Below are 72,089 nucleotides of genomic sequence, written 5' to 3' on the forward strand. Positions count from 1 at the left end.
TATTGGATCAGCATCCAATACTCCTATTGCATTGAGGTTGAAATTCAGTTGGTACGTCTTGATCACCACCTTGATGAGATCTTCATCAAACTCATCAGAGAATCTACCAGCATCATTACCAAGGTAACCAAAGTAGTGAAAGTATTGTTTTAGGGAAGTGAGCCAGTCCGGGTTTTGCCCTCTATGGCAACCAGTGAGTGGAAAGATTTCCCTCCATGAATGGCCATGGAATTGTGTTCTGAAGAAGAACCAATTAAGGCTAGAAATGCTGCAGAGTATGTAAAAGCCATATTGGGTGTTTGTGAAATTGATGTCATCCAAAGGAGTCCACAATTCTAACTGTATATATATATATATATATATATATATATATATATATATATATATATATATATATATATATATATATATATATAATGTGTATGTGTGCATGTATGGAAGGAACTTTACCTTAGTTAACTAGCATCTTTAATTGCCAAAGTAGATCGTAAGTCAATTGATCTTAGTGTCTCCATATATGCTATACATTGGTTGAGTATCTTAATTAATCTGTGTCTCCATATATATCAGACATTGGCCTAGTATCTCTAAGTATAAGCACATAAATGGCCCACAAGGGCTCCATTTGTTTGGTAGGGATGCCTTGTGAAACTTACCAAGTTGAAGGGACCATGGGTGATGATGGTCCCTTACTGTGAGGCTAAAGCTGGGTGTATGCCTCAAATAAAAATGTGAAGTATAGGAAAAAAATGACAACTAATCTCCCGGTTACTTAATTGTCTTATTATTTTGAAACTAGTTTTTTTGGGCAATAATCACAATTATGATTTTCAGGGAATTAAAAGTAGGGGTGTCAACGGGTCGAGTTTGGTTTGGAATCAAGTAGAATCAGACCTGGACCCGATTTTTGGGGTTTGGTATCAGGTCTTGACCCAGGTCTAATCGAACGCAACATAAGAGAAATCATACCTGGACCCGATAAGAATTACATGAACCAGACCCGGGCCATACCTGATAAAACCCAATATATATTTTTAGGTAAGCTTGGTGCTCATGTGTTTGGTTAGGCCTGTTGTGAACCACAACTTTATAAAATGAGGACCATATATTATCTCCTTTGCCTGACTATAGAATTGTGGCCCCATCTATGACATTATACCCTAACATTTTGCCCAAGGAATGGTCCTGCTGGCATGTGTATAAAACTAAGGGTGATAAAGAATGGCACCCTCACATGTGGCAGCATATTGTTAGAAGAACTTGTTTTCTGGAAGAACATAGATGTCACAATCATTTTGGTTTCTTTGCTTTATTTATTGCTAGGGCTGGTGAATGAGCTGAACGAGCTGAGCTTGAGGTGTTCAAGCTTGCTCATTTTTGTGGTGACCTGAGCTGAGCTTGAGCTCATAATGACCTCGACCTAGTTTGTTCACTAAAAACTATGTTGTTTGAAGCTGAATGTAATAGGATTTGAACTGTAGACATACGAAGCCAAAATTGTGCCATCTCATTTACAAAAAAGGATATATTGTCTCAATGCTAGAGGCAATAAGATATTATCTCAGCCACTTATTTCACACAATACTATTGCCATGTGATTTAAAATTTATCTAAAAAAATATTTATTACTACTTTTTATTTTTTTAAAGGCGAGCTGGGGTTAGGTAGACTCCTACCAGTTATGCAACTATACCATTGGGTTTTGAATCTGCAATGTCTCAACACAAGGTGGCGTGCACTAACTGCTCCTACCAGACAAGCAGAACCTCTGTTGGTCGCTGAGCCAAACACTTATTTCTACTTGCACAGCTTTTTTTTTTGGAACGAGTCTCTACAAGCTGTACACAAGCCTAGCCACAAGCAGCTCGTATTTCGTTCCCGAGCCTTATTTATTGCTGGCAGGAGAGAGAGAGAGAGAGAGAGGCCTATGTCACATGGATAAGTCATTTTTGGTGGTGTGTCCTTGGTGACACGAGCAGACATGCTTCAACATGTGGACTAAGACAGTGACACTTATGATGAATATTTTAATATTATTTTAATAAATTTTAATATTTTTTTATTTTATTTTATTAAAAATTATACTTTTTTAACATCTTGAAGTTGCATTTTGCATTGACCAAAGCAAAACTTTTTCTCAAACATCCAAGTAACACAAGTCCATCACATCTAACAATTCCTGAATAGGTGATACGTTAGAATTTTTTTTAAAAAAAAGTTAACTTTTTTTTTTAATTTAAAAAAATTTAAAAAACATTCGTCCTTCGTGTCCTATTACGTGTCTTTGTGACATTGATTCTTGGGCAATTCAAATCAGGATGTCCTCACTCATTGAAAACAGCAGTCTCCCCCTTTGATTAAAGAAATTGGTCATGTACCCCCACAAACCAGTTTTTTTAACTACCAAGGACTACTTTTCTAAGGTCCTTCTAGATTGGTTTTAGAACCATATGCTTCACTAAAATATATTTTTTATTTTGATTAGGAGAAACCCGCTTCAGGCGGGAAGCAGATCAGGTCATGCTGAAAATGAGCGTTTTTGCTCATGGGGACATCGTGACCGTCTGTTTGCATTTTGGATGAATGCCACGTGGTTTTGTTGACTTTTGAGCTTTTTAAAATGCAAATCGGATGGCCACGATGTCAGCATGAGCAAAAACGCTCATTTTCAGCATGATCTGATCTGCTTCCCTTCAGGCGCGTCATCCTCTAGCCCAGCTTGCCGTACTTACGTTCCGTCCATATCAGCGTAAAAATCTGAGGGCTTATCCGTCCCCATTGAATCGCCAAGCTTCAGCTTACGAAGGGGATGACGCCCATGAGATTTGAACCTAAACTCCCCATCAAAAGGTCCAGGCCCCATTTCACTACCCCAAACCCCTTGGGTCTTCACCAAAATATTTTTAGAATAAGAAAATTGTCCATCATTAATTGATCAATTCAAATTAAAGGGAATGCACCGAACTCAATGTTGTGATCGTTGGTTTGGACATTCATGACCATCTACATCAAAAATAGACCATGTGGGAGTGAACTAGCAGGAGATTATTAGCGATGTAAACAGACTGGATTCAGGCATGATGTGGCCAATACCAGATCCGACTAATCGGATATTTGTTAATTGGTGTCGAATTCAAATTGAGATTTGGATAAAAAAATGCTCATACTAAATCTGATTTTTTTTTTCATGTAGTTGATTCAGGAATCCAGTAAATCCAAATATCTGTCAGATTCAATAGCAAAACTCAAAACCAAGTCCGAAACTGATTATTAACAGGATTTAATTAGTTTGGCTCACCGAATCCAATTAACCGGAGTCAGGTTCTATTGGATATCAGATAAAATCTGGTCCATTAACATCCCTAAGGATTATGGTGCTTGGCCCAACTTTGTTTCTCACTGGCAAAAATCTTTCGAATCCTTAGCTAATGGTAATCACTCTGATACAAACTTACAAATTTGTGAAATCCAAAAATTTTGGATTTATTTCAAGTTTAATAAGGTTATCAATAGAATTGACTGAAACAAGCACAAAACTGCCCGGTTGACTCTTCTAAGCTGATCAACTGCTCAACTCATTGAACCCCATAATCAAAAGGTGAACTTAAAAGATCAAAACCCCCCAAAATGGTCAATTTTACACCATGTTAATATTTCGTAATCTCCACTAAAAGTTCTAGAAGTAGTTGACTCTTGACTTAGTCCATCAAAGCCAACAGTCTTCCGGGGTAAGTTTAGTTTCTTGGCCGTCCAAAGAGAATACTGAACCCCTCCTACATGCCAATAGACTACCTACCAACAAAACTCTTTTCCACACATATATGTTATCTACCACGTAAACATTATCATCTCTCTCTCTCTCTCTCTAATATTTTGATCACCAAAAGCCAGCTATGGATTCCCCCTATTCATTCTCAACTTTAGTCCTGGTTCTTCTATTGAGCTTCGCCGGCCAGACTTTAGTTTCTGGCGATGACATGGTGAACCAATGGTGGAAAGAATTCCACAACCTCTCTGGTTGCCACCGGGGTGACAACCTCACCGGGCTCAATTCCCTAAAGAGATACTTCCACCAATTCCGTTACCTCGAAGATGGTGACAACTACTCCGATGAGTTTAATGCAGATCTCGAGGATGTGATCCGGACATACCAACCGAATTTTGACCTGAATATGACCAGATTATTGGATAGCGAGACAGTGCAACAGCTGGTCCAGCCCAGATGCAGGGTTGGTGACATAATCAATGGTTCCTCCTCGATGAATTCTGGCCGGCGACTCGGTGACATCGGCAACTCTGTTGCTCACTTCTCCTTCTTTCCCAGCATGCCCCGGTGGCATCCGTCCCGCCAGGATCTGACATATGCATTCTCACTATCAAATCAACCATTCGGAGCTGCTGATCTTCGCCCGTGCATTTAACAAATGGGCAGCGGACACGCCGCTAAAGTTCTCGGAGACATCGAACTACTTGTCGGCGGATATAAGGATCGGGTTCTTCCAAGGGGATCATGGTGATGGGGAGGCATTCGACGGGCCACTGGGGACCTTGGCGCATGCGTTTTCACCGCAGAATGGACAACTTCATTTCGGTGCTGCTGAGAATTGGGTGATCAACATTGCTGGTCTCTCGACGTCGGGGTCGGTCGATCTCGAGTCCGTGGCGGTCCATGAGATCGGCCATCTGCTGGGTCTGGGCCATTCTTCAGTTAGGGAGTCCATCATGTTTCCCACCCTACTTATAGGGACAAAGAAGGTGACTTTGGCTTCAGATGATATTCAGGAAATTCAGGCTCTCTATGGACAGAATCCAGAAGGGAATGTTTCTGTTATGAGTCAACAGAGCGAACAGACCGGTGCTGGTTATTCCTTACCAAGCAGTCCTCTGCTTGGTCACTTTAGTATTATTGTTTCGATTATCTCCCTTCACTTCATATTGTAAAAGTGGTGATTCATTTGTTTTTTATGTTGTATATATATAAAAGCAGAGCAGTAAAATAACATTCTTTTACTAGCGCAGTGATTTGGTGACCAAGTATTGGTTTCTAAGTTTCTTTTTTAATGAGGAACGAGAAACCACCCTCAAAATCAGAGACCTAGTTGATGAGTAATTGAGGTAACAAAAATTCACGCGAAAGCAATATAGGATCTAATAAAGGCACAATCAAATCACAACACAAAGGTTTACGTGGTTCGGTCAACACGATCTACATCCACGGGGCACAGAGAGAATAATCCACTATAATAAGAGTAGAGAGTACAATGTCTAATAGCTTGCCCAAAGCTAAATAGAATAACAACAAAGGAATCATAAGAAGAGATTAATACAAGATTACCTCTCGAATACACAACCCGAGTCAAAACTCACACCATAACCAACACCTCTCTCTGAGGATCAATGCGTGGTGATAAACCTTCTTCCTTCCTCTTCTTCTCTCCACTCTCTCTCTTACTTCTTTTCTCTCTGCACACAACCACTCTGCTCACAACACTCTGCTCTTCTCACCCTAGCACACAACCTCTGCACCCCTATTTATAGATGGCATAGAGCCTTCTAGATGTGAACCTTCTATATATGAGCCTTCTAGACTCATTCCAGAAACCGAAAGGGTTTTGACCCTTCAACTTCCTTCATTAATGGGAAGTGGGTGGCTATTCCACTTCCCTACATCATTAATGAAGGAATAGGGTTGTCCCTTCAACTTCTCTTGCAATAATGAGAAGTAGTGGGTGGCTATTCCACTTCTCCACACCATTAATGAGGGATAGGACTCGACCCAACACTAGTCTTGTTATGGTCATTTTTTCAACGGTGTAAACCCGTGGTGCACCCCTTAGTTTCAGGGAGTAGCAAGGGTCATAATACCCTTGCCTGCACACGTCCATGAGGGTTTTTAAGTTATTAGTGTGTGAAATTTTGTTTATTTGGTTAATAACCTTTGAGTTTATTTTGGTTGGACATTGTTTTTCCTACAAATTGCTTGAGAGAGAGAGAGAGACCAGTCTATGATATTGAGAATAAAATATGGTTTAAGACCATTTTTGAACTCAAGTAGGTCACAACATCCGTCATCTAGTAAAGGCAACTCATCTACTTTGTTAGAAACCAGTATGGTTCATGGGGGTGATAAGCACAATATGCAGACATAAACTTAATGTTTTCGATTACAATCACCCATATAGCAGTCTTGATATTTCAAGATAACAACATATCAAGAGAATAAAAACCTTACCAAAGATAACTATGGTAAGTAACTAAGATAAGAATACAAGAAATCACATGTAAAATATATCTCTTCTCTCCATCTCATAGTGTATATAGTGTATGAGACAAATATAAGCATTTGGCTTATGGTCGAATTCTATGGTTACTATTCTGTCAGATGTCTTTTTCATTCGGTCAAAATTTTTACAATACAGATTCTTATGACCTCCCCTTTTATGCCTTGCTGTAATGATTCTTCTGGCATTACGACTTTTACCACAATGATGTTGTCCATAGATCAAATTTGTTCGTGGATTGGATTTCACACGACTGCCTATGGTTCTTTTGTATATGCTAGGGGTAGAAGTTTTATATAAATGTAATGTATCACCAACATTTCTTACTATCAATTAGATAATGAGAAAGTGTACTATGTGGTGAGTAGAGACTTCAAAGGTTTTACCAACTGTTGTTGGAGGGAGGGGTGAGAGTATTTTTTGTTGGCCTAACCTAAAACACAAAAAGCTATGGGGCATTTGTTGTACTTTCACTCAGGAGAAGCTTTTTTCCTTTGAAAGTTTCACTTGGGAGGGAATTGCTTGCTGATGAGGATGGAAATGAACCCATTTTGACAAGAAAGTTGTTCTCTTTTGCATTTATTATATGGGCTCAACCTAACATTTCTCATAGACATGTTTGTCTCACCTTTATAGAAAAGATGCCTTATTTTGTATGAAAGAGAGCCTCTTTCATAGGAAAGAGCTTGAAACAAACTCCTCCTTGTTGATTGGTAAACAGTGCTATCTTGGGAATAAAAAGAGAGAAACAGAAAATGTTTAAATTCTTAGCCTTCTATTAGAAGCAGTTGGAGTTAGAATCTGATTTTTTTTATTACTGAGCAAAGAGAAGGTTTTGCTTTTAGGTGTTCAGGAATAGTGAAAGAGTGACATATTGTTTGTTGATCTTTCACATAAAATTGGCCTAGTACTTGAAGGGGGCGGGAAAAGATTATAACTCAATCACCCTTACATGATAAAAAAGTCATCAGTTTGATTCTAATTATTGCTAAACCTGGAATAGAAAGGGGTGGATTATGTTAATCACCATTACAAGTTATGCCTTGGGATGAAAGACACATTTCAACATCACAAGCCTGCTTTGTCTGCTATGAATCTTGATCCATAAGTTCAAGTGCTAATGCAAGCAAATTTTTTAAAAAGAAATATCATTATCCTAAAAAAAGATTGAGAAAAAAAGATGATCACAGTTTTTTGCTTACCAGTCAAACTTTGGTGATCCCATCATGGCCATCCAATATCCATTGGGAAAGAACACAAACTTGGTTTTGTAAGACCTGAACCCACTACCAACGAAGAAGTATATGTACTTTAAACCCATACCATTGAAAAGAAATATAGCAGAGTTGAATGAGGGAGAGATGAACTTATTACTTGGTTTTTGTGGATTATAATTGAACGTGGGGATGTAGGTGACAAGGAGAGGAAGAACATAATAAAGCGTGAAGAATGAGAGGAGTTGAACGAGGGAGAGATGAACCTACTTGGTTCTTGTGGATGAAAATTGAACTTGGGGATGTTGGTGATAAGGAGAGGAAGAATATAATAAAGCATGAAGAATGGGAGGTATAAAGAAGGTAAAACTATACAATAAAGAAAGAGGTAGGGAGTCGTTTGAAAGAGAGAGAGAGAGAGACTTTTTTTTTGGATAGTTACTTTAGTTGGAGAGAGATCCTACAAGGTAGGCCTCTTTTTTGGGATAGTTACTTTAGTTGGTTATATATTTTTAGAAAGAGGTTGGGAGAGAGGAAGATGACATTCTCACCATTTTTGTTATAAATGTCATTTATTTAACATAACTAAGAGAGAGAGGAGTTATAAATGGGAACTTATGAGGTTTTGAAAATTTATAATACGACAGGTAAGTGATATTTTCTTTTTTATGAAAACTCACATTCTCAACTCACATGGTAAGAATGTCAATTGATAAAATATTATAAAGCATATCCATGTGTTAGGACCTTATGCCTTTGCTTGTACTTATATAATATTTAGGATTTAGGATATGAGATGATATATGGAAGGGAAACTGATGCAGAGCATCCTGAAGATCCGAGATTTGAAGATGAATTGGATCCAAATCCAATTCCTAAGATCCACTCCAGGATGCAATCCGAGGCAGATCCAATCGTGTAGGACTATCCGGGTCCAATTGGATCTCTGTAAACCCAGACTCATTTTGATTATCATGTTTCAATTTCTGAGATATTTTGCATCTTTTTTAGATATTGTATTTTTATTATTTCAATTCCATTTTGTCATGTGAGAAATCGCATTAAATATATATATTTTTTAAATTTTTAAATTTTTTTAGGAGCCAAATTCTACAGATCTGGATAGTTTTGGTACCCTATAGGATCTTTTTGTGGTACTAGAGCGTATATGGGGTCCAAGGGTAGTTTTATTTTTTTTTCGAATTATCGCTTCTCTTTTGTGATGGTGCATGATCCAGTTCATAGCTTATTTGGATCTGGATCATGATCTGTCTCCATAAAGGGGGTTCTAGGTGGCGCCACCTTGGTGTGGTCCATCTTGGACCCCATTCAAATTTTGTTGACCAGTCCAAAGTCAAAAATGAATTGTTGGTGAGTTAATAGCTCTTGGCAAGAACGAGGCCTTGCACACTATATAGTCAATTGATATTTGTTTCTGACCCAAATTTTGGTATTATCTGCAGAGCGTTGATGCAAGGTAATGTCATTAAATATAATGTCTTAGATGCTTTTGAGATTCAATTTCATTGTTCTGCTTTCTATTTTTCTGAATTACATTTTATAGAGCATATTGTATTGTATTGCATCAAATATTTTTGTCATTCCAATATTGAATCTATTGCCATGTTTACTTCTCTTCTATTTGCCTTAAACAGTGTCTACGCTGATTATATTTTGATCTTATGCAGAGATTATGGAGTGACGCTTGAGCAGACACAGGCTCCGAGGACGAAGCCTTTCGACCTAGGGGGGAATGATGCAGAGCATCCTGAAGATCTAAGCTTTGAAGATGAATTGGATCTAAATCCAATTCCTAAGATCCACTCCAGGATGCAATCCGAGGCAAATCCAATCGTGCAGGACTATCCGGGTCCAATTGAATCTCTGCCAACCCAGACTCATTTTGATTATCATGTTTCAATTTCTAAGATATTTTGCATCTTTCTCAGATATTGTATTTTTATTATATCGATTCCATTTTGGCATGTGAGGAATCGCATTAAACATTTTTTTTTTTTAGGAGCCGAATTCTACGGATCCGGATAGTTCTGGTACTCTTTAGGATCTTTTTGTGGTACTAGAGGGTGTATGGGGACCAAGGGTAGTTTTATTTATTTTTGCATTATCGCTTATCTTTTGTGATGGTCCAGGATCCAATTAACATCTTATTTGGATCTGGATCATGATCCCTTTTCATAAATGAGGGTTTTAGGTGGCACCAGCTTTATGTGGTCCATCTTGGACCTCATTCAAATTTTGTTGACCAGTCCAAAGTAAAAAATAGATTGTTGGTGAGTTAATAACTCTTGGCAAGAACGAGGCATTGCACGCTCATTTTTGGCGCAAGGCTTGGGAAAGCCCAAGGTCTCTTTATTGTGGCTCTTCCCAAGCAAATGAGTCTTTAATTAGGGAGGTCGACCAGGAAGAAGGGGGCTTCTTCTCCATTTTGAAAAATCGTATTTCTTGGTGTGGGTGGTATTTGAGAAAATTAGGGTGAAGATAGTCTTAGTATTTTGATCGTATCTCCCTAGATACTGATTCAAATTCCGTGATCTTTAATTTATTGTAAAGCTAAGATCGTGACCTACAAGTTTGATGTTTACTATTTTGCGTGATTCAGTTAGGTTAAGCCTCTAAAATACCTGGTAAGTTTTCTGCTGACGGCAACAAACCCTTTGATTGGTGAAAAAGCTCAAGTTTGTGAACTTTGAGAAGATTGACCTTGACGTGGTTGTGTAAGTATTCTTGTTCGTGGTGGATGAAGTTTCATCTCTACTGATTGTGGTTCATCTTTTGGCGTCGGTTGCTTCCCAACGATAGCCATTATCGATTTCAGCCCAGATATCTCCATCGGTTCTTCGTTCTATTACTTTTGTTACTCTTATTCGCATTTGTGTTGCGATTGTTTTTTATTTACCATTGCTAGACTGTATTGACTCATTTGAGAATTGCAAATACATGCTTAGAACAGTTTTATGTTGAAATTGTCTCATTTGATCCTAAGTTATTTCAGATTATTGATGTGTGTTAATGAACTTGGATTCTTTCAAAAAGACCAAATCGTTGTTCCGTGATAATAGAGAAGTCTCTGCTAAAACATTCGTGTCAGACTCATTTCTAAACGGAATTTCATGTTCTTTAGCTTCTCAGAAAGCTAAAAAAATTGTCTCTAACTTTGTAGTTGTGACCTTTCTGAGATTCGGCCATTTGAACCACTGAATTTGTTTGTCAAGGCGTCAGACTGATAAAAGTCCATTATTTCATTTCTGTTACAAAATGTTTGAAATAGTGTTTGGTATTTTGCCGTTATCTGAAGTTTTCCTGCATGAAATTTAGAATTTTTTGATTTTGTGAAAAGCTAAGATCAAAACCTACAACTTTAATGTTTGAAGATTTTGTTGACTTATTGTCGTTGTGCTCCAAAAATATTAATTTCTGCTGTTATCCAATATTTGAATTTTTATTCCTGAAATAATATTTCTATATCATTTCGGATATTCAAAAATTTGTAGAGATTTGTAAATACATCAAAAAATTATGATCTTTAGTGTTCTGGAAAGGTCTGAATCTGATCTTTATTTCGTCAGTTTTGAGTTTTTTCCAAACTCCAGCGTTTAATGAGTCAAAAATCCCTTCAAACAGTCTGCCCCTGAAAGTCGATAATCTGTGTTGGACTCGTTTAGCAGTCCCGGTGTCGAGTCTGTGGATCAGCCATTCTTGCTCTGAAACTGGTGTTTTCAGATTCGTTGGAAAGCTGTGTGAATCACGCACAACTTTCATTTTGACTGCTTTTGTTGAATCAGAGTGCACAGGTCCCGAAAATCTGTTTTCTAGAGTTCTGTTCGAACTCTACATTGTATAAGCTTCCGTGTGCATTCGGATCCGTTTGGATCCTAGATCGTGGATCATGGATCGGTGTGTACCGAGTCCACCGTAGCATTGCATCAAAAACCATCCAACCAAAGAAAATCTACAGCCAATAAAGACCTCAGATCGATGTTTGAGTGTTTCATTGATCAGATCTAATATATTTATTTTTTATAGTTTATTTAGTAAAATGTGTGCTTTATACGAAGATTGTACAATATCCAAACATGTTTTTGGGCCGTTAATTTTTAGTACTTTAAAAAACACATCTAAATATCAAAAACTATAATCTAAAACATGTTACTTCCTAAAAAATAATAAAAATCTAATATGTATGGTCCAATGATGAAAAACATAATAGTTAGGCAAGGACCACCACCCAGTCATTATTAATTTATATTTTGAACGGTTTTGGGTTTGTGCATCAAACCACTCTAAATAGTGGGATTGATAGCATAAATCGTACATTTGATTCTCTCAAATATACGGGTACTTCATGACGGATTATGGATTGCCTTTGTTCAAACCTTGTATGAAGCATTGGTGGTTAAGCAGAAGAAAAATTTGGAGATGCATATCTTATGTTTTGAAAGGGAATTGGATATTATGGTTTCTTTATATATATATATATGCTTAGATCCAAATATATCATCATGTATTGCTGAGCAGTAGGTTATATTGGTTATGATTAAAAAAAAAAATATTACGTGTAGAACCTATCGGCCTTATATTGTCTTAAAATATTCATGTGCTGTAGCCATAAATGACAGATTTTGTTTGCTATATATATATATATATATATATATATATATATATATATATATATATATATATATATATATATATATATATATATATATATATATATATATATATATATATCAAATGTTGTAGATTTGTTGACATTCATGAATTATTGTTGGAATTGAGATTTCATGATTTATAAACCATTCATGCCATGTACATCGATTAGTTATATTATGTTTAAAAACTATGTATACATAACTATAATTTCCTGTTAGTGTAAAATAGATATATCCTTCATATTGTGTACACTGAATTGTCCTAATATGATATAAAACTGTACACTCCTCTGGTTGGACGGTCTCCCTATCCTTTATATGTCCATATGGCAAAGCTATAGATAGATAAGGTTTATGCCAAAGTGTTTATTATAAAAACAAATAAAAATAGTGAATATCTAAAAATAAGTATTCATCTAAAATAATTTAGTTTTTCTTAAAAACATGTGTATGAAAAAAATATTAACTCTTTTTACATTTGTAGTAGAGGAAGAAGGCTCTAAAAAGATAACCAAGCATCCTGTGAACAATTGAGAGAGAAAAAAAGGTTTAATTTTAGAACATTTTTTCATGGTAAAAGTGTTAAAAAGAAACTTCATGCTGTTAGGTGTTGTAGACAAGGCTAGCTGGGCTCTATTTCATCATATGATGTCAGAGGATAAAGTTCTTTTTGAAGAATCTAGGCACACGGCAAGCTTAGATGGCTAAGTCAACCACAAAATACCAAGTTAGAGCCTTTATTTGTCAGGTTATGAATATGGCTAATCTCCCTTGTTTCTTGCAACTTTCATATTGTCGATCTGGCAATCTTTTTCTTTTCCTTTTCCACTATCAATGAAACAAACACTAAATCATGTGAGAAAGTGTCATGTTGACATTAGCGGGCTCTAATTTTTTTTTCAATACCTTCCACCTTTTATGTGTGAATACTTTCCTCCCCCACCTATGATGAGTGCTTGGGCTCGGTGTTCGGATGCGAGTCAAGTCAAGGTCTAAGTGGGCTAGCTCAGGTAGATATATATAGGGTCGACGGGTTTTGAGAAAAAAATCGGTTTTCCCAAATGGTGCAGCAAAAAATTTTAAAAATTTGCTAGTTGGTTGATGACACCCTAAGGTCAAAATTTCAAAGTCAGAGGACGAGGAATGGGGAGCTACAGATTTTTGAAGTGGTCAGAGTTTTCAGATCTATGAAAAAACAGGCTGGTTTTGAGTGCAGGCAGACTGGACTAAAAAAAATTAGTTTTCTGCACTGAAGGCTCAATAAATCGTAAAATTTGAAGGGTTGATTAAGGACACTCATAAGGACCTTAGGTCTCATAGTTTGGTCTAAGAGATTTTTTCAATCAGACGGGTTTTCTTTAGGGACTGCAGGATTTAGGTAAGGCGTACATGGATTTAGGTGAGTTCAAACTTTGTTGGCTGATGAAGGAAGGTGTAGCTGACTTATTCAGACATCAAAAAGGGGGTTGTAATAGTTGGGTAAGATTTACTATACCCAAGAAGGCCTGGAATTGCATGAGCACACCAGGTCTTCGAGCTTGGCAGTACTTTATGCTTGATTGGACATAGGGCAGCACCAGTAGACCCAATGAAACTTCACATGACCTATTTGGAAGGTTTGTTAACCCGAGAGAAAGATAAGTCTAGAAGGAGAAGAAGAGAGGGAAACATATGTGAGCTAAGAGAGAGAGAAGTGAGGGCAAGACTTAGAGAGATAAAGGCATCGCTTAGAGAGAGAGAGAGAAAGAGAGCAATTTCAAATTTGCAGTCATGCCTTACAAGACGGGGATCGAAGGCTTTTATATAGGCATAGAGGGCTCTCATAATACTTTACACAAGTTACAAAAATAATTTTAAGTCAGTCCTATTTATAATTAAAACTCCATAGGCTCCAAGTTGACTGAGCTATTTCTAGAATCCTGACTTTCAAAAATAGGCAAGCCATTATCTTCTCTTTTTCTTTCTTAAAGCCTTCGTAACCCAGCTTGCATGCCCTTCCAATAAGCCCAAAAGTAAGAGATGCCCCTTGAGTGGGCTCCACCAAGCCCAACTGGTCTCCTACTGGATTCCTGGATCTGGATCAACCTGTAAAAGTATTCTCATGAGAAGATTGAGCTGGCAGTAATTTTATAAATTTGTGTCCCAACAAACAGGAGATTGACTCTTCAATGGAAGTTTTCACCCAAACACATATTCTTTCAATTCATTGCATTTGTATTAAGCATGCACTCCCTAAAAAAATTTCCACTAACAAACATTTTTCAACCATACACATTTATATTAATGTTATAAACCTCACCTGGGAAAACTCAGTAAAGGAAAACCTTATGATATTTTAAATTTTTTTGTTTTCATCGGAAAATAATGTGTAAAATATAAATTTTATTAGGTGATTTTTTATTGTGTTAATATTGCAAAAAAACATTATATTTTGAGAATTAAATGATATTTTGAAAATCCCAAACTTTTTTAGTATTATATTAGTTTTAAAAGATCATTATGACAAAATCATGGTGATTTCAGCTCCAAGGGTTTGGTGTAGTGGGAGGGAACTTGGTCACTAGACAGGTGGCAAGGGTTCCATTCACATGGGCATCAGCCCCTTGCATATAAGAAGGGCAATTATTTTCCTTGCTTGTGCCAAAGTAAGGCGACTCCCTAAGGGCAAAGGGTGTGCCATGGCTTTACACCATTGGAAAGTGACTATAAGTACGGTAAGCTTAGCCACTGCAACTAGGTCTGTGATCCCCGGGTGGTTTCCCCATTGCTCATGAAAAAAAAATTGTGGTGATTTCAAAATATCAGTGGCATTTTCATATATTTGTGATATTACACACGCACAATCAAATTTCCCACCAAGGAGAAAGCTTTTTCCAACCTCCTGGAAGGGGCAAAGAAAGTCGGCAGCAAATCAGAGGAAATTTCCCACCAAGGATGAAGCTTTTTCCACCCCCATGCGTAACACCAAAGAAAATTCGTAGCAAGTCAAAGCAAACTTTCCAACAAATTTGTTTATATAATGCACATAACGCACTAAACAGCCACATCATACACTTAGCCCGTGCCTTCTCTCTAAGATAAGAACCATAGTCCAAAAGAAACTTTCATGGGCTACACACCCCTCGTTGTCGTTCTAGTGCTGCTCTGTCTTCATGGTGGCATCGGCCGGATGTTAGGCTCTGCTGCTGTTGGTGTTAAAACCCACAAATGGCAAGAATTTCGACACCTCTCCGGCTGTCATAGAGGACAAAATGCCGCTGGGCTCGCTTCCTTAAACCGATACTTTAATCATTTCGATTACCTCGCTTACGCTGCTGATAAATTCTCTGAGGAGTTTGATGGGGATCTCGAGGAGGCAATCGGCACATGCCAACCGAATTTCATCCTCAACACCACTGGGGCCTTGGATGCAGCAGCAGTGGAACGGCTGATCCAGCCCAGATGTGGTGTCTGTGACATATCTGATGAATCATCCTCCATGAATTCTGGCCACCACCAGCATGTCGCCAGCTTCGACCGTTCGGTTGCACGCTACTCCTTCAGTAACATGCCCTGGTGGCCACCTGCTCGGCGAACTCTAACGTACGCCATCTTGAACGAGAATCTGTCATTTGGAGTGCCGGAGCTGAGCTTGCTCTTCACAAGGTCATTCTTTAGGTGGGTGGTTGTGGCACCATTCAGTTTCACTGAGAGGACCAATTACAAGTCAGCCGATATAAGATCGAATCAGGTTTCTATGGGGAGATCATGGCAATCGAAGACGGTTCAACAGACTGGGAAAAGAATTGGCACATTCGGTGGATGGAAGGGCTCATTTTGATTCAGACAAATGCTAGGCGATCGATGCTGCCGGACTCTCAATGATAGGGATGCAAAATCTCAAGTTGGTGGCAGTCCATGAGATCGACCATCTCCAGTGCCTCGACCATTTTTCGTTTGAAGCAGAGGTCATGTATCTGACCATAAAGAGCTGAACCAGGATAGTGGACCTGAATTCTGATGATATTCAGTGGATCCAGAGCACTCCGTGATGGAAAGGGAGGTATGCATGGACAGTAGGGTGCAGAAGAAGCGAGCTCAACAGGACTCACTATCAAGCTATGTCAAAAAGATCTCAACTTATGTATATATAATCCTTGATGAAAAAATACACAAAAATGACGTATCCTGTCGACCCAGCCTTCGAGAATCCTCATTATAAGTTGTATTATTAGAAAAAAAAGTATTATCGCTCGAATGTCTCTTATGTGAACATGTGTATGGTGTCAATGAGTTAAACTTATAGGGGAAAGTTGTTTCGACTAAACTGACACAACAGATGTGATTGACTTGTATGAAATAAGGTCTCTTGTAAGAATTTAAGAAAATGAAAGCCGTGTGTTTGTCTATTTCATTAAGGTGCACCTATAATAGAAGGGATGGTCAGATACCTTATTATCTACCAATGATAAAGTCAGCCTACCTTCCATAGTTAGTTGGAGAATGCAACTTCCCAGCTCTTCAGGTTTAAGTTTTGGTTAGGTACCTTTCAAAGGGCATCATCCCTATAGTGGATTTTAGTGACTCGTTTCCAAAAGAAAATAAAGATTACCAACAACCTTCAATCACTCTTGTGGACACCATGCTTTCACCAGCTCCACATATACCATGTAGGGCCACTAACAAGGCACATCAAGCAGAGTACTGTTTCAGTGATTTCTCTCTCATTTGGAAGATAGGTTAGCCTCTCAGCACAACATCATGTATTTGAGTTAGCAATGACATTGGAACCATTGAGTAAGCCATTTTTTCGGGTGTTAAGAGCCATATGGCAAGCAATGCTGCCAACTGGGTTCTTAGAGAGAGTTAGATGTAGGGAGAAGGTGGTGGACTGGGCTCCACAGAGAGAGGTACCGTAAAGTGAAGCAGTTGGCTGCTTCCTGACACATTGTAGGTGGAATTCAACTTTGGAGGCTATGCTTGCCAAAAAACCACTACCGTACTGGCTGATATCCAGTGACTAATTTGTGAGCTGTGAGTTCATTGTGAAAGTCAGGGGAACAAGAGTAAGTTTGGAAGGACATGGAAGGGAACACATAAAGGGAAACTGATGAACATGGCCCAGTGCCAGGAGTTCAAGAGGAACATGTTGGCACTGAGGGACAGGGTGATTGGATTGGATGGCAAGCTGATGGCAATGAGAAATCTTCCTTCATGCAAGCAGTGATCAATGGAAAGTGTGATGGATGAAAAATTCAAATCAGAACAGGGTGTGGATGTATCAAAATTGTTAGTGGTACCTGCAACATTACTAGAAGTTTATCCTTTTTAATGCATGCATTCAGTGGAAGCGTATGTAGAGTTCTTTAGAAGTGTACATGTGCATGTGCTCATAACCCTTGTACATTTGATACAGTATGAATGTCTGAATTGGCTGATGAAAGCACCTCAGTGCAATTTCCAACTAAGTTCATGCAAGAAACAGGCTAGAGAGACATACCAAGTCTATGACTGTACATCCCCATCCATTCATGTGTTTCTATCCAACATGACAGTTGTGCCCGATGAAAGAAATTCATGTGTTACATTGTGAGTTTAGACGTGTATGTATGTGCATATAGTGTTTATGTGGTTGTATGCCTATGCTTGCTGGTATAGGCCTCTGTGTTGATAATGCAACTTTCTTGTTTATTTTAGCTCCAGTAGAAAGAGTGGGTGTCATTCATACGATTGAGAATGACACATTATTAAATAGGTAAATGGTGCACTATAAAGAACTTCACATTCTACAAGCATTATCACATGCCTTAACCTGCAAAGAGAGGCTGAAATCAGTATCATAAGATTAGTAGGATTCCATAACAGCAACAGAACAAGCCAAAAATAAACCATCTTTAATTTATTAAACATCCAAATAGTTGGTCTGAAACAGGTCTAGAATATGAGGAAACAAAAAAAAAAACTCATTAAAGCATCAACTAGTAGAGTATCTGGTTACAGGACACTGATGACAAGGCATCACCTACATTTTGATCAATGTATATCCAGAGCAATACAACAGTAAGTAACAGAAGATAAACATTAAACAACAAACAGCAGAAACAAAACCCCATTCACAGCATGAAAGGAATCTCAGCATAACCGCATCCTAAACAGGTTTTGGATGGCTGAGAACAAACCAGTGTGTTTTGTGTGCCAAGTTAACTACAGGTAACACGAATGCAGCCAGAGTGTGCTCCGCTGTTGGAGTAAGAAGTCCCCTGCTTGGTGCATGGATGCATTCAAAGAAAGCAATTTACCAAGTGTAGCCCAAAATCTTGGCTGATTTGTCATTAAATATTCGTCACTGCAGAGCTGATCACTAACCATCTTAAAAAAAAAATTGATTGCCTTGATACCGACACCCCCGTTTTGCAAAGATACTCTTGTTACAAAGGATGAGAAATTCGAACATAGCACTGATGGTTTTTCTTTTCTTTTCCTTCTTAAATTGACAAGAAAAACTTATGGTAAGCAGAGAACCAACTTGACTTAAGAATCGAAAGAAAAGACTTACAACAAGAAAATACAAAGCACTACCAACAAAAAGAATCAAAGCTAATACAAAGGACCATCAACAGAAGGAATTGAAGTACATACACAAAAAAAGTGGAAAGCTAGAAGGGGAATTACTGAAAAGGTTACTGATTTTTTTATCCAATTCTTCAGACATAGAGAAAATCATCATCACTAGGAGAGTGACTTGAAGTGCCATTTCACCTCCATCATTCCTCAACCTTTCCATGAATTCACTTGACATGCCATGGAACAACAAATCTTGGAGGTTGGTGAGATGCACCATGCCTTGGGGAACAACCATCAATTTCCCAATAATTATCAATATACAGTTCCTTCAGCATTGGCATTGCGCCTTCCAAAACCACCATTTATAAGCATTTCAAATTAGAAAGTCTTAGCCTCATAAGCCTTCGAAAGCCATTGGAATCACACTGCAATTGTTGTCCATCATGAGCATTATCAAGCTGGAGATATACCACGTTTGGCAATGACTGAAGGAATAGAAAGGGATCTTCACTTGCTTTGCAGTTACTCAACTTTAGTGTGGCAAGGTTGTTAAGTGATCCAAGTGGAGGTGGTAGCTTTTCCAGGTGACCATCTAATTCCATTGTTTTAAGGAGTGGTGGAGGAACTGTAAGTAATGAATCTAATCGAAGTGTCTCTTCAGAATGGATGCTCAACCTAAAGAGGTGATCCATCTTTTGGAGGGATGAGCAAAGCTCCTGCATGTCTTCATTCTTAACCCCCAATATCTCAAATCTTCTGAGCTCAGTCAAGTTGCTAATTTCTCTAACCATTTCTTTCTCACCCTCTACACCAGTCAATGTTTCTAGGGATCTTAAACTGCCAATTCCTGCTGGTACTTCACCATAAGAGCACTATAAGCATCAAACATGCATAAATGGCGCAAACCACTCATCTTTAATCTCTTTTAATGAGCTTTTGATGTTGGTCCTTCTAATATCTAATGCTTGAAGGTTTTGGATTTTACCACAAGATACTGGGAGTATCTTGACCTTGGTTCTCCTCAGACTCAAGTACCTTAAAAGGAACAACTTTTCAATCCCATTAGGTAGTGTTTCAATGTAGGCCCATCTAAGTCCAACACCCCATAGCAATTTAAAGCTTGAAAGTTTTGAAAATATGCAGGATATATAGCATTACATTATCAGCAAATACAAACAGAGAACGGAGACTTGGTGTGTGCGCTTACCATGTTTTAATGAAATGTCATCTTTGCTTCTTCCAATCATTGATACACGTCGAAACTTCCCAACATGCTTTCTGGTCTGCAACTCCAAGACCAAACAAGATTCATCCTCTTCTTATTTTGACATAGTAAGGCCGGCCCCATTTTTTTGTGGATGAAGGCGTAGTTGTTGTTGTGAAGGTCGCGCATAAGATCATGAATCATGTATCTTTTAAATCTTCTAGCCAGATTGGTCAATGCTACCTGCAACATGCATCTCTTTATTAGCTCCATAAGGTACTCCTCCCCTGTTTCCTCAAGTGTCATGCCTCTCTTTGGTTCTATAAATCCGTCAGATACCCCTAGTCCAAATCTCATTCGGACGAGCTGCCCAGCCTTATGATCCATTCGAGAGAAACCCGCCCAACTTGAAATCCTATCTAGGCGTGGAATGCCTCCATAATCTCATCCAGTGTAAGATTGTGCTTGTATTTTTACTGTCTTGCCCCTTGCAAATTTTATAAGTAGGTGTACTTAGTTTATATATTTTTTAATAAAGTTTTAGGGTATTCTCTCAATTCTTAGATTTTGTGTGTGAGTATTTGCCTTTCAAGAGAACGTCTATTCTCCCTCACCCATCTATCTATGTTTGTCGTCAGCTAGTCGGGAATGCCTTTCTCCATTCCAGTTGTCGCCTTTGCCAACCGCCTCGCAGCTTGCGCAGCCAGGAGAGAAGTTACTCTCTATCCCAGATGGTTTTCCTTCCTGTGACACACCCCAGCCCCATGCACGCCTTGTAAAGTCTACCGTGACCGTGTCCCTTGCCCTAAGACATACACCCTGCACTCTCCTTTGTTGCATGCCTGGAGCATGTTTGTTAGCCCAACCAGACTTGCCTCACCTTGCGTAGAGCGATCTCCTCCTTGTGTGTATCTTGCTCTCAAGCCCTGCCCTGCACCATGTGTCCATATTCGTAGAACTGTCCTCTGTGGGAGTTCAGGTTTTATCGATGGTATTAGAGCATCTTTCTTGGATCCCATGCAGGCTTCTTGGTTTCTGCGTAACAATCCCGAGAACCACATCATCTAGTCATTTGCTTTTAACGATGTAACAATGGCTCATGCCCTTCACAACTTTCGTACAGGTTTGATTTGTTGTCCGTATTTATTTTATGAATCACATTTTATTCAATTGCATTAGATTTTTATTATAAGTGGTGTTAGATCAGTCCCAAGACTGATCTACATTAAATCCAAAGGATTCGATTTGGTTCACATCCCCCATGACATTTTTTTGTCTTATGGAGCTGGAGGACAGTCCCGACGACTTAGGAGTCATATGGTTGAATTTTTCCTAGCATAGACGATCATATTCATATTCTAGTGCAGCCTAGATGCTTTTGGGAGGGTCTGACCAACCCAGATGTTCGACAGTTATCCCAGGATGTGTCTGCCTTGTGTGCAGGAACTCCATGCCTACCCAGTCGTTCGTGCATTCATCATGACCGGTACTGATATCGTACTTTTTTTGTGCATAATGTTTGAGGTCATGTTTCCCTAAGACTGGCATCAATGATCAATAGAACCCCTGTTATCCCAAACCTATACAAAGAGGGCCCAAGCTCTTCTTGAATCAGTAACTCTAAAAACTAGCCACATGATGAGGGCTGAGGAGATGGTAGGAGAACTACATACGGAGTTCCATACTCGGTATGATCGAGTGGATGCCCAAATCAGCCACTTGACGCAGATCGTGGGAGGCATCAAGGAGTGTGTGGACTGGACGAGCATTTTCAACAACTCTTCATGGTCAAGGATTTTATCAAGAACCGATTGAACGATCAAAACGATCATAATTGGGAGTCCAACTCGGGCGATCATTCTGTGGGTTCAACAAATGAACCCTATCAGGCCCGCCAACCCAAGCTGGAGTTTTTAAAGCTTGCCGGAGTGGACCCCACAAGCTGGTTGTTTTGGACCAAGCAATATTTTTGGATCACAAAGATGCCTGAAGAGGATCGAGTTGCATTTGCCTCGATTTACCTAGAGGAATAGGTTATCTGTTAGTTTCATTGGTTAGAAACCCATCTAGGGATGCCTTCTTAGGAGGCTTTTTTGAGAGTTTTGGTGATAAGGTTTAGACCATCTTCCTATGTCAACCATCATGTTATGTTGTCCAAGATCCACCGATAGGGTAGCATCATCAACTATCAGGCAAAGTTTGAAAGGTTGAGCAACCTCGTTATCGGATGGCCCTAAGAATCATTGATTGAGACTTTTATTGCGGGACTCAAACTAGATTTGAAGATTGTGGTTCAGGCTACAAGACCCATCTCCCTGATGCATGGTTTTGAATTGACTTGTGTGGTCAAGGACAAACTCTCTAGGATGAGCTTGCACTGGACTCGTACAAGTGGGACATCTAACCAGAGGATCACACCCCAGGTGAGCCCATCCTCTAGCAGGACCATGTCTCAACCCGCATGGGAGATGATCCCTCAAAGGCCTACCAATTGGGCCACAGAGCACCTTCCATAACTACGGCGTATGTCGGAATCATGTCCTAAGGTTCAGGTGAAGTGGCTCTCTCATGTACATATGAAGGAGCATCACAAGAAGGATCTCTGCTATCATTGCGATGAGGTAGGGATAAGAGACCACAAGCATAAGGTCTTGAATCTTTACCTATGCGATAGTGAGGCCAGGGATGGTGAGAGTAGTGAGGTTGAGTTGTTTGACCTGGGTGATAACATTTCAGAGGAGGTTTTGGAGATTTTATACCATGCACTAGCCGGTGTGGAGGTACCATAGGCGATGAGAGTGTCAGTTAGAATCACTCACTTGTCTACCTTAGTGATATAGACACTGATTCAACGCACAACTTCGTGTGTATGTAAATAGCAAAGAGGGTCAAGTGCACAACTTTCCTCAATAACCCTTCAAGATGGTGGTTGGAATGAAACAAACTCCAATGCATCACCCTTTATCCTAGTGTTAAACGGGAGATCTAAGGAATAATCTTAACCATGGACACGTTTGTATTGTCGATCAAGGGTGCATACGTACACTACAAGAAAAACTCCAATTAGCGAAGATTATTTGGGATGGATTTTTTTCGTCGCCTATTCGCGACGGATTAGCGAGAAAAAAATATTTGTCACTAACATTCAAATTATTTGTGGAATTAGCGACGAAAAATATGTTGTCATGAGTTAGCGACGGATTAGCGATGACCAAATTCTGTCTCAAACTCTGGCGCAAATGCGCGACGGCTCAGCAACAAAATTTTTTTATCGCTACTCTGTCACAAAGTTGTGACGGAGTATGCAATGGAATTTAGCTGTCGCTAAATTTCCTGTAAATCCCTAATGCGAGCCCATTTTCCCTTTCTTTTTCTGCTATCGCCCACTTGCCGCCCGCCCGCCATCGTCGTTCGTCGACCTCTCGTTGCCCACCCACCACCCCGTGACCTCCCGTCGCCCACCCGCCACCCCGTGACCTCCCGTCGCCCGCCCGCTGCCCCCGTGACCTCCCGTCCGACAACCGCAGGTGACCCCCCACCCCTCTATCTTCTTCTTCTTTTCTTTTTTCTTTTGTCGACCCCTACCGCATATCCCACCCCCCTCTCTCTCTCTGTGGTTGCCGGAGGCCGATGGCCCCATGCCGCATCCCCCCCCCCCTCTCTGTGGTTATCGGAGGCTCGACAACCTTTGTCGTGCCCTCCCCTCTCTCTCTCTCTGTGGTTGATGGGAGGTCGATGGTCCCCTGCCGCATCTCCCGCCCCCCTCTCTCTCTTTTGGGTTGCCGGAGGGCCGGCAACCCTTGTCGTGCCCTCCTCTCTTTCTCTTTGGTTGACGGGAGGCCGGCAGGAGGCCTGTGGCCCCCTGCCGCATCTCCTGCCCCCCTCTCTCTCTCTCTGTGGTTGCCGAAGGGCCCCATCTCAAAAGGGACTGAGCCCTTCAGCTAAGCGAACCAGGCTGGGCTCGGTTCAAACTGAGCTCAGCTTGGTAGGGTGACTTAGGGGTCAAGCACGACCCACGGCAAGTGATTTTGCCATAAATTAGGGAGGAAGAAAAATGAGGGGGGCGAGAGGTGAGCGGCTTCTGTGAGAAGGGACAATGGCGTCCGACCATTATGTTCACACAAGGTGAAGGAAGGAGGGGAAGAGTCAGACGACGCTTCCTCTTGGTTGAAAAAAATAGGAGGCAAAAGGGGGAGGGTTGCAGCTTCAGCTGACGCACTTGGTCGGCAAGGGAAAAAGAGCAGAGTGAGGGGGGGGGCTCGGCACCCTCCCTCCTAGCAAATACAGGCTGGTGGCCCCCTGCCCTCTCTCTCTTTGTGGTTAACGGGAGGCCGACAGTAGAATGGCGGACAAGGGTCGTACACGTGTCACTTTTTGTTCTTTAGTATGGCTACAACCTTCTAAGTCTTCACACTTTTACAGTCTTACGCAGCATCCGCCTTTTGACTCCGCGGCCCGAGCCCCGTATCATTTACACTCGTAGACACTCGAGTGCGTCGCAACCTCACAAGGTAGGAGAAAACTGAACAAGGATTTTGAAAACTGCAAATTAGGTAAATACTCGTGGTAAGTGATGCAAGTGCATCACATGTTATTTAATTTATTGGATGCAACACTTTTCTGTTCACACACTCACTTAGTTGTCAATATATAGGACTGCTTTGATGAAGTTCGAAGATCATGTTGAGCATGATTTTAATGTATGGGAATAGAAGTGTTATTATTTTTGGAGTTCGGATTACATGCTAGTCATGGTAGTAGTTAGCGGTATATTAAAATGTGTTTGTTGCAGGTACATGTTTGACATTGTTTTGATATGAATGTTTTGAATATATTGTAATATTTGATGTGATTCTATCCATGCTTGCATGAAGTTACTTTTAATTTGTTTGTGTCTTTTATGTGAAATTGTATCATAAAAACATGCTTCAAATGAATATATCATGTTATGAATAGTTTGCACATAAAAATATTAAGTTATCAATGCATGCATCATAGTTCTTGTGATTATATGACATTATATATATATATATATATATATATATATATATATATATATATGTGTGTGTGTGTGTGTGTGTGTGTGTGTGATATATATCAAATCATTATATCTACCACGAATGCATGATAAATTTAATATTTTCTTCATCATAGCATTCTGATGATTCTCTTCTAACTGGTTAGGATAATATTTGTAACATCATACAACAAAATGACTGCAAACCGTGAATGGATGTACCGTAGGATAGTTGACAATGAGGTATCACTTGAATATATAGATGGTGTTGAAAGTTTTATTGAATTTGCAATGGCAAGTGTCAATACAGTGGATCCCACAGGTCGGATTAGGTGTCTCTGCAAGATTTATAAGAACAATCAATTTGTAAAACCTCATAACGTTAGACATCACCTATACAATAAGGGTTTTGTAAGTGATTATCAGAATTGGACGTTTCATGGTAAAGAATTTAGGAACAATTTTAATGCACGGGTGGATGTGGTGCACGATAATTCTTATATGGATTTGATATTTGATGCTGTAGGACCAAAACTGGGTTCTGCTATGGGTCCTACTGATGTAACAACTAGGGTAGAGAAAGAAGCATCAAACGATGTAGCTAGCAGATTTTATGATTTACTTAGAGATGTTGATGAGCTACTTTGGAATGGTTGCGAGAGTCACACTATCTTGTCTGCAGTTCTTCAACTACTGAATTTGAAGTCCAAGTTTAATTTGAGTCAATCATGTTTTGATCGTTTGTGCTCTATTATGAAGTGTATGTTGCCCAAAGATGAGAAATTACCACAAAATTTCTATTGTGCGAAGGTTATGGTCAACACTCTAGGTATAGGGTATCAAAAGATTGATGATTGTCCAAATCACTGCATGTTGTATTTGAAAGATCAAGAAAATACTAGATCATGTCTGTCATGTGGGCATCCTCGGAAGCTTGGAAGCACTTTGATCGTACTCATCAGAACTTCACAACGGAAGTATGAAATGTTAGGCTCGGTTTATATACAAATGGATTTAATCCATTTGGGGGTAGATCAACTCCATACTCGTGTTGGCCAGTATTTGTAACTTTATACAACCTTCCTCCAAGCTTGTGTATGCAGCGTCAAAATCTTTTCTTGTCTCTATTGATCCTTGGTCTGACCTCTCCGAGCTAAAATCAATGTGTAAGGTCATTGATTGATGAACTGAAAGTATTGTGGGATGACGTTATTCTCACGTACGATGCCCACAAAAAACAAAATTTCAATATGAAGGTTGTTGTTTTATAGACAATCAGTGACTTTCCTTCATATGGTATGTTATCTGGTTGGAGCACACATGGGAGGTTGGCATGTTTGTACTTCATGGAGGATACAAAATCATTTAAATTGATGCATGGAAAGAAGTCGTTCTGGTTTGAGTGTCACTGTTGATTTCTACCCAGCGACCATTTGTTCCGATGACAAAGGAATATGTTTTGTGCATGCACAACTGAAATGAAAGGTTTACCCACAAGATTGTCTGACATAGAGATTTTAAGAAGATTGTGATACTTTTTATATGGACTGACAGGTGCTCTTAGCTTGACGTCCTTCTTTGGATTTAGAAAGGATCACAATTAGACAAAGAAATCTATATGTTGGGAACTACCATATTGGTCGACCTTATTGATACGACATAATTTGAATATGATGCATGTGGAGAAAAATGTATTTGATAATGTATTTAATACAATAATGAATGTTAAAGGGAAAATGAAGGATAATCTAAAGGCCCGTATGGATTTAAAGTAATATGTAAAAGACAATGAAGAAGAAGAAAAAGATGATGATGAAGAAGAAGAAGAAGAAGAGGAGGAGGAGGAAGAAGAATATGAAAGTCAAACAAGTGATGAGGACAAATTCTCGAGCTAGTGAAATAAATCTTGTAATACAAACCTCTATTTGATGTGAATGATTTGAATGTATTGAAATGATTTGAAGGTATTGCAATGTTTGAATGTATTGCATGACATTTTTTATTCTTTGATTATGTATCTTCGATACGTATAGAGTTATGATTTGAATGTATTGTAACGTATTTGAATGATTTGAATGTATTGCAACATTTGATGTGAATGATTTAAATTATTTGAATATATTGAAATATATTGCAATGGTTTGAATGATTTGAAGGTATTGCAATGTTTAAATGTATTGCATGACATTTTTTATTCTTTGATTATGTATCTTCGATACGTATAGAGTTATGATTTGAATGTATTTTAACGAGTTTGAATGATTTAAATATATTACAATATTTGATGTGAATGATTTGAATGATTTGAATGTATTGAAATGTATTGCAATGATTTGAATTATTTGAAGGTATTACAATGTTTGAATATATTGCAAGATATTTTTTATTCTTTGATTATGTATCTTGGATACATATAAAGTTATGATTTGAATATATTTTAACATGTTTGAATTACTTGAATATATTGCAATATTTGATGTGAATGATTTGAATTATTTTAATGTATTGAAATGTATTGCAATGATTTGAATGATTTGAAGGTATTGCAAGGTTTGAATATATTGCATGACATTTTTTATTTGTTAGAATATGGTTCGTGGAGGCTATAGTGGTCGATCACCCAGTGGTAGCCAGTCTCAACCTTCATTTTCACAGGCTGCTTTGATAGGTATATCATTTAACTGATTGTATACTTGACTAGTTTAAATGCACGTTCTGTGAATTTCTAATTCATTTTTCTACAGATGATGTTTTGCCTGCACATGATCCACCTACACCAGTTGTTCATACAAGTCACGAGACAACGCTGGATGCAGGGTCTTCTCAGTCTGACACAAGAAGACTCATTCAAATAGTGTATATCGATAATCGACCATAAGTATTTCATTTTCATTTATCCTATACAATTATCTTAGAAATATTGTATATTGATAGTTAATGTATACCAATTCATGTGCAGCGCAAGGTTCGAGCCACAAGAAGTAATACGAGAGATTAGGAATTCACTAGTTCAACATCTACCAGGATCGATCGCTCAATGGAAAGAGTACCCGAAGGAGGTGTTGGACAGATTATGGTCTTCATTCATGGTATACAATCGTTTCTCATATTTAATGTGTTTCATATTTAATTTTTTTTTATATTCATGTTTACTAACTTTCTGAAAATATTTATAGTTTTCGAATCGCTTCGCGACTACGATGGAGGAGTAGGATGCGAGAAAGGTATGGTAGAAGGTGGTTACCAATCGATTTGCAATTATGTTGCACAATATGAATACTGCAGCAAGAAAAGCATCTGGCGTGATAGATGATCCACTGTAGTGGAAGGGGCATGAATCTCCTACTATCAGGTCAGATGTTTGGGATGCAATGTGTGACAAGTGGGCGAGGCATGAATTTTCAAACCGCTCCACGAAGGTTGCACAAAACCGAGCGAAAATGCTTGATGCCTATTTACATACAGGTGGATCTTGGACTTTTGGGAGCCACCTAAAGAAAATGGTAACTCATCAATCTATATATTATCAATTTTATAAGTATTGTTGCAAATCTGTTAAATAATTTTTTTATCATTTAACTTCGCAGGAAACAGAAAAAGGAGGCATTGTGTCATACAAAGATGTGTTTGTTGAAACACATAAACGTAAGACCACGAGAGAGTTTGTATTAGAGAAGGCGAGAACGACAATGATATGTATTTATTGTATTAATAAACATTATAATATACAAGTTATCATAAATATTGTAATTCTTAATTATTAATTTATACTGTAATCATTACTTTGTAGGAGTCATATAAGCAACAGATGATAGAGCGATATAACGATGACTCCACTCACCATCCATCTTTTGATCTTGCAGCATGGGTGACTGCAACAGGTGAACCCAAAAAGGGTCGTGTGTTCGGGTTTGGGAGTAATATGAACACCTCACTAGTCGTTGCTTCCTCCAGTCATGGGCTTACAGAGTTCTCCAAGCATCCAACTGACCTGCTTAATTCTTGGGATGGTGTATGCCAGCTCGTTAAGGACATGATGCATGACTATTTACATGAAGCAATTTCTGACATTGTTCGTAATGAGTCATGCAGTTTTTTTTGGACAGGAGAACTTAGTCTGCAGGTGCCTCTCAGGTATGAAAGTTTCATGTGATGTATTGCATCTCGTTAGATTTCATGTTACTCTGATTGCCTTAACTTAGGTGTATTGCATATAATTTATTTCATTATATTTTGTTTATCAATACTAACATTTCTTTTCTCTTGTAGGTTGTTGAAGATAATCAACGTAGAGGAACTGAAGGGGCAGATCGAGACAATGAAAAAGATGATGCACAAAATCTTGATGATGATTAGATTCATGTGTTGAATTTGTTGCGCCTTCTTGTTGTTTCAAAAATATAAATGTTCACTTGTAAATAATTAGAACTTGGCAAAAATTATAGTGGATCGATAAATTGTTTTAGTTGCTTTTTATATGTACTTTATTTTTTATATACAGGAAATATAAATTGTATCACGAAAATTTTTTCTCGATATTTATGTTTTAAACAATCTTTTTAAATTTTTTTCCTTGTTTGTGATGGATTAGCGATGGATATTTTCCATCGCTATTTACTACCGACATCCAATTTAGCGACGGATTAGGGATAAATATTAATCAGTCGCAAATGTGAATCAGCCAATATTTTTGTGATGAATTTTAATCTGTCGCAAAACCAAAATCTTTGTATAGTAATGATGACCTTGCGACAAATCATGGCATTCGCTAATTCATCGTAAATTAGTGATAAAATTTGCGACAGATAGTTTTCGTCATAAATTAGCGACTATAATTTTGCAATGGAAGCTATTCGTCGCTAAGCCGACGCTAATCCGTCGCTAAACTATTTAGCGACGGATTGGCGACAACTTAGCGATTGATTGAGGTCATCACTAATCCACAAATTTCTTGTAGTGGTAGTGTTAGGAATGTAGTGTCTCCAGTCATTGGGTTTTGTTAGGTGAAATTTCAAGAACATGATTATGGAGTTCGAATATGGAGTCCATTAGGTGTCAATCTGAGCCCCTCCACGAACACATGTTTCTCTGGCCAAGTCTAAATAGCGCACCAAGGTAGTTTGGGAGGGTGTGTCACAAATATTTGTTATGATGGTGGTGGATGGGGTTCCCACGACCCCAATAGAGATGCAAAACGATTTAGAGGCCTTGCTCTAGGAGTTTGGCATGTTGTTTGACGAGCCAAAGGGCTTTCTCCCCTCTTGGTGTCACGATCATGCAATTTTGATTAAGACAAGGACCAAGCTCGCTAATGTTTTAACCTACAGATATACACACACTTAGAAGTTGGAGATTGAGCGGCTAGTGAAGGAGATGCTCTCGGATGGGATCATCGTATAGACTTTCCTCCGTGCGGGGAAAGTCCATTGTCATGATAGTGGTGTATCATGTCCCCAATTATGAGCACTACTTGGTCATGTCTCACCTGTACACTGCTATATCCATCGCAGAATTGTTTATGTGTGAGGTATTTTGCCTATACGGGATGCCCCAAACCATCGTCAGTGACAGAGACCTGGTATTCATCAATACCTTCTTGGTAGAGTTCTTTCAGTTGTAGGAGACCAAGCTAGCCATCAGTACTTCTTATCATCCCCAAACAGATGACCAGACTGAGGTACTAACTATGTAATACCCCAAAATTTCGACTTGTGGTTTCGAAAACCTTATCGAAAAACCTTTCAAAGATTTAAAGTTTTAACTTTTAAAAACTACAGCGGAAGACATTTAGAAAGGAACACAAGTCAACAATCCTGGGTACGTTAGCTGAAAAACCATTATTCACATGTATAACCACTTAAAGGAATTTAAGAAATAAGGCAATAGATTAAAATCTGCAGTTTATTACAAAATGAGCATTTTATTCCAAAGTTCAATAAATCTAAAGAAAACTCCAAAAAGACCCAGAGCCAAGTCGCCAGCAGAAAGAAGATGAATCTTGATCCATGTTGCACCACGCCATCGGCCGCCAGTGAAGTCCTACTCCTCACTTGCCCATGAAATGGGTCAGTTTCATAACAAACCAGTAGGTGCACGAACAGATAAGTAAAATGAAAATAAAACAGGACATTCATGAAATAAGCAGTTATGATATTTAAGCAATTAAAGCAATTGTAGTCTATTCTAACAAATGTAATAAGTGCAAAGAGCTGTTAGTTGAAGCAGTGTAAGTCTCAGTCATCTACAACTAATCATCAATATATTCTTTAAGTTCTGATATTAACTGGCCTGTGGGTACGCACAGACGCGAAACGTAGAAACAGCCGAGACCGATCCGGGGGTTTATTATGTCAGGTGTTTTCATTAACCCGGATGGCTGACTGAGTCTGATCCTAAGGGGACGGTAAGTGACCAAGAGAGTAAATCCCCAAAGGCATTCGTGGCCCAAGGATGCATCCAACTTCTGCAGAGGTGCCTGGGAGTTACCACCTAGGATAATTTATGGTAATCCCAATTGCCCTAACTCCGATGACTGGGGAAAACCGAGTCTTTTGCCCGTAGGGTGGTTGTTAATAACATGTCCATCGGAGTCTTTGTACCATCCATCCTCTCCCTTGATGAACCGTGAAGATCGGATGGGTACGATGAGGGATTCTTAACCGCCGCCCCATCCTACATGCTCTGGTCCATTAGACCTACTCGATCATCTTGCCTATGAAGGCGAATGGTCACCATTTATGTGATCTCAGCATTGTGCTAATTGCACTCATCGAGGTTGCTACAACCTCATCATCCCACCATCGTAACCCACATGAGATGTGCATGTCCAAAAGTACGATCGTACCTTCCTAGAGGTACAACTACGATGAGAGGGCAACATAATGTTTTATGATTCTTTTTGTTCCTACATGACATGTTTTGCTTTTCTGATCAATTGGCTTGTGGAGGCCGATATTACCACCTCAAAATCAGTGTAGATTTCACACTTCAATACACTCCATGATCTTACATAAAATTCATATCGTACCTGCCTTAAGGTTCGGTTACAATAGCAATTGCAGTGGTTTTGAGTCTATTCACAAAGTCTGTCTTAAGTATGCAGTTTCAATGAAATAAGCATGCATAATAGACAATTATGAGTTAAGCAATCCTACACGTAAACAGGCATGCCAAGTAAACTACTTGATTCTTTCTAGAATGAGTCTACCCAAAGAATTTACATTATGCAATTTCAAAAGAATCACAAAGAATAAAACTTTGACCAACCAATACTTCTTCATATACGCAACTATGCAAAATAACTATTCTATCTCAGAAGTCTTATTTTATTTTGTTCATACATACTATTCCTGCGACTTTCCCCTACTTCGGGATGTCGTGCAGCTGCGTGCATCTACGCATGTAGATGATACGAGGCTCGGGCCGCGGAGCCAGAGCGGGGGTCCGATGCGACGTCTGCAACAGTGCTACGTTAATTATTATGCGGAGAAATAGAAAAACAAGCCTGCCTATGGAAAAGAGAGAGGCAGCAGGGGTGTGCCCCTGCTGGCCGAAATCAGAAAAATGACAAGGGGCGAGCCCTTGCCTGCAGACAGACGCGGGGTGACAGGGGTTGAGCCCTCTGTCGAAAAAAATACTGAGGCGGCAGGGGGGTCAGCCTCTGCCAAACGCAAAGAAGCGGCAGGGGCTGAGCCCCTGCCGGCAAAATAAATGTGGCAGGGGCTGAGCCCCTGCCAGAAATGCTAAAGTGGCAGGGCTGAGCCTCTGTCAGAAACAACCAAGTGGCAGGGGCTGAGCCCCTGCCAGCAACGATGAAGTGGCAGGGGCTGAGCCCCTGCCGGCAAAATGAAAGTGGCAGGGGCTGAGCCCCTGCCAGCAACGATGAAGTGGCAGGGGCTGAGCCCCTACCAGCAACAATGAAGTGGCAGGGGCTGAGCCCCTGCCGGAAAAATGAAAGTGGCTGGGGTTGAGCCCCTGCCAGAAACGATGAAGTGGCAGGGGCTGAGCCCCTGCCGACAGACACGAGACGGCAGGGGCCCAGCCCCTGCCGATGGTGGTGAGGTGGCAGGGCCTCGGCCCCTGCCTGGAAGAGTCAACGAATGGCAGGGGCCCTAGCCTCTGCCAGACCGAGCCACGGCGACCCCAAAGATGACAGGCAAAAAGGGGTGCCGCAGGGGTGACTGAATCCCTGTCGGCCCTCCGACAGCCCCAGCAGAAAGGAAAAAAAAAGGCGACAGGGCCTGAGGGCTCCCTGTCGACCCTCCGAAAGGCATCAGGGGACGTGGGAGGGCGCGGCAGGGACCGTGTGCCGCCTGTCGGCCTCCCGGCGAGGTGACAGAAGGGGGGGTGAAGAAAAGAAGAGGGAGGAGAAGAGAAGAGAGAGGAGAAGAGAGCGGCGTACCTGGGAGTGGTGGCCGGCATCGGCGGCGTGCGCAGCAGGGAGGAGACCGGCGCGGAGGGGGGGCAAGGGCTGCAAGAGGGAGGGGTGACTCCCCTCTCCCTCCAACGTCTCTCTTAAAGGGGCAGGGGAGCAACGGAAGGGGAAACCCCTGGTGGGTTTCCCTAATCTTCCTGCAAGCGAAGGGGGAGAAGGGGGGTGGGTTGCGGGGCCCGAAAGCTTGGGTGAGCTCGGGTTAGGTAAAACCTTAATAAAAAAAGGAGCTCGGGTCGGGTCCAGACCCGACCCGACCCGGCCCGGGTCCAAACAATTTTTTTTTTTAAATGGGGTTTTACATCCTACCCCTCTTAAAAGAATTTCGTCCGCGAAATATTTATTACCTTGAAGAATCAAAAATACAGGTCAGGATATTTTTCCCTAATATCGCTCTCAGGTTCCCAAGTACATTCGTCAATTCCATGATGTTGCCACCGAACCTTTACAAAGGAAATGGTCTTTGATCTTAACACTTGGTCACGACGGTCGACGATCTCCACTGGTCTTTCTTCGAATGTCAAGTCCCCTCTAATGTCCACTTCATCATAATGAATGATGTGCGATGGATCGTGAACATACTTCCTCAACATGGATACGTGAAAAACATTATGGATCTGAGCATACTGCGGAGGTAACGCCACGCGGTAAGCTGCTTCTCCAATCCGCTCCAGGATTTCGAACGGTCCGACGTATCTAGGACTTAGCTTTCCCTTCTTCTCGAACCGAAATACGCTCTTCGTCGGAGATACTTTAACAAAAACCATCTCGCCAATATCGAAAGTAAGCTCTCATCGGCGTCTATCTGCATAGCTTTTCTGTCGACTCTGAGCGGTACGGAGTCGTTCTCGAATCATCTGCACTTGTTGAGTATAGTGTTACAAAACTATAGGTGCCTCCAAACTTCGTTCGCCAACCTCATCCCAGTAAACAGGTGATCGACATGGCCTCCCATACAAAGCTTTGTATGGGGCCATCCCAATGCTCGCATGATAGCTGTTGTTATACGCGAATTCCGCCAAACTGATGTGGAAATCCCACTCTCCCTTCCAGTCCATCATACAGGCTCGAAGCATGTCTTCCAAGGTCTGAATCGTACGTTCCGACTGCCCATCAGTCTGACGGTGAAACGCGGTACTGAACTTTAACTTTGTGCCCAACGCCAACTGAAGTTGTCCCCAAAACCTTGAAGTGAATCTAGGATCACGATCTGAGATAATTGAGACTGGAACACTGTGCAATCTCACAATCTCTCTAACATAGAGATCAACGAGACTATCCAACGATTGGTTGAGACGGATAGGTAGGAAGTGAGCTGACTTGGTGAGTCTATCGACAATCACCCAAATCGCATCATGCTTCCTCCGCGTCCTCGGAAGACCGACTATGAAGTCCATGGTAACATCTTCCCACTTCCATAAAGGGATCTCTATCAGCTGCATGACCCCACCGGGTCTCTGGTGCTCGATCTTGATCTGCTGACACGTCAAACACTTCGAGACATACTCAGCCACGTCTCGCTTCATACCGTTCCACCAATAACTGCGTTATAGGTCCTTGAACATCTTCGTGCTACCAGGGTGAATGGTGTACCTAGACTTGTGGGCTTCCGCAAGAATTTCATCTCGAAGAACCGGGTCATCAGGAACCCAAAGGCGCTCCCTCAACCATATACTTCCATCCTCCTTCAGACGAAAAGGTGTATCTGCCAGTATCGCCTAAGCCTTCAACTTCTTGTAGCGTGCATCAGTTTTCTGTCCATTGATGATCCTCGCAAGTAGCTCAGGTTGAGCAACAAGGTGGGATAAACCGATTGAACCTTGAGTGATTGCGAAAGGTTCCCAAAAGGCTAGGTCTTCGACCAACCTCCATCCAGCGAATAAGGCATTAATCGAAACTTCTGGTGCTTTGCGACTGAGGGCGTCCGCCACTACGTTTGCCTTTCCTGAGTGGTAGGAGAGGGTGAAGTCGTAATCCTTGAGGAATTCAAGTCAACGTCGTTGTCTCATGTTCAATTCTTTCTGCGAAAATAGGTACTTAAGGCTCTTATGATCGGTGAATGCTTCGAACTGCTCCCCATACAAGTAATGTTGCCAAATCTTCAGTGCGAACACCACCGCAGCTAACTTTAAATCGTGAGTTGGGTAGTTCTTCTCGTGAATTTTTAGTTGTCAAGAGGCGTATGCGATCACTTTCCCATTCTGCATCAGCACGGCCCCTAGGCCTGACCCAGAGGCATTAGTAAAAATCACGAATCCGCCTTTACCAGAAGGTAAGGTCAAAATAGGAGCACTGGTAAGTCGCTTCTTCAATAACTGAAAACTCGCCTCGCACTTCTCATCACATAAGAATTTAGAATCTTTCTTCAGCAACTTCGTCAGGGGTAACGCAATTTTAGAAAAATCATGAATGAATCTTTTGTAGTAACCCGCTAGTCCAAGGAAACTTCTGATATCACGTGCGTTCTTTGGTTGTTGCCAACTAAGTACAGCCTCAACCTTCGCAGGGTCCACAGACACTCCTTCCTTAGAAATAACGTGTCCCAAAAACATGACTTCCTCAAGCCAGAATTCACATTTAGAGAACTTGGCATACAAACGTTCCTTTCGCAAGGTCTCCAACACAACTGTTAGGTGCTCTCGATGTTGCTCTCGACTTTCTGAGTACACCAAGATGTCGTCGATGAACACGATCACAAAGGTGTCCAAAAATGGCTTGAACACCCTATTCATTAAGTCCATGAAGGCTACGGGGGCATTGGTCAGTCCGAACGGCATGACTGTGAACTCGTAATGTCTGTATCTCGTCCGAAAGGCCGTCTTAGGAATATCCTCATTCCTAATTCTGAGCTGATGGTATCCAGACCTAAGATCGATTTTCGAGAAAACCTTGGCCTTCTGCAACTGATCGAACAAGTCTTCGATACGCGGCAATGGGTACTTGTTTTTTATCATGGCTTGGTTGAGCATTCGATAGTCGATGCACAAACGCAAAGTCCCGTCCTTCTTCTTCACGAAGAGCACAGGAGCTCCCCAAGGAGAAACGCTGGGGCGAATGAATCCCTGATCCAACAACTCCTGCAACTGCTTCTTCAGCTCCTCAAGATCAGCTGGCGCCATTCTATAGGGTGCTTTGGAGATTGGTGTCGTACCTGGTAGCAATTCAATATTGAATTCTACCTCCCGAGACGGGGGAAGTCCCGACAGCTCTTTAGGAAAAACATCGGGATAATCGCGAACCACATCCAGCTCACCGATGGGAACAGGCATTGGATCTGACTGGATAACACTAACCAAAAAGGCAGTGCATCCCTTCCACAAGAAGTTTTGTGCCTTGAGCGCCGAGATCATCCGACTTGCTCGAACAGGTCTGGGAATTCTGAATTCTACTCTCGAAGAGCCTGGAGGTGATAAAACGATCTTGCCATCACGGCAAAAGATCTTGGCATGATACTTGTGCAACCAATCCATGCCTAGGATGACGTCAAATTCGGTCATCTCCAGCAAGATAGCACAAGCAGGCAAGTGCCGCTCTGCCACCACTACGTCCAATTCAGGTATGTAAGTGGTGCAAACTGAGTTCTTCCCAACGAGGTTATACACGTTTAAAGCATTATCAAGTGTTTTTACCGTTATATGCAATTGTTGTACGAATTTTTCTGAAACAAACGAGTGTGTAGCACCACAATCAAAGAGTGCAAAAGTTGCTTGATCAGCAACAAGAATGGTACCTTGAACGAGATCCCCTTTGGTCAATTGATCGACCGTGGCTGCATAAACTCGACCCGGCTCCCTGCCATTGCTTGGTTGTGCTCGCTGTTGCTGCTTATGAGGTGGTCGAGGAGGCTGAGATACGTTGCCGGTTCGCTTGAGGTCATTTGCTGCTTTCTTTTGGCAGTCGCGTATGAAATGGCCCATCTTGCCACAGTACAGGCATCCGCCAGTGTCCCGCGGACAAGATTGTCCCACATGAGGCCTCTTGCACCTGGGGCAGTTATCTCCCGACGGTTGTCTGGGCGGTGGGTGGCCCTGCTGTCGTTGGCGCTTTGCTGGAGGAAATTGTTTCTTCCCTCCCTCAATCTTCACTAGAAATGGTGGTCGTTGCTCTGGGCCGCCGGAAAAGGTCTTCTTCTGCTCACCACCGGACGCGGTTGACTTTTTGGCTTGCACACTTTTTGAACGCTCCCAATTCTCGTTCAGTAGGGTGGCTGTTGCTACCGCCGCAGAAAAAGTTGCGGGCATGCTGGTGAGAACCATATGCCTGAGTCCTTCCTTCAGTCCTCGAATGAACTTCCTGGCCCGCTCATGATCATCATCGAATAGGTGAGGACAATAGCGCTCCAACCGTTTAAATTTGGTGATATAATCGTTCAAACTTAAGTTGCCTTGGCACAGCTCCAGAAATTTCACCTTCTTCTTTTCCCTCGCATGAGGAGGGAAATAGTTTCCGAGAAAAACCCTTCGGAAGGCCTCCCACGGAATCCCCTCAGCACCCGGAAACTGCACCTCCCGCGTAGTGTCCCACCACTCACAAGCGTCGTCCTTCAATCGAAAGGACCCAAACATCATCTTCTTATCATCAGGGACGGACAACACTTGGAACACCCGTTGCACCTCTTTAACCCAACTCTCCGCCAAGTCAGGATCAACCTTGCCAAAGAAAGTAGGAGGGTCCAGCTTCAGAAATTTTTCATAGGTGGCAGTTGGTGCATTCCCAACAAGGGAACCCGGATCCTGATGGGGGCGACCCTGGTTACGAATCGCCTCAGCCAAGGAGTTGAGGGTATCCATCATGAATCCCCTCTGCTCACGCAACTCATCGGCCATATTGTGGCTTGAGTTTCCCGCCATCCTTAAAAAGCAACCAAGATTAAAGTCAAAAATACTGAAGACGTACAAGTAGGCATAAGTATAGGAGCAAAAGCAAAAACATAGATTTTTATTACGAAGGTCAAATATTTAGAATCCAGTTGTGCTGGTACATAAGCAAAAGTTCTATTCCGTAATTATAAATGAGTTCACAGACTCCAACAAAATTGGGTAACTGCTATCTCCTCTTAGGGACGGCTAGAGTACTTCCTAAGATATTCCCTTCTATTGCATGTGCGCCTGAATCTGCGCTTAGGGGTGAAGGGAAGTGGTTCTTCGTAGAAGGGCTTCTGCCCGTAAAGAGGCGTCGCCGGAGTATATTCTGGTGAGCCAAGACTATAATCTGAAGAATCCGTCGCAGGTGTGTATGTGAGTGATACACCGCCCACTGGGTCTGCCGGAGGTGGCGGTTGCTCGCCTGCAGTCGAAATTGCGATCTTGTTGTCATGCTCGGCCTTGTGGAGGCAAGCATTCACGGTGTGCCCAGTTTCTCCGCAGAAACCGCACTCCTCTGCTAACTCAGGGAGAACAAAATCTCTCGATGACTCCTGTGGTGTCTGATGGTGCACCCGAATGCGTGAAGGCGCGAAACCACCTTCTCGAGCATGCACCTCAGCCCACGTTGCTGCCAAGGGTATCTGGTAGGCGATCGGTAGTAGGCAGCCTTGCTCATCCGTAAAAACGGGTAGAGGAGGGCGGTTAGCCCAGTAACCAGCCCCGAACATCTCATGTCCGCCCCTCTCCCTTACGAAATGGCAACGTACTCTACGCGTGCTCCTACCGCGACTACCACTAGCACCAGTAAACGGATCCATCTATTCAACGGTACTACGAATAAAACAAGAATATAATTTAGTCTAAACATGCTATGAAATATCAAAGACTTACTTACAGCGCGATGGGATGCTCAATAGTCAAGATTCACCTCTTTCTGATCTGGCTCTGATACCAAGTTGTAACGCCCCAAAATTTCGACTTGTGGTTTCGAAAACCTTATCGAAAAACCTTTCAAAGATTTAAAGTTTTAACTTTTAAAAACTACAGCGAAAGACATTTAGAAAGGAACACAAGTCAACAATCCTGGGTACGTTAGCTGAAAAACCATCATTCACATGTATAACCACTTAAAGGGATTTAAGAAATAAGGCAATAGATTAAAATCTGCAGTTTATTACAAAATGAGAATTTTATACCAAAGTTCAATAAATCTAAAGAAAACTCCAAAAAGACCCAAAGCCAAGCCGCCAACAGAAAGAAGATGAATCTTGATCCATGTTGCACCACGCCATCGGCCGCCAGTGAAGTCCTACTCCTCACCTGCCCATGAAATGGGTCAGTTTCATAACAAACCAGTAGGTGCACGAACAGATAAGTAGAATGAAAATAAAACAGGACATTCATGAAATAAGCAGTTATGATATTTAAGCAATTAAAGCAATTGTAGTCTATTCTAACAAATGTAATAAGTGCAAAGAGCTGTTAGTTGAAGCAGTGTAAGTCTCAGTCATCTACAACTAATCATCAATATATTCTTTAAGTTCTGATATTAACTGGCCTGTGGGTACGCACAGACGTGAAACGTAGAAACAGCCGAGACCGATCTGGGGGTTTATTATGTCAGGTGTTTTCATTAACCCGGATCGCTGACTGAGTCCGCTCCTAAGGGGACGGTCAGTGACCAAGAGAGTAAATCTTCAAAGGCATTCGTGGCCCATGGATGCATCCAACTTCTGCAGAAGTGCCTGGGAGTTACCACCTAGGATAATTTATGGTAATCCCAATTCCCCTAACTCTGATGAATGGGGAAAACCGAGTCTTTTGCCCGTGGGGTGGTTGTTAACAACCTGTCCATCGGAGTCTTTGTACCATCCATTCTCTCCCTTGATGAACCGTAAAGATCGGATGGGTACGACGGGGGATTCTTAACCGCCGCTCCATCCTACATGGTCTGGTCCATTAGACCTACTCGATCATCTTGCCTATGAAGGCGAATGGTCACCATTTATGTGATCTCAGCATTGTGCTAATTGCACTCATCGAGGTTGCTACAACCTCATCATCCCACTATCATAACCCACATGGGATGTACTTGTCCAAAAGTACGATCGTACCTTCCTAGAGGTACAACTACGATGAGAAGGCAACATAATGTTTTATTATTCTTTTGGTTCCTACATGACATTTTTTGCTTTTCTGAGCAATTGGCCTGTGGAGGCCGATATTACCACCTCAAAATCAGTGTAGATTTCACACTTCAATACACTCCATGATCTTACATAAAATTCATACCGTACCTGCCTTAAGGTTCGGTTACAATAGCAATTGCAGTGGTTTTGAGTCTATTCACAAAGTCTGTCTTAAGTATGCAGTTTCAAAGGAATAAGCATGCATAATAGACAATTATGAGTTAAGCAATCCTACACGTAAACAGGCATGCCAAGTAAACTACTTGATTCTTTCTAGAATGAGTCTACCCAAAGAATTTATATTATGCAATTTCAAAAGAATCACAAAGAGTAAAACTTTGACCAACCAATACTTCTTCAGATACGCAAGTATGCAAAATAACTATTCTATCTCAGAAGTCTTGTTTTATTTTGTTCATACATACTATTCGTGCGAATTTCCCCTACATCGGGATGTCGTGCAGCTGTGTGCGTCTACGCGTGTAGATGATACGAGGCTCAGGCCGCGGAGCCAGAGCGGGGGTCCGATGCGAGGTCTGCAACAGTGCTACGTTAATTATTATGCGGAGAAATAGAAAAACAAGCCTGACTATGGAAAAGAGAGAGGCATCAGGGGTGTGCCTCTGCTGGCCGAAATCAGAAAAATGAAAAGGGGCGAGCCCTTGCCTGCAGACAGCCGCAGGGTGACAGGGGTTGAGCCCTCTGTCGAAAAAAATACCGAGGCGGCAGGGGGGGTCAGCCCCTGCCAAACGCAAAGAAGCGGCAGAGGCTGAGCCTTTGCTGGTAAAATAAATGTGGCAGGGGCTGAGCCCCTGCCAGAAACGATTAGGTGGCAGGGGCTGAGCCCCTGCCTGCAAAAATGAAAGTGGCAGGGGCTGAGCCCTTGCCAGCAATGATGAAGTGGCAGGGGCTGAGCCCCTGCCGACAAAAATGAAGTGGTAGGGGCTGAGCCCCTGCCGGCAAAATAAAAGTGGCAGAGGCTGAGCCTCTGCCAGCAACGATGAAGTGGCAGGGGCTGAGCCCCTGCCAGCAACAATTATGTGGCAGGGGCTGAGCCCCTGCCGGCAATAGAAGAGTGGCAGGGGTTGAGCCTTTGCCAGAAACGTCAAGTGGCAGGGGCTGAGCCCCTGCCGGAAACATCGAATCGGTAGGGGCTGAGCCCCTGTCGACAGACACGAGACGGCAGGGGCCCAGCTCCTGCCGATGGTGGTGTGGTGGCAGGGCCTCGGCCCCTGCCTGGAAGAGTCAACGAATGGCAAGGGCCCCAGCCCCTTCCAGACCGAGCAACGGCGACCCCAAAGATGACAGGCAAAAAGGGGTGCCGCAGGGGTGACTGAACCCCTGTCGGCCCTCCGACAGCCCCAGCAGAAAGGGAAAAAAAGGCGACAGGGCCTGAGGGCTCCCTGTCGACCCTCCAAAAGGCATCATGGGACGTGGGAGGGCGCGGCAGGGGCCGTGCTCCGCCTGTCGGCCTCCAGGCGAGGTGACAGAAGGGGGGTGAAGAAAAGAAGAGGGAGTAGAAGAGAAGAGAGAGGAAAAGAGAGCGGCGTACCTGGGAGTGCTGGCCGGCGTCGGCAGCGTGCGCAGCAGGGAGAAGACCGGCGCGGAGGGGGGGCTAGGGCTGCGAGATGGAGGGGTGACTCCCCTCGCCCTCCAACGTCTCTCTTAAAGGGGCAGGGGGGCAACGGAAGGGGAAACCCCTGGTGGGTTTCCCTAATCTTCTCGCAAGCGAAGGGAGAGAAGGGGGGTGGGTTGCGGCGCCCGAAAGCTCGGGTGAGCTCGGGTTAAGTAAAACCCTAATAAAAAAGGGGCCCGGGTCGGGTCCGGACCCGACCCGGCCCGGGTCCAAACAAATTTTTTTTTTAAATGGGGTTTTACAAAATAGGTGTTTGGAGGACTACATCTGCATCTTTGTGGGTGACAAACCAAAGGCATGGGTGAAGCTCCTCCCGTGGGTCAAGTGGTCCTACAACACAACCTACCACTCTGACATATATGCGACCATGTTTCAGGCTATCTACAAATGACCCCATCCGACCATAGCTGACTACATTGGTGGAGTTGTGTGGGCAGACGCAGTTGAGTCAGCCCTGTCAGAGAAAGATCATTTCTTATGATTACTATGCAAGAATATGAATGCCTTCTAGGAGAGGTTGAAGCATCCATATGACCCGAGGCATCAACTATGGCAGTTTCAGGTGGGTGACCTTGTGCTCCTCAAGTTGTTGCCCCACCATCAAGGCATCGTACAACAAGTTCAACAACAAAAGTTGGCACCCCATTTCTACGAGTCATTCCCCATCTTAGAGAAAGTTGAAACAGTAGCTTATCGCTTGGACCTTCCGACAAGAGCTCAGGTTTACCCTATGTTTCATATCTCACGCCTTAAGCCATACAAAGGAGAGTCGCTTAACGAGTGTCTGACATTGCCCGATCCCAAAGACACCTCACCTCAGCCATTCAGGGTCCTTAGAAAAAGAAGGTGGAGGAATGATGGTTGCTTAGTCACTAAGGTGTTAGTTCAATGGACCAAAAGTGGAGTTGACGAAGCAACCTGAGAAAATGAAGAGTAGCTAGCGGCTCTGTATTCAGAGTTTTCTTCTTGAGAACAAGGAATGTTTGAGAGGGGCGGATTGTTACGGATCCTTTCCTACTCCAGGTCTGATCCAGAGGATCCACCTGAGCCCAGGATCTACCTTAGTTAAGATAGGATCTGGAGGAGTAACCCAACCCCAAAATCTATTCTAGGAAAACTCGCTCAGCCTAGAATCCTATCCATGCTGGGACTCTGGTAGGATGCCCCCTAGAATCCCATCTAGTGGAGGATTGTGCTTGTAATTTTATTGTCTTGCCCCTTATAAATTATATAAGTAGATGTACTTAGTTTAGATATTTTTTAATTAAGTTTTAGAGTATTTTCTCAATTCTTTATTCATGTTCACGTGAGTGCCTGCCTTTCGAGAGACAATTTCTTCTCCCTCACTTATCTATCCTCGTTCGTCGTCAACCAATCGGGAATGCCTTTCTCTCTTTCGGTTGCTGCCTTTGCCAATCACCTCGCAATCCGTGCTAACCAGGAGAGACATTTATCTCTCTCCCTATCAATTTTCCTCCCTAATCATGTCCTTTCCCTATGACACAACCTGCCATATCATCTATGACCGTGTCTGCTGCCTTGGGACACATGCCATGCACGCATCTTTCTCTCCAGCCTTGCCCTGCTCCATTCAGTGTGCCCAGATTTGCAAAACTGATCTTCATGGGAGTTCGGGTTCTACCACACACATTGATCAAACATGATGAGAAAAGTTTAATCTAGTAATACAAACGCAAATGGTTTGGATTCAGATAGGATGTAGCCAATACATCGTTGTAAACACCCCAAATTTTCACCCTCATCCAGTGTTTGTCAATTTCATGTGTCATTGCATATCAGTGCATGCATTCGGCATACCATTTCATCACATTGCATAGCATTGCATGTCATTGCATCTCATTCTTGAGATCCAGCACTCAAGCTTTCAAAACATTCAATCTAGATTCGAATTTCAAAGCTTTTATTTCAAAAATCAATTTCAAAACCTGGGTTTTTATTCAATACTCCGTCATTTTCCAACCCCAGGACTTTATATTTCGAAATATTTTCTTAGAAAACAATCTGGATTCATGTTAAATTCAAATTTCAATCGATTTCAATTCTCAGATGAGACCCATTGAGATGGTGTCGCTTCTGAATTTCTCTATTCATCAAATTTCTCAAATTTTTGAAAGTTTCAGTCCGATCAGGACTCTGTCCCAGAGTCCAAATCCAGTCAAAAATCTGTTTTGAAGTCTGTTTACTTCCATCTTCAGTCTTTTCGGTTGTTTTCAAAATTTAGGTCATTTTACAGAGTCCAGTTAGTTCAGGACTCTATTTTAGAGTTCGATCGAGTTAGGAGTCTAACCCTGACTGTGTTTTCTGACTTATTTCATCATTTCTTGATAAAATCTTTCGAAAATTCTTTCATTTGAATTCTAAAATTTAAAATCTCAGAGTCTTAAGAGTTCAGGACTCTAACTCGGAGTTTCAGTTCGCTTGAGACCCTATTTTCAAAGATCTTGAATTTCAAATGTCGATTTTAACCCTTTTTCAAAGTCATTTTCAGTGTTTATTTCAAAATTTCCAAAACTCGATGTGGGCCTACTCAGTTGGCACCATATCCAGAGGAGTTCTGACTCAGTTAGAACCCTATGCCATTTCAAAACTTTGAATTTCAAGTTTGCTTTTGAAAATCCTTTTGAAAACTCCTTCAATTTCAAGTTTAAAATCGCTTTTTGAAAAAAAAAACTCAAGTAGGGCCCACTCGGGGTGGCGCCATATTCGAGTCAGTCAGGGCTAGACTAGGGTTAGTTGATGTCTTGGTTAATGTTAGAGGTTTAGAAGAGTCAAAACCATTTTGAAAAACTCATTTTGAAAGGTTTTTCAAGGTGTTTTTAAAGGTTTTTAAAGGTTTTTAAAGGTTTTTCAAGGTGTTTTAAAAAACCAAATGTAGAAAATGCCAAGTGGCATTACATTTGGGGATTTTTTAGGAAAGTCTAGGGGTTAATTAGGCATTAGTTTAGATAAGTTAGGTTAGGGGTAGTTAGGTCTTTCCACCCAAAAATCCCCCCCCCCCCCCCCCCCCCTTAGAGAGTCCAAAAATTTTCAAAAAAAAAAAAACATTTTTAACCTAATTTTTTATTGTAAAAAGGAGCATAAGGGGGGTCGATTTTTCCAACTTGCTCTCCTTGGGATTCTTGGAGCTTCTCTCTCCTCTCCAGCCCTTCCTCCATTGCTGCAACTCCAAGGTATTTATTTATTTTAATTTCTTTAGTTTATTTAATACTTTTGTTATTTTAAACATGAATTTATCCATTAATACCTCCTATTTCATGGATTCAACCACGGTTTCACCTCAAGAACCATCAAGAACCAGCAAGAACGGTCCAAAAAGGTGATCTAACCTTGTTTGGTGTATTTTACAGGGATTTTAATCCATTAGAATTAATTTTAATATGATTCTTTACATTATTAACCAATAAAATACATGATTTACCCTTTTAATGGGTTAAATCTATGTTTTAAAGGTAATATTGAATTTCAGCCATTGATTCCCTGTTTTTATTTTATTTTCATGGTTTATTCGTGTTTGTTTTACGTTATATAGCATAGAAATAATTTTATTTACTGTTTTATGGTTTATTTTATGGATTTACATTAGTTAATGCATGGTTTTTCAAGTTTCTTAAATTTCTGTGTGTTTTAGGTTTAGAACATTAAAGATAATGTTATTTCGGATTGAAGTACTCATTGTTTATTTCTGATGTTTTTATATGTGATGCATGCATGAGTTATTGAGTTACTGTAGACAAATCATAGGTTTTGGATCTCAGGAACTCTGTCAAAAAAATCAGACATCAAATCCGGTTTTTAAAGCTTTAAAATCGTGGTTAAAATCAAGAAGGTAATTTGTTGTTATCATATTTCTCTCATCTTATATCCGATTTTAGATCTGTAAAGTGCTATGGATTCACATTGAGTAGATCTATCTGATGTGAAGTTTTCGGATTTTTTGATCACTGATTAGTATTTTTCCTTTTTCAGAGAATCTGTTTATAAATTTAAAACTCGTTAGGGTTTACCAAAACCCTAATCAGACTTGTGTTAGTCATAAATCCAAAACCACAGATCCGATTCATGATCTGTAAAAAATGAGTATTTTTATTTTTCTGTCTACTATTCACCACTAAAATTTCAGAAATTTTTGTTTAGGATTGTTATTTATATCTGTATTTTCAATCTGAAGTAGCCGTTTTAATCCCTGTTAAAAGTGATATATTTTAGCTCAGATTGCCGGAAGGGTTTCTCCCTAACCGGAGATGCTTTTTCCGATCTGTAAATTGGGAAATCTCTGTTTTTGTTTTTAGCTTGTCTCTGTAAAATTTCATAGATTTTCATGAAAGATTGATCCCTGATTCGGGTCTAACTCTGAAACTGGTTGGTGAATTAGGTCAAAAATAGCATATTTTTAAAGTTTGATGCAATTTTTGGGTTAATTTAATGTCAAAAAATTATTTTTATAATTCTAAGTCAAAACTAGAGTTATAACAAGTGCAAGTACCAATTTTTATGGATTTTGGAATCCATTTGATGTCTGAATTAATAAAATTGCAAAACAGGATACCTGAAAGATCCAAAAACACTGTTAAAATCATATTTTTTGTGATATTATTGAATTTTCGTGCATAAGCATATAGTTTTAGGGTTTAATTATGTTCATAAGCATCTTAGGATACTTTAAGTTTAATTTTATGCTCATTTGATTTCATTTAGTGCATAAAACCTAAGTTTTACCAAAATATTTTCTAAAAACCCTGATTTCAAGGCCATAGTCTTGCTATCAGGGGCAATTTGGTCATTTGACCTCAATTTCGAAATCCTTAACCCTAGTTTTCACATATTTAAGCATGTCACATGATATTTAGCTTAGCTTATTCCATTCAAATTTCAAAACTTGCATTTTATCAAAATATTTTTCGAAAAACCCTAATTTCAAGGCCATAGTCTTGTTATTAGGGGTATTTTGGTCATTTTGACCCCAATTTCGAAATTTCATATCTTATCTTCCTTATTTATTCAATTTTATTTCATATTTTATCATTTAGATTTAATGGAATCATGGCAAAAAAGGCTTATATCTAGCAAAATCCAGCAATTTCCTGATATTGCTGGATAAATCTAGAAAAGCCAACATATCATCACTAACAAAGATTTCTAGTTTTGCAGGTACGTTGAAGACTTTTAATTTCTTGTATTTAAATTTCAATAGTGATGTAATTTTTAATTAAACTTTGGAATAAGAATTTACATTTCCTGCTTAGCTTAGGTTGCATTGCATATAGTTTATTTTTTTTATAATTTCAATGTGTGATGGATGATAATTCATGCATATTCAAACTCACCATGGTCTACACTAATGGCACATGCACTAGCTTCTATGAAGTTTATAAACTTGGTGGAATTTGTATTTATGGTCATAGTCAGAATACGAATGATACTAAGATTTATGATCTTCACATTAGCCACATTCAGCCTACACTCTTAGGCTAACTTCAAAATGCACTGCATTTCTCAAAATACAAAAAAGTATTTCTCAAATCTTCAAATTCATATTCATTCATTTCATGCATTTGCCAATTCCAATTCAAATTCCAAGTCAAGGAAATTGAATTCCTCAAAATCTCCTAAGTCTTATAGCAAATCAATTTTCCCAAAAGCATTGAATTTCAGAGAATATTTCAAGTGTTTCTCAAGTTCATAAACTCAATTTTCCAAGTTATGCAGTCAATTTCGAAGTTTGAAGTTAGAGAAATCAAAATCTTCTAAGTCTTATTCAAAAATCGATTTTCTCAAAATATGGATTTGCCAATGATATTTCAAGTATTTCCCAAGTTCCAAATTCAAATTTTCTAAGTTAGAATTCAGAGAAACCAAGTTTCTCAGAATCGATTTTCACCAAATGTCAAGGATTCCTCAAAATCGATTTTTACTTCTCTCAGAAGTATATTTCAAATCCCAATTCACGATTTTTCATTTCCAAGATTTACATTTTCTAAATATTCTAAATATTTCAATCATTCAAAGCAAACATCATGTTTTCAAAGGTGCATTTTCAGAAAATCCATAGCACATGCCTAATTCTATGTGCATTTAGAAATTAGAATATGATTTAGACAAGTTGAATAGAGTAGAGCATAAGATTGATCATTGGTTCAATTACCCTTGTTAAAGGTGGCAGGAACGGTTAAACCTCGTACCGACAGGCGAGTCTCATTCTTCGGAATTATCCCGCATTTTAAAACGGAGGCGAGTTATTTTCAAAATCTTTTTCAAAGGTCAGTTTGATTTGCAAAAGTAAAATTTTGCGATGATAACAATCGTACACCATAAAATCTTAAATATCTTACCAATCAGATGTTGGCTAAATAAATTCAAATTCGGATCCATGCAACAAAAAACTTATACCAAATCTCGATATTCATTGGATCAGATTCAAAAAGCAAAAACTAAAAATTGTATCCACATATAATTATAATCGAATATGTTTTTTGCTTACCAAATTTGACAAAATGGAGTTAGATTTGGTTGGATATTGGATAAGATCCAATCCATTGGCATCCTGTTATCATCGCAAAAAAATTTCCCCTCTCTTGCGAGAGAGAAACAAATTTCGCGAGTCCAACTCGACCAAAGTTTTGAAAATGATTTTGAAAATTAACTCGCCTCCGTTTTGAAAATTTGCGGGAAAATTTCATGGAATGGAATCCGCCTGTCGGTACGAGATTTAACCGTTCCTGGCGCCTTTACCAGGGGTAATTGAACCAAGGATCGATTATGTGCTTTAACTCGACTCAAATATCTAAATTATGCTCTATTTTTCCTAGAATGCACAGAGAATCAGGCTTGTGCTATGAAATTTTGAAAATAATGCAAGTTTTGAAAGAATGATATTTGCTTGAAAGTTGAAATATGCTTGGAAAATGATTGGAAAAGTGCTTGAAATTGGAATTCCTGGGAAAATTATTGAATTTCATTGGAAATCATAAACTGGATTGGAAAATGAATTCTCAAGAAAGTTTGAATCTTGAGAAAATCGATTTTGAGGTTTGGAATTTGCTTTTCTAAGAAAATGGATTTGATAATTCTGAGAAAATCAAGAAATTCATTGGAAATTGACTTTTGAAATGGAAAATGGATTCTGAGGAAATGGGAACTCTGAGAAAATCGATTTCTGAAAACTTGGGATTTTTGAAATTTAAGAATTTTAAAACATTGGAAAATCTTGATTTGAACTTGGGAAATGCTTTGAAATCTCATTTAAAAATTTAGAATTTTGAGAAAATCTAATCCTGAGAAAAACTTGGAAATTCTTGAGAAAACTGAATTTTCTGAAATTGAAATTAGAAAATGAATTTGCAATTTGAATAATATGAATGAATGAATATGAATTTGAAAAGGAATTTCAAATGAGGAATTGGGAAATCCTTTTAAAACTTTGAGAAATGCAGTGCATTTTGAAGTTAGCCTAAGAGTGTAGGCTGAATGTGGCTAATACGAAGATCATAAATCTTGGTTTTCTTCGTATTCTAACTATAGCCATAAATATGAATCCCACCGAGTTTACAAACTCCATAAAAGTTTGAGCACGTACCATTCGTGTCAACCATAGTGAATTTGAAATAAATATGCATGAATCATATATCAAATATTGAAATTTGCAGAAATTAAACTATATGCAATGCAACCCTATTCTAATCAGAAATGTAACTCTTATTCCAAATATTACATTGATTTTTACATTAAATTGAATAAAATAAAAAAATGAATTAACTAAGTCTTCTTCTTGAATGTTCCTGCAAAACTAGAAAATAACGTTAGCATAAAAATGTAGGTTTTTCTCAATTTATCCAAAAATATAGGAAATTATCGGATATTATTCAGATATAAACCAAAATTCATACCCCCTTTGATATAAACATAATAAATAATAAATAAATTTCAAAAAAAAAACTTGAAAATTTGAAATTGGAGTCAAAATGACAAAAATACCTCTAATAACCTTGAAATCAGGGTTTTCTGAAAGAATTTTTGTAAATTTTAGAATTTTGAAAATCAAATGAAATAAATCAAACATAATATGATAAAATATGATGATATGCATGAAAATTTATCGAATTTGAAATTGAAATTTCGAAATTATGGTCAAAATGACAAAAATACCCCTGATAACAAGACTATGGCCTTAAAACCAGGGTTTTCTGAAATAAATTTTGCAAAAATGAAAAATATGAAATGCAAATGATATTGAAATTAACCCTAATATGATTCTATATGCTTATTTACATGAATAAAACCCTAAAATAGCGAAAATATCATAAAATATCAAATTTAACTTGATTTTCGCCTGATTTTCGCTTCTGAATTTAAAGATAAACTAACACATGGAGCAAATGAATTTGAAATTAAGCAAAATTTGGTATGGACACCTAAAATAACCCTAGCAACAGAATGGAGCTCGAAAATCTATTTTTTTGTATTTTTTTAATATAGAAAATACCTAAATTCCTAAGAAAATCAAAATTTTACCTAAAATGGTGATTATAAAGGGGATTTAGGATATCAAACTTCCATAAAATTTCCCACATTTTATGGGATGACAGAGGACAGTTAGGAAAAGATTTTTTCTTTTTGCACTTTCTGGTTTTCACCTATGGTCAGAGCTTTACCACTCCGGCAAGTTGGATCGGAATTCGGCGATTCTAGGATTTGGAGGAAATGGATAGGTTTCGGTATAAAATGTAGGACAAATAGCAGACAGATGGGAAAAAAGCTAAAACTGTGGAAAAATGTTCCTGACAAATATAAGAAAATTTGATCTTTTTACACTATTTGGATTCGGGTTACGGTTTGGAAAAAGGCACACTGTTATTAGAGACCCGAATCTCTGAAATTTTGGGATATTGAAATTTGTCAGACAGAAAATAAAATTTTGGGAAAAATAATGAAACAATTCCAAAAATCCCCAAATTTTGAGAAATGACACAAAAATATGCTAGGAACAACTTTTGTGTTGAAAGTTTTTGCAGACAAGCTACGGATTGAACGGACTTGATGCATTAGGGTTTTTCTATACCCTAACAAAGGAAAATCAAGATTTTCCCAAGGGTCTGGGAAATCCGATTTTTGACAGAGGCCAAAACTGTTTGGAAAAAACTCAAAATTTCTAGATCATTAGTAAATTCAATTATGAATCCACTGTGTTTTTTGGGAGGATGATCCGGATCTCTCACAAGGGTGGTACCGGAGATTCTTTTCTGCTAAAGCAGAAATTGAAAATTCAGAGAAACAGAAAACCCGATTTAGGGTTTGATTTTTTTTAATGGAGTTCTAAAACCCGAACGGAATCAAGTTTGCAGTAGGTTATCACAGATAAGCTAAGGCACTCACAAGTAATTTTTCTAAAATTTATTGCTAAAAATTTATGCATAAAATGATGATAGGACTACATGCCTAAAATCGAAACAATGTGCTTTCAATGATGTTTTAATGAGACCGTAATAAACAACATAAAAAGATAAAAAAAAACAAAAACAAAATAAATGTAACGTGAGGAAAAACATGAAACCTATATACAACCATCGATAAAAAAAAGGTCAAGGAGGCATGTAAATCATATTTGATTTCGGCTATCAGTATTAGGGGATCTGATCCATCCATCAGATGGATCCCCTATTTGCATAGTCATTGACATAAATGAACATGATTTTTATTTCATTCAAAATCAGTGCTTTGAAAATCGTAAATACAGTTTTGAACTGGATTTATATTAAAATTATCTTTCTAATGGGAATATTAATGAAAATTTGGTAAAATATGTATAATGAAGATGACGAAGGGGGTATCCCTACCTTGGATCGATTGCTTTGGTATGACTGAAACAAGGAGGCGAAGGAGTTGGCAGCAATGGAAAAGGAGGTGTTGTGGCTTGGGGGATGTTGCCGCTAGAGTGGTGCTGCGGATGGAGCTGGATATGAGATGTTGGAGCCGGAGCCGTGGTGTGACTGTAGCCACAAAGGGGAAGCAAGGAGGGGTGGCAACAACTTGCTTCTTTGTTGGAGTAATGGCGCCAGCTGGATGGATGCTGAAGCAACGATATCACCTTGGTACAACTTGGAGTTATTCTTGAAGGAGCTTTGGAGGAGATGGCAGCAATGGTGGCTGTTGTGCTTTTGCTGGAGGAGAGAGATGAAGGATGGCTTGGGTGGTTGAAGGAGCTGGACTTGAAGAAGCAGCAAGGGAGGCATTGGAGTGGATGGTGGTGCGCCAGTTGTAGCTATGGCTTGAGGAAGTGGCTGCCGGCTGGGTGAGAGGAGTGGCTGGACTGCTTGAAGACAGGTTCCAAGTGCAGCAATGGGGCTGCAATGAGAGATTGGAAGGGCTTGAGGGAGAGAGAGAGAGAGAGACGTAAGTTAGAAAGATGGGCAGCCCTTCTTCTCTTGGGTGATAACTTAGGAAAAATGAAAATCTTTCCTAAGTTTTTTGTTTAATAAAAACTGTTGTAGAGAGGGATTTACATGAGGATATCCACGTGAATGGCTATGGTCTTGTTCCTTTGAAAAAGATGGAAAGGAGGTAAGGAAGAAAGGGGAAAGAAGGAAGGGAAGGAAAAGGAAAGAAGAGGGGAAGAAGGAAAAGGAAAGAAAGGGAGAAAAAGGAGAAGGAAAGAGGAAGAAGGAGGGGCTGGATAAGGGTATACGTGAGTGGAGGGAGAGGAAAGAAAGGAGGAAAGAAAGAAAGAAAGGAAGAAAGAAAGAAAGAAGGAAAGAAAAAAAAAAGAAAATGGAGAAAAAAGAAGAAAGGAAGTGGGCTGGAAGGTAGGCTAGGGTGGTTGACCCCCTTGTGGGTCTCACTTTAGGAAGAATAAAATAAAATAAAAAAAACAAAAAATAAAGAAAAAGATAAAAAAATTTTCTTTTCTTATAAATTAAAACAAGAAAATGCAAATGGATGGACCATCTCAGAGCGGGTCCAAATTCCACTTTTGAAATTCATTTTGATGATTAAAAGAGTAAAATAGTTTTTTCAGAAAATTTCCAAACGAAATGAGCTATTTTTGGCAGTTTTTGAAATGAGCTCGGATTTTGAAGTTCAATACCTCGTTGCGAAGCAAATCCAGTGTAGAATTTGAAAATTTAATTTTGAAAGAAATCCACATTATTTTTCTCGAGAAAATATTTCTAAATTTAGAATCTCGGGGGTAAAATTGTCAATTTTGAAAAACTCGGGATTTGAAATTGATTTCTGAAAGCTTTTGAAACTTGATCTGGATTGAAATTTCTAAAACTGTAGTTCTGGACTTCGAAAATGAAATGAAATATGATGAAATGTTATGAAATGATGAGAAATGACATGCGAAATGCAGACTCTGAATGAAAAAAATTAGATTTTAAACCCCGATTGGCAGTTGTACTAGTTTAAAAAGCATTAAAATTGATAAAATTTGCAAAATAGCTCAAGAAATGGTTTTCGGGACTCTACCGGGCCAGAGTGACACTGAAAATTGGGGTTTGAGCTGAATCAAACTGAAATTAGCTGGATTGAACTGGATTCTAGAGTTTCAAAACTCAAATGAACTGACCAAACACTGACTCAACTCACCTTTCCGACTGAATTTTCAAGAAAAACTGCAATTTTTAGAGAAATGGTAGGGAATGATCACGGGAGTGAAGTGAATTACGAACCTGAACTGGGTTTGAGCTGAAACAAAGGCTAATAATACTGAAATGAACTAAAATCAAACCTCAAACACTAGCTGAACTCAGCTCAGTTTCGACTGAAAGAGCTGAAACGGGCTAAAATGGGCTCCTGAATACTTAGAAATGGTTTTGAACTGAAATTGGAGCGCTTGAACTCCTGGTGAGCTCAAGTTAGACTCTGAGGAATATGACTGACTATGAATGACTGACTCAAAGACAATTGGCTTGGATTTGAGTGAGAAATGACCTCATTTCTGAAGAAATGATCCCATTTTGGTAGGAATGGTCAGAAATGGAAATGGTCTATTCATTGTGAGCTCAGATGAGCTTGAAATGATTGATACTCTAAATGTTCTGAACTGATCAGTGATCTTTGATGACTCCGACTGACTGGGGTCCGGGATGACCTAGGGGTAAAATGATAATTTTCCTAGTGAAAATGGTAATTTTCTGAAACTGACTCGGGGTTTGACTCCTACACTGACCTAACAGAGTTGGCACTACACTAGGAGGGTTATTTGAGAATGAATGCGGAAAATTTGGGGTGTTTACACATCCCTATCTAGTAATCTCTCTCTCTCTCATTTGGTTGTAGCTTTCCTAATTTCTCTCATACATTTATACCATAATTAATTTAATAAATGACAATAAAACACCACAAAACTTGCATTGTTATTTAACAAAATAATGTGACATGAGTACTCTTATAAATAAAAAATATTAAATAACATTCAGACTTTTTAAGTTGTCCTGTGTTTGTAGCTTAGCATTCTTTAGGTTCTCGTTTTTTTGAGATTTTTCAAATATCCCGTTGGGCTCATTTAGCATTTAGATTTTTCATATATACATTTTTGCAAAATTTCTAAAACTTATTAAGATCTTAAGATTTCTTAGGCGGCCGTTTAGCTTTCCAAACGTCTCATTTCAAAGATTCTTTATATTCCTACCTTGAGCACTTTGGTTTCCTTCAAGATCTTGATTTTTAAATTCTTGCTTGATATTTTCTACCTATAGATTTCTAATTGCTTTCACTCTTTTTGTTTTCTTATTTTGGGCAATGGTGGTGTACCTCATACCATCAAGGCTCATTTAGGTACTCAAAGTTCGAGATATGTGATGCACAAAGAAGATCCAAATCCAATTGAAATCCAGAGTCTTGATGGAGTTATCCCTCGTCAGTGAAGGAGGAATGACTCCAGTAAAGAGATTCAAACCTCATACTAAATACATGTAAAACAGAAGTATCACTCACAAAACTAAACGGCAACTTACGTGGTTCGGTTCACAAGAACCTATGTCCACGGCTCAAGACGCTCTGATATCTTTTTCATTAATTTTTATTATGCAGGTACAGGGATTTTATATACATGAAACAGTAAGGATAATCCTACATGCCCTTGACTGTAGGAGGAGGATCCAGATCTTTAGCCAAGTCCTTATCCTTCTTTTCTTTCTCAACGACTTAAGTTCCTTTTCTTCTGATTATCTTGCTTTCGTGTTTACTTGGTATGAAGCTTATTCTGATCCTCATCTTTGATACAGGACTAGAGTCCTTCCAAATGTAAATTCCTCAAGAAAATCATATTTTAATGCAAGCAGGTAGCTTCAGTGACTTCATTGCTACTAGATGTGGCTCAGGCCATTGTGAGTTTACTCCAAAACTTGGACACCTTACTCGTAGAAGTGCAATTGCTCAGAAAAGTTTACAATCAAGTGGAAGAAATCGAGGAACTGGAAAGCATGCAGGCCTTTCTCAAAGATGCTGATAGATAGAAGGCAAGACAGATGAAGGATTGAAAGCATGGGTCAAGCAAGTGAGAGATGTAGCTTATGATGTGGAAGACATTCTTGATGAATTCATGTTCAGATTTAGTATACACCATAGAGGTGGAATCCAAGCCACTCTGAGAAAGAGCTTATTCATCATGTTTGATTTATGTGTGGGTGTACACATAACTTGTTCGTAAGGACAGCCCATTTTCTAGTATTGGAAAAGTGTTACAGACTAAACGATTCCAAAACCAGTTTTTTTCAGATAACCATTTTTTTCTACAAACTTGGTTATGAAACCAGGTTTTAGCATCATCTAAACGATTCCAAAACCTTTTTTTGACCCAAAACTTGGTTTTGCAGCAAAACCCATTGATACCATAGTGGTTTTGCAATTCTTCGAAGTATTTATGATTAGGGGTGGCAATCAGGTCGGGTTGGTGGGTCAGAATACCTCAACATGAACACAACCCGTTTATTAAACGGGTCAGATGTGGCAAACACGAACACAACCCATTTATTAAACGAGTAACCCAACACGACACGATTAACCTGTTTAATAAACGGGTCTGGTTGGGTCGACACGATTACATGACACGGCGACCCGTTTATTAAACGGGTCGACCCGATAACATAGACACGATAACCGATTCGAGTAACTCTGTGAGGAAGCGGGAGAGAGAATCGCTTCCCCCCCTTCTCTCTCTCTCTCTCTGAGGGAATCAAAATGGCATCCCTCGCTTTGTTGTGCGCCTTAGGGTTCCCCTATCTCTCTCTTCCTGCAGATCCCGCTCTACCATCCTCACCAGATCCCACTCCAAATCCCTCCATTCCACCCCCAGATTGCATCTCAATCTCAGATCTTCCCCCATGAGCTTCCAGATCCCTCCTTGCCCCAATTCAAAGGGGCTTATGTGCCCGCCTCTGCCTCCCTGCACGATCAGAATGCCCTCTTTTATGCCGAGGGTGGTCACATCGTCCTCACTGGTCGTCGTCTCTTTGCCTCCGCTGAAACCCTAGCTAGCGCAGTGCGGCACTCAAGCCCCTAGCCGCTTCGATCGCCAACAGAGTCATCCTGTGGTTCGTTCCCCTGCCTGCCGGGGTCGCCAGGAATGCCTGGCAGCTCCTCGCCACCATCGTCGGCATCATCACGCAGCCTCTCCCACTCGATGTCGTAGCCCTCATGGGCCTCGGCGCCTCAGTGATCACCAAGACTCTGACCTTCGCCGGCATTCGGCGATCCCATTCCCTGGCTCATCGCCCTCGCCTTCTTCTTCACCCGAGGGTTCATCAAGACCGGGCTCGGCAACCAGATCGCTTACCAGTTTGTTTCCCTTTTCGGAAGCTCGTCTCTCGTGTTGCGTCATGAGCGTCAAGTTAATATATATATATATATAAACGGGTTGCGGGTTGACGGGTTCGTGTAAACGGGTCAACCCGCCTAACCTGTTTATTAAACGGGCCAAACGGGTTGGCATACCCCTAACATGAACACGACCCGTTTAATAAATGGGTTAGGCGGGTCGACCCGTTTACGACACGAACCCGTTTAAGCCAAACCCTGACCCGGCTAAGAAGTGGGTTGGCGGGTCGGTCAGATTTTGCCACCTCTATTTATGATGCACATAATGGATTTCATTATGTGAATTCTATACAAGAGAACCAACCACCGAATTCGAATCATATATGCTTAGTTATTTTTACATGAACACCAATATCCTTTTAATTTAGGGTGTGTTCAAATAGGCCTGCAAACAAATGGGATATGGGTTGCATCTTGGTAGAACCATATCCGAATTTGAAATGTGCAATATAGATATGAATCTCAATCAGATTCAATATGGTAGGTTGAATTCAGGTCCGAAACATATGTGGGTAATACTTAATCAGATTAAAGGAAAAACTAAGCTCTACAGATGTAAAAAATGAAATCATATCAGATTGTGATCTGGATACAAAATAGATCCGAACTAAAATGCCGATTCGAATCTAATCTTAGTCCGACAGAAATCCAGTTTAGCAAAACTGAATCCACATTTGGATCTTACCATAAGGTTCCAAATCTAGAAATAATGTACCAGATATTTGGTAATTATCCTATTTGTTTGCTGCCCTAGTTTGATTTCCTCGGATCTCAGGTTCATGGTGATCGAAGATCCACCTGTTAGAGACCTTAGAATCTCTCATATTCATGGGCTGATTCTTATTTTGGTCATGCTAAATCCATCTATGGGTCAGATTTGGTCAAAACAACTCTCATGAATGAGATCCCAGATAGGGTATGGCAGTGGAGATGGCAAAGGGGACGAGTAGAACCGAGTTGCAAAAACATGAGACTCATTACAAAAACCAATCAAAGATTTCCTTTATATATAAGTTGTCAATTCATTTTTTTCTTGATAGTTTTGTTCTTTTTAATCTAAAAAATTAGAGGCCTTAGTTAAAATTACGGCGCCTGATTTTTTTCACATGACAACTTAAACAAGTGGTTTGACCATGGTGCCTAAATTTTCAAACGATAAAAGAGTAAAATTGTCAAGAAAAAATCAATTGATCTGATTTGTCACATTTTTTTAATTCACAAAAAATATTGGTATTGTGCCCAAAAGTTAATGTGATCCACAGCTTTTTCGGTTTAAGCTATTATGCCTAGTTGTTGTGGGATTGGGACTGGGCCGCTAGGCATACAAATGAGACTTATTTTCTTTTGTTCGGTTATTGTGGCATGGATTCATTTTCTCATGTTTTAAAAAATTGGATTATGGATTTTAGATCTAACGGATCATGGATTGGATCAATATTTTTCTTGTATTTAATAATCATGAATTGGATCTAATGGATCATGGCTTGAATCGATGGATTTTTGGATTTATAATAGATCATGGTTTGGGTCTTTGTGAGGTTTGCCCACGTGTGAATATGACACTCATATATAAATAATAAGAAGGAAAAATGTAGTAGGACGGTTATATTGTAATCTCGAAAATATCATGAGATTTAAAAAATCACAAAAAGCAGGTGGTCCGGATCCAGGTATACTCCCATGTCCTATGTCATGCCAAATCGAATATGGTTTTCATGTTAGGCATCTTGGGGAGGACATGACATCCAAGTATCCAGATATTTATTCAAGAGAAGCAAGTGGACTTGGATTTATGAACCGAACCCGATCAGATGTTAACGTTTCCATAATTCCATTCTCTCATGTAATTCGTATATACACTACAAGAAAAATGTGTATTAGCGACAAACGCTATCCATCGCTAATCCGTCACTAAATATGTTAGCGGCAGATTAGCGACGGATAGCGTTCGTCGCATAACCCTAGTCGCTAAACTGCGGCAGAATTTATCTGTCATCAATCTGTCGCTACGTAACGACGAATCATGTCCATCGCTAATTTGTCGCTAATTAGAGATTGATTTGGTTATGCGATGAAATTTAATTCATCGCTAATCCGTTGCTACTATTTAACGAGGGATATGTATCCGTCGCTAATGTTCATCACCAATTTGGTGATGGCCATTGGCGATAGCTTAAATTTTATTGCAAACCGATGATTGTTTCAAATTGGTGACAGATATTGTCCATCGCTAATTTTTAATAAAAAAAAAAATTGAAATATTTTGAAACTCGAAAAAAAATTCTCGTTATACAATTCATATAACCTGCTTATAAAAAAAAGTACTCAAAAAATACATATACAGGTGAAACAAATTTAACACAAGTTCTAAGTTAAGCAAACTTTAACAACCAAATACAGTTCTTGCCAAGTTATAATTAATTACAAGTACGTCAAACAAATTAAACAAACGAATCTAATCCTCGCCAAGATTTTGGGCATCATCCTCTTCATTTTCTCGATCTGCCACTCCCTCCATGCTTCCATCAACTCCTCTACGTTGATCATTTCAAGCATCCTACAAGAGAACCAAAATGTTAGTATTTGTAAACAAAATATAATAAAATAAATTATATGCAATGCACCTAATCTAATTCAACAAAGTAAATGACCGAATGACACATAGACTAGCAATAAACTGAAGGACATTAACAGAATTCAAATGTGTTCTAAGACTAAAAAAAATTATAGTGATTCAATCATGCAGATATGTGTTCTAAGGTTGTCAAAGAATGTCACAATGATTCATGCATGCATATATGGTTTATAAGGTTGTCAAATAAATATGTTATATATCACAATCATGCATATATATGTTACAAGACAGTCAAAAAATTTCCATAGTGATGAAATCAAGCTTATATGTGTTTTAATGTTGTCAAAAAACTTTCATAGTGATTTAATCATGCTCATATGTGTTCTAAAGCAGTCAAAAAACTTGCATATTGATTCAATCATAGATAAATGTGTTCTAAGGAAAATTTTATAGTAATTCAATATGCATATGTGTGTTCTAAGGCAGTAAAACAATTTCATAGTGATGAAAGCATGCTTGTATGTATTCTAAGGTTGTCAAAAAACTTTTATAGTGATTCAATCATGCATATATGTGTTCTAAGGTTGTCAAAAAACTTGCATATTGATTCAATCATGCATATATGTGTTCTAAGGTTGTCAAACAACTTTCATATTGATTCAATCATGCATATATGTGTTATAAGGCAGTCAAAAAACTTTCATATATGCTAATATCATGCTCATATGTGTTAAGGCAGTAAAAAAACTTTCATAGTGATTCAATCATGCTCATATGTGTTCCAAAGCAATCAAAAAACTTTATATGTGATTCAATCATGTGTATCATGTTCTAAAATAGTCAAAAAAAATTATAGTGATTCAATCATGCCCATATGTGTTCTAAGGCAGTCAATCATGTGTATCATGTTCTAAGGCAGTCAGAAAATTTTATAGTGATTCAATCATGCATATATGTGTTATAAAACATTAAAAAACTTTCATATATGCTAATATTGGGCTCATATGTGTTCTAAGGTTGTCATAGTAATGAAAGCATGCTTATATGTGTTCTAAGGTTGTCAAAAAAAAATTTAGTGATTAAATCATGCATATATGTGTTGTAAGGTTGTAAAAAAACTTTCATAGTGATTCAATCATGTGTATATGTGTTATAAGGGTGTCATGAAAATTGTATAGTGAATCAATCATGCATATATGTGTTATAAGGTGTTAAAAAAATTCATAGTGAGGCAATCATGCATATATGTATTCAATCATGCATATACTAGCTTGAAATCTAACAACATGAAACAAATGACATGAATCTTTATACCTGACAGGTACCAGAGCTCATGTTGAATGCAGATGAAATTCTCCTGTCCTGAAAAAAGTTGCACAACTCATTACGGACAATGTTAGGAATGACTTCATTTAAAAAGTATTGCATTTTGTTCTCAAGACGCTGACAGACACCATCCCAAGACATAGCAGGGTCAATCGGATGTTGGGAGTTGATGCTGGCGGGAGAACTCTTAGAGCCATGGCTGCAGGAGGCAACGACTGTTGTTGTGTTCATGTTACTCTCAAGCCCGAACACACAACCCTTTTTGGGTTCACCGATTATAGTCACCCATGCTGCAGGATCAAAAGGCAAATGCTGAGTGGAGTCATTGTCATATCGTTGTACTATTTGTTGCTCGTATGACTCCTACAAAGTAATGATTAGAATATAAATTAATAATTAAGAATTACAATATTTATGATAACGTAATTCATAGTAACTTGTATATTACAATGTTTATTAATATAATAAATATATATCGATGTCGCTCTCGTCTTCTTTGATGTAAAATCTTCCGTACTTTTACATTTATGTGTTTCAACAAACATATCCTTGTAAGGCACAATGTCTCCTTTTTCTGCTTCCTGCAATGTTAAATGATAAAAAAATCGATTAATAAGTATGTAGAAATACTTACAACTTTGACAATATATATATATATATATATATATATATTGATGAGTTGTCATTTTCTTTTGGTGGCTCTCAAAAGTCCTAGATTCACCTGTGTGTAGATGGACATTGGGCATTTTCACTTGGTTTTGTGCAGCCTTTGCTGAGCTGTTTCAAAATTCATTGTTTGCCCATTTGTCGCACATTCCCTCCCAATAATCTCTCCTGATAGTAGAATGCTCATGGCCCTTCCACTGTAGTGGATCATCTATCCCACCAGCTGCTTTTTTTACTACAATCCTCATATTGTGCAGTATGTGGGCAAATCAATTGGTAGCCACCTTCTGCCACACTACCCTTTCGTTTTTCTCCTCATTTGTTGTCGTGAAGTGATGGAAAGCCTACAAATACTTTCAGAAAGTTAGCACACATAAATATGAAACACATTAGTTTTGATAAATGATTGCATACCATGAATAAGGACATTAATTTGTCCAACACCTCCGTCGGGTACTCTTTCTATTGCACTACCGGTCTTGGAAGATGATGCAGTAGTGACTTCCTAATATATCGTATTACTTCTTGCTTATCAAACCACGCACTGCACATGAATTGATACACATTAACAACCGATTGTCGATATACATTATTTATAAGATAAGTATTGGATAAGTGACAATGAAATACTTACGATCAACTATTGATATACACTATTTGAATAAGTCGCCATGTATCACCCTGAGAAGACCCTACATCTGACGTTGTCTCGTGATGTGTATGAGTAGCTGGTGTTGATGGGTCATGTGTAGGCGAAACATCACCTACATAACAATGAGTTAGAAATTCACACAATGCATATTTAAACTAATCAAGTATATAATTATTTAAATGATATACCTGTCAATGTAGCTTATGAAGATGAAGGCTGAGACTGGCTACCACTAGGTGTTCGACGATTATGACCTCCACGAACCATATTCTAACAAATAAAAAATGTCATGCAATACATTCAAACATTGTAATACATTCAAATCATTCAAATCATTGCAATATATTTCAATATATTCAAATCATTCACATCAAATATTGCAATACATTAAAACATAAGATATGACATCACTTGCTAATCATGGATAACTTATCCTTAACTTGCAATACAATTGGATCAGTTACACAACTCTATATCTTCATGGATACATAATCAAATTGAAAAAAACTTCATGCAAGACATTCAAATATTGCAATACATTCAAATAATTTAAACACGTTACAATACATTCAAATCATAACTCTATACCTATCGAAGATACATAATCAAATCGAAAATACCTTCATGTAATACATTCAAACATTGCAATACATTTCAATATATTCAAATCATTCACATCAAATAGCGGTATGTATTATAAGAAGTATTTCACTAGCTCGAGAATGCTTCATCATTACTTGTTTGACTTTCATATTCTTCTTCTTCCTCCTCCTCCTATTCGTCATCTTTTTCTTCTTCTTCATTGAGCCTGCATTCACTTGGTATATCATTTGGATCACATTTTTTCATGCATGTGTCACCAGACAATGGAGATATGACATGCATACCATGTGCGACATCGTGACCATAAAAGAAGTCATACATATCATTTGATTGATAGTAATCACCCTCTTCAGCAATCTTGTCTTCCTGTAACTGATCATACTCGGGGTATAGTTTAGACTTTACCTTATAAACTGCCCACCATTCATTTCTATCTGACTTCCTTGTACTCGGATATAAAGTATAGTAAACTTGTTGAGCTTGCGAGGCTAATATGAATGGCTCATATCTTCAAACTTTGATTTATGATTCACCTTCATAATGCTTGAGGCTTTGTCGACTCTTGTTGTTGTGGGATCAAATCAATGACACTTGAATAAAGTTACACTATTATTTGTGCCTAAGTAAGTCAACTTCATTATTTCTTCTATAACACCGTAATAGTCATGTTCATTTTCATTGTATCTGCTACCCTTGACACACACACCACTATTCATCGTTGACTTGTTGACACCATAGTCTTTTGTATGGAATCAATAACCATTTACGATGTGCCTGTTGTAACATTACACAACTTTGGTCGGACCATTTTGTAAATCACATATTTCTTGATCTTTAACATCACCATGGCGGACCTACAAGCATAAACATTGACTGTGATCATGACCAATTAAGTATCATATTGTTGTTTACACAGAAAGAATGTATGTCATCGTCCTTACCAACTCTTTCAACTATGCCACAAACTTATTTTCGCATTCTTTCTTTACTTCTACATCAATGAGATGTGGAAGTTTTCTTCGCAACTCCAGATCAAATCGTCTGCACTTAACAAATACTTATATTATCGAACCATGTACGCACGTATAGAACTTAGTGTTACATATTAAGTATATTTACTCGATGTATGGGTCGATTGCTGAGAAATTTAAAAGGATATAGATTTGTGTTGCATCTTGCTCTCGATCTTCCAAGAGTCTTGACCAGCAACTGCCAAATGCATGCCCAAGTGGTTGAAATATCGACAATTTCTCAGCTATAGTAAATTGTTCTCCATCATCAATACGAGGTGGGCATGTGTAACGTGTTGAAATGTGAGGTTCAAAGTACATAGATGAGAAATTTGAAATTTCTTCCAAGGTGTATGCCTCACAAATAGAGCCCTCTACTCTTGCTTTATTTCGAACCTTTTTTTTTAGGTCAAACATGCATCTGTCAACAATATACATCTCGGATTACAATAAATTTCTCAATAGTATTGAAAAGAAAATTTTAAATAAACATATACCTTTCAAATGAGTACATCCACCGATATTGCACTGGTCCACCAACCCTAAGTTCATATGGCAAATGTATGATCACATGTTCCATAACATCAAAAAATGCTGGTGAAAATATCTTCTCTAGCAGACAAATAGTAGTTACGACAGATTCCTCAAGATTCTTTACCTCATATACTATAACTTCAATTATGCACAATGTTCTAAAAAATCTACTCAACTCAGACATTACCCTCCATATAGGTTTGTCTAACATATCATGGAATGCTAGGGGTATCAATTGTTGCATAATGACATGACAATCATAGCTCTTTAACCCATATAACTGTCCCTCGTCTATCTTCACAGCCCGAGCAATGTTAGAAACATAGCCGTTTAGAAATCTCAATTATCTCAACTATTGACATACCAACTTTGCTTGATCTGGTCCAAGCACGTACCTTGCCTTTGGTTTCAGTACTTTATCATTATACTCTTTGAGTTCCAATTCTGATCTTTTACATATTACTTTTAAATACATATGGGCCTTCAGATTATCCTTCATTTTCTCTTTCACATTCATTATTATATTGAACACATTATCAAACACATTTTTCTCCACATGCATCACATCCAAATTATATCATATCAATAAGGTCGGCTAATATGGTAGTTCCCAAAATATAGATTTCTTTGTCCAATTATAATCCTTCTCAAATCCATAGAAGGGCATCGGCCTACAGGCATCTGTCAGTCCACATGGAAAGTATCACAATCTTCTTAAAATCTCTATGTCAGACAACCTTGTGGGTGGACCTTCCATTTTAGTTGTGCCTACTCGAAACACGTTCCTTTGTCATCTGAACGGATGGTCGTTGGGTAGAAATTGATGGTGACAATCAAACCAGCACGGCTTCCTTCTATGCGTCAATCTTAAAGATTTTGTATCCTCCATGCAGTATGGACATGTCAATCTCTCATGTGTGCTCCAACCAGATAACATACCATATGCAAGGAAGTCACTGATTGCCCATAAAACAATAGCCTTTATATTGAAGTTTTATTTTTTATGGGCATCGTACGTGAGAACACTGTCATCCCACAGTATCATCCCACAATATTTTCAATTCATCAATCAATGGCCTTAAATATACATCAAGATTTTGGCTCGGAGAAGTCGCACCAGGGATCAATAGAGACAAGAAAAGATTTCAACGCTTCAGACACAAACTTGGAGGAAGGTTGTATGGGATGACAAATACCGACCAACACGAGTATGGAGTTGATCTACCCCCAAATGAATTGAATTCATCTGTACATAAACCTAGCCTAACATTTCTCACTTTCATTGCGAAGTTCTGATGAGTATGATCAAAGTGTCTCCAAGCTTCCGCGTCAACAAGATGTGTGATCTTGTCTTCATCATGTCAAACTTTATTTGCATGTCATATCATTTGTTCAGTTGTCTTCGAAGACATATACAGTCATTGCAATCTAGGGGTAAGAGGGTAGAGGAGTGACTTATATGACACTTCTTTTGACCTCGTGCTACCATTTTTCCTTGTCTTTGGCTTGAACTGAGGATATTCACATGATGGACATGATCTACTATTTTCTTGATCTTTGAAATACATGCAGTGATTTGGACAAGCATCTATCTTTTGATACCCCATACCTGGAGCATTGACCATAACCTTTGCACGGTAGAGATTTTGTGGCAATTTCTCATATTTAGGCAACATACTCTTCACAATAGAGCATAGATGGTCAAAATATGATTGACTCAAATTAAACTCGCACTTCAAATTCAGTAGTTGAAGAACTGCAGACATGATAGTGTGACTCTCGCAACCATTCCACAGTGGTTCATCAGCATCTCTAAGTAAGTCATAGAATGTACTAGCTGCATCGTTTGTTGCTTTTTCTTCTACCACAGTTGGTGCATCACTATGTCCCAAAGTAGAACCCATTTTCAGTCCTGCGGCATCAAATATCAAATTCACATATGGATTATCGTGCACCACATCCACCCATGCGTCAAAATTATTCCAAAATTCTTCACCATGAAGCATCCAATTCTGATAACCACTAACAAAACCCTTCTTGTATAGGTGATGTGTAACGCCATGGGGTTCTACAAATTGATTGTTCTTATACATTGTGCAGGGGCATCTGATCCTATTGATGAGATCCACTGTACTGACACTTGCCGTTGCGAATTCAATAAAACTGTTGATACTATCCATATATTCATGTGACACCTCATTATCAACTATCCTACGGTATATCCATTCATGGTTTGTAGTCATTTTGTTCTATAATGTTACAAATATTATCATCACCAGTTAAAAGAGAATCTTAATAATGCTATGATGAAAAAAATATCTAATTTATCTATTAATTCTTGTTTGTGAGCAATTTTTTGTTTCAATTAATGCGTAAATCTTTATATGTAACACCATCACATCATATTTATACACATCACAAGAATATTTAGAAATATGAAATCTCATTCCATAAAACGATACATTCATTTGAAGCATATTTTCATGATATAATTTCACATGAAAGGTATAATCAAATAAAAAATAACTTCATGCAAGCATGGATACAGACACATCAAACATTGCAATACATTCAAATCATTCATATTAAAAGAATGTCAAACATGTACCTACAGCAAACACACTCAAATATCCCACTAACTACAACCATGCCTAGCATGAAATCTGTACTCAAAAAATAAGAACACTTTTATTCTCATACATTAAAATCATGCTCAGTATGATCTTCAAACGCCATCAAAGCAGTCCTAGATATCTACAACTAAGTGAGTGCGTGAACAAAAAAGTGTTGCATCCAATAAATTAATAACATGTGATGTGCTTGCATCACTTACTCACCATGAGTATTTACCCGATTTGAATTATTTTTGCCTTTGCATTTTTTTCTTATTTCTTTTTGTATTGCATTTTTAGCCACATGCGATGCCTAGCACTAAGCATCACGCAATTAGCTCAACAATATACCTACGAAGCATAAATATACAAAACAATACAGGGAGGGGTCAAAGTCCCTCCCTCGCATCCCGTAAGATAGGGAGGGGGCTCGGTCCCTCCCTCTCATCGTGTAAGACAAGAAGACAGAGAGGGCCTCCCTGGCAAAAAAAAAGGGAGGGGGCTCAGCCCCTCCCTCTCATCCTGTAAGACAGAGAGGGAGCTCGGCCCCTCTCTAGCGAAAAAAAATATAGGGGAAGGGGTCGAGCCCCTCCCTCACATCCCGTAAGACAGAGAGACAGGGAGGGGGCTCAGCCCCTCCCTGGCAAAAAAAAGAACAGGGAGAGGGCTCGGCCCCTCCTTGGCGGAAAAAAAAAATGGGAGGGGGTCGAGCCGCTCATGGGCATCCCATAAGACAGGGAGGGGGCTCGTCCCCTCCCTGGCAAAAAAAAAAGGGAAGGGGGCCGAGCCCCTTCTGGGCATCCCGTAAGACAAGGAGGAGGCCCGGCCCCTCCCTGGCAAAAAAAAAAAAGCAAGGAGGGGGCTCAGCCCCTCCTTGGCAAAAAAAAGGGAACGGGGTTGAGCCCCTACTGTGCATCCCGTAAGATAGGGAGGGGACCAAGCCCCTCCCACGCATCTCGTAAGACAGGGAGGGGGCTCAGCCTCTCCCTGGCGAAAAAAGAATAGGGAGGGGGTCGAGCCCCTCCCTCGCATCCCGTAAGATAGAGAGACAAGGAGGATTGGCCCCTCCCTAGCGAAAAAGGAAATGGTCGACAAAAAAAGAAAAGAGATAGGGGAGTCGGGGGGTTACCTGAGCTGAAGGGGAAGGTCGGCGAGCGTCGGGCGACTGTCATTCGGCAACTGGCGTCGGGCAAGTGGCATCGCGCAAAGGGCGTCAAGCGACAGGCGACGGGCATCGGGTGACGACTGAGGGGTGGCGGGCGGCAAGCGACAAGCATCAGGTAATGGCCGAGGGGCAACGGGCAGGGGAGCGACGGAGATGAAACGCGGTGGGCGAGGGGCGGCAAAGACGAAACAGAAAAGAGAAAGAAAAAGGTTTAAATTAGAGATTTACGAGGAAATTCGTGACGGACAAATTTTGTCGCTAGGTCATCACTACTTGGCAACGGAGTAGCGACAGAAAAATTATGTCGATGATCCGTCGCTAAGTTGCGATGGATATTGAGACAGAATAAATTTCATCCCTAATCTATTGCAAATTAGTGATGGATTACCGACAGAATGTTTTTCGTCATAAATTTTGCAAATAAGCAAAATTTTAGCGACGAATATATTTCTCTCGCTAATCCATTGCAAATAGTTATGTCGTTAATCAGCATTTTTCTTGTAGTGATAGGAAAGTTTTGGATTGGTTCTCAACCTGGATCTAACTTGCATGGACTTGCCAAATATCCAAGTTGTTTTTTGACTTCGGTTAGGCGGTGTAAGCAGGTTGAGCAAACCCAATTTGTTTTACATTCTTGGAATGAGATGGATTCGGGACCAAATTTCAAAATTTCTCTTTCTAGTGTTTTTTTTTGTTTTCCCTGCTCAAGATGGAATCAGTTCTCATGCCACCTAATTATATGATCCAAACACAACCCCAAAATCCAATCTTATCTTTGATCTTGGAACCACAAGGATGAGGGTCAATAGCATAGACTCCTTAATGGCGAGATAAAAATTTGCTTCTATTGATCAAGCAATAACAACAAGAGTTTTGTCCCCGCTAATTGATAGGTAAGAGCAATGACATAAATATCACATTGTTATTACTCTACTACGGCCATGAATTTTGCTGTTATATTGTGTGTGCACAGATCTTATCATTAAAGATATAACAACGACATTTGGATGTCGTTGTTAAAGGTATGTTTATAATGGTGATATCTGGATGTTAAATATTATCATTAAAATAGTTTAATGGCTATATTTAACGGACAAAAGATTTTGTTGTTATAGATCAATAACAACGATATCTGAATCTTTTTAGTATAGGGTTTTACTCTATAATGACAAGAGTTATATCATTGTTGAAGGCATGTATAATGGTGATATTTTGTACCATTAAATATTATAGTTAAAATACTTTAACGACAATATTTAATAGTCATAGAATCTCGTTGTTATAGATCAATAAAGATGAGGTATTGATCACGTCTTAATAGGGTTTTAGTTTATAAGAGCGACAGTTTTTTTGTCATTATAGATTCATATTTAAAAAAGGGACTGACAGACTCGTTTTATATTTATCTCTTTCTCTCTTGATGTAATGCTTCGAAATTTTTAACTTGTAAAATTTAAGAAAAATTTCAGTTTTTGTAGTTAATCATTTTTCAAAATTAAAATGATAGTACAATGAATATTTATTTGAAAAGATTAAGTTAGCAAACCTTGGGCGGGTCACAAGTGAAATATCCAACAAATGGATTGAGTCCCCAAATATCTCATATTTGGATTCACAATTCTACACAATCATTCAGACCCATAATGATTCAAACCAAAGATTTAGATAGAAATAATTTTATACAAAAAGTCCATATACAAAATGCCAAAATGTGTTCAAGAGCGAACAACTGAGAGAATAGATTCTTGATATCATCATGTAATCGCTTATAGCAGCTATTTACTCGTCACCTGAATCCTATAAAAAGGGTCACTCATGAAAGACTGGTAGGTGCAACAACATCACATAGTTATACAGAACTAATACATGTATTAATCAAATTTCAATAACATTGTAACACATGCAACTAATTTACTCACAAACTTGTATAAGCGGTGTATCATTTTTATTTTGGTTAGCAGTATAAATATCATGTCTTTATTTCGATATTAACCTACTCGTGGGTACTCACTGGATAAAATCATAGAGACAAACTAAGACCATTCGAGGGTTTATTATTCCATGTATATCGATACCCCAAATGACTAGCTGAATCCGCTTTAAAAATGACGGTATAGCTACTAAGAAAGAATTCTCCAAAGGTCACTTGTTTGGATGCATCCCACTCTTCTGCAAAAGAATATGGATCTATCACTTAGGATAAAATTGGTAGTCTGGCTCCCTAACTTAGTAAGCTAGGGACCAACCGAGTTATTGTCACTTAACAACCACTCAAAAGTCTCATGGAGTTTTGTACCACTTACTATCTCCAAGGTAAGCTCACTTGTGTAGATGGATTGCAAGTTATTGTTTAGAGGGTTTATCTTATTACTTCACATGTGCCTAATTAATTTGGCACTGATGGCTTAGTAGCCCAAAATACATTTCTAGGATACTATTCCTCCAGACATTATAGGCATGAACATCTACTTCTCAAGAGTAGTTATATTTATTCAATTGTACAGTCATTTATAACTTATTTATTATGCTTAGGTATCAAAAACCGAACAAGCATCTTGCCTGTAAAGGCGATCCTAGAAAATGTGTGCATGATATTTTTCATAGTATGGTGCATTATTGCACAGCAAGGTTTGCCATAAACCTCGGCTCATTCATCAATATACGGGCATGTTTCACATGTTTTTTAGTATAATAGTGATAATAATCAAGTCAGTTTTCAAAAAGATCAACACTTTCTTACATAAAAATTAACAGAGGTATGTGTGTGATTGAAGTCCACATAATTAAATTTTCGTATTTACCCGTTCAAAATAGATTCGGTTGTGTAGTTCTGAATCATATCAAAAATCCATTTTTTTGAACAACTTTTAATGCTTGAACTATGCAGGGTTAGTGTTTCGTAAAGTTAAACATTTAAAAATATATGATGCATGCGAAGATAAATTATCATATACATGCATACATAAATCTCTTGTTTATTTCACAAAATATCGGATGCATGTAGATGTAAATCTTTTATTTATTTTACAAATTATCAGATGCATACAAACGTAAAATCTTGCACACATGCAGATGTAAATATCTTATTTATTTTGTAAATTATCGAATGCATGCAAATATAAAATTTTGTACACATGTGACATAAGTTGACATATGAAACATATGTTCGTAAGTTGAGGTATGAATGTGCTTTTAGAAAAATGAATTAAAGTATGCATACATACTTAAAAGTGTGCATATATAAGTAAATCATGCATAATCTAAATAAAGTAGGTGACTGTGTATGTAAATAGATGCAGGCTTAATTTAGATAAAATAGCATCTACATAAATGCCATCGTATATAAATGTGTATGTAATTTCAATAAAATAAGCGTAAATATATGCATGCATAATTTAAATAAAGAAACATTTGTATAAATATCATCATAAATAAATATATGCATAATTTAAATATGGCAAACTCACATAAAACATAAATAAATTATACATAAATATGTATATATATAATATCAAGATCGTATGATTATGATCATTGCATGTGTTTTTCTACCTCAAAATACATGCAATTATTTGGTGAATTAGAATGAAAGTGGAAGCTCAGTTACATCTCGTAATTCATGTCACTCAACCAGAGATGCGTCTGATTTTGTATCATTATTTGTCTGTTGATCATGATAGTGGGTCACACCATGGAAAAGGCGGCTACAGAGCAGTTCCCAAAATGGTTGCAACCACAAGGCTCACCCGGTGATGGTGGCGGTGGCGGTTTGAGGGCAACTTTTTTCTCCTTTTCTTTCTTTTCTTTGTCCTTTCCTTCCCCTCATAGGGGAGGGCCTAACGGGTGGGGGCGGCAAGGTGGTTCCAACCACCCTGTTCGGCCGAAACACAGGAAGAAGGGAGGGGTGGGGCTCCCTGCCCGCCTCTCCTGTCTGAAAAGAATCAGGGAAAGGAAAGAAGAACCGGGTGGCGGTGGCACCTGGCCACCAATGTTAAGAGAAGAGGGACAGCGGCCCACGGTGGTTCTGCAACAGCAACAGCAAAAGCCAAGAGAGGAGAGAGAAA

General features: G+C 39.3%; 2 protein-coding genes and 1 pseudogene across 2 annotated transcripts; 2 read left to right on the forward strand and 1 right to left on the reverse strand.

The window, feature by feature from the left end:
- The first annotated feature begins 3,893 nt into the window (after positions 1-3,893).
- LOC149818570 (metalloendoproteinase 5-MMP pseudogene) lies at positions 3,894-4,941 on the forward strand (annotated as a pseudogene).
- A 10,330-nt stretch (positions 4,942-15,271) lies between these two features.
- On the forward strand, positions 15,272-15,985 carry LOC149818571 (metalloendoproteinase 5-MMP-like). Its single transcript, XM_089986246.1, has one exon. It carries the CDS (start codon positions 15,272-15,274, stop codon positions 15,983-15,985), a length of 714 nt encoding a protein of 237 aa, XP_089842372.1.
- Positions 15,986-19,070: 3,085 nt separating this feature from the next.
- LOC149818572 (disease resistance protein RPM1-like) lies at positions 19,071-20,976 on the reverse strand. The gene is made up of 2 exons (XM_089986248.1): positions 20,793-20,976; positions 19,071-19,564 (listed from the first exon to the last, which is right to left on the reverse strand). Exons 1-2 carry the CDS (start codon positions 20,974-20,976, stop codon positions 19,071-19,073), a joined length of 678 nt encoding a protein of 225 aa, XP_089842374.1.
- Between the last annotated feature and the right edge of the window lie 51,113 nt (positions 20,977-72,089).

This window comes from Nuphar pumila, chromosome 13 (genome assembly GCF_984573655.1).
Source record: "Nuphar pumila chromosome 13, dmNupPumi1.hap1.1, whole genome shotgun sequence".
Classification (NCBI taxonomy): Eukaryota; Viridiplantae; Streptophyta; class Magnoliopsida; order Nymphaeales; family Nymphaeaceae; genus Nuphar; species Nuphar pumila.

Bases quoted from the DNA above. Each gene is read 5' to 3' on its own strand.
- LOC149818571 (XM_089986246.1), top strand. From the start codon at position 15,272: ATGGGCTACACACCCCTCGTTGTCGTTCTAGTGCTGCTCTGTCTTCAT.
- LOC149818572 (XM_089986248.1), bottom strand. From the start codon at position 20,976: ATGATGTGGTTCTCGGGATTGTTACGCAGAAACCAAGAAGCCTGCATG. The intron at 19,565-20,792 runs GTGAGGCAAGTC...CTTATGGTGAAG, and splicing joins AGGAGATCGCTCTACGCAAG to TACCAGCAGGAATTGGCAGT.